This window comes from Salminus brasiliensis, chromosome 16, assembly GCF_030463535.1.
Source record: "Salminus brasiliensis chromosome 16, fSalBra1.hap2, whole genome shotgun sequence".
Lineage (NCBI taxonomy): Eukaryota > Metazoa > Chordata > Actinopteri > Characiformes > Bryconidae > Salminus > Salminus brasiliensis.
The window spans coordinates 12,507,590-12,579,678 of record NC_132893.1 but is presented as its reverse complement, the minus strand read 5'-3'; positions in this window follow the sequence as shown (position 1 = coordinate 12,579,678).

The window sequence follows — 72,089 nt, the reverse complement described above, 5'->3', positions numbered from 1 at the left end:
AGCAACATGAAAACAGGCCCAATGAAACCTAAAGAACCAGTACATCAGGCCCAATGAGACCATAAGCATATGACAACATGCCCAAATGAGAACTTAGGAACATGAAAAAAGGCCCAATGAAACCTAAAGAACCAGCACAACAGGCCCAATGAGTCCATAAGCACATGACAACAGGCCCAATGAGACCATAAGCACATGACAACAGGCCCAAATGAGAACTTAGGAACATGAAAATAGGCCCAATGAGACCTAAAAAAACAGCACAACAGGCCCGATGACACTAGTGATGCATATTTTTTTTTTTCTTCAATATACTGCCACATAGGAGACGGAGCAGGAATTACCAAGAAAAGAAAAAAAACATGCCATTTGTCTCAACACTAGAGTCATATGGGTGCCAGCTGTGGCTTCAAGTAGGCCTAAGTTGTAGGATTTGTTTTATGCCACAACAGGCCCGATGAGACCTAAAGAACCAGCACAACAGGCCCAATAAGACCATAAGCACATGACAACAGGCCCAAATGAGAATTTAGCAACATGAAAACAGGCCCAATGAAACCTAAAGAACCAGTACATCAGGCCCAATGAGACCATAAGCATATGACAACATGCCCAAATGAGAACTTAGGAACATGAAAAAGGCCCAATGAAACCTAAAGAACCAGCACAACAGGCCCCATGAGACTAGTGAGAAACACAAACCTTGACAAAATATACAAAGAATTGAAGGATTGCAAACTTACCATGAGTATTAAAACCTAAAGTTCCTTCATTCAGTCTTCATTACAGTGAGGTCTGAAGTGAGCCTCAACTAAATCTCTTTGATACTGCTCGGTTCCCTTCTTTTGGCTTGTAACCTGGCCTATTTTCAATATACTGCCACATAGTGGACGGAGTAGGAATTACCAAGAAAAAAACATGCCATTTGTCTCAACACTGGAGTCATATGGGTGCCAGCTATGGCTTCAAGTAGGCCTAAGTTGTAGGATTTGTTTTATGCCACAACAGGCCCAATGAGACCTAAAGAACCAGCACAACAGGCCCAATAAGACCATAAGCACATGACAACAGGCCCAAATGAGAATTTAGCAACATGAAAAAAGGCCCAATGAAACCTAAAGAACCAGCACAACAGGCCCAATGAGTCCATAAGCACATGACAACAGGCCCAATTAGACCATAAGCACATGACAACAGGCCCAAATGAGAACTTAGGAACATGAAAATAGGCCCAATGAGACCTAAAAAAACAGCACAACAGGCCCGATGACACTAGTGATGCATATTTTTTTTTTCTTCAATATACTGCCACATAGGAGACGGAGCAGGAATTACCAAGAAAAGAAAAAAAACATGCCATTTGTCTCAACACTAGAGTCATATGGGTGCCAGCTGTGGCTTCAAGTAGGCCTAAGTTGTAGGATTTGTTTTATGCCACAACAGGCCCGATGAGACCTAAAGAACCAGCACAACAGGCCCAATAAGACCATAAGCACATGACAACAGGCCCAAATGAGAATTTAGCAACATGAAAACAGGCCCAATGAAACCTAAAGAACCAGTACATTAGGCCCAATGAGACCATAAGCATATGACAGCATGCCCAAATGAGAACTTAGGAACATGAAAAAAGGCCCAATGAAACCTAAAGAACCAGCACAACAGGCCCAATGAGTCCATAAGCACATGACAACAGGCCCAATGAGACCATAAGCACATGACAACAGGCCCAAATGAGAACTTAGGAACATGAAAATAGGCCCAATGAGACCTACAAAAACAGCACAACAGGCCCGATGACACTAGTGATGCACCTATCAGATAAAAGGATTGGATATTGGTCCCGATATTAGCAATGCTTGCTTCCCTTTGGTCTCACTGGACTTCACATTTCAAAATAAAACTCCTGAGCCAACACTGCTAAATACATGAATAACAAATCAATACACATAACTAATCATCAAAATTTGTGATTATTTTGTTAATAGTCATATCTCTTATAAAGACATGTTAGAATAGCCTAGTATCTTTTGAAAATAACTAAATCTGGCATGTGTGACTGTCTCCTATTAATCCTTCATCATTATAAGGAAAATTCTATATATATACAGTGGGGAAAAAAGTATTTAGTCATTTACCAATTGTGCAAGTTCTCCCACTTAATAAAATGAGAGAGGCCTGTAATTTACATCATAGGTAGTCATTACCTGTAGGCACTCATTAACTGTATTAATGGCACCTGTTTGAACTCGTTAACAGTATAAAAGACACCTGCCCACAACCTCAAACAGTCACACTCCAAACTCCACTATGGTGAAGACCAAAGAGCTGTCGAAGGACACCAGAAACAAAATTGTAGACCTGCACCGGGCTGGGAAGACTAATTCTGCAATAGGCAAGCAGCTTGGTGTGAAGAAATCTACTGTGGGAGCAATAATCAGAAAATGAAAGACCTACAAGACCATTGCTAATCTCCCTCGATCAGGGGCTCCACGAAAGATCTCAGCCTGTGGGGTCAAAATGATCACAAGAACGGTGAGCAAAAATCCCAGAACCACACGGGGGGGGCCTAGTGAATGACCTGCAGAAAGCTGGGACCAACGTTACAAAGGCTACCGTCAGTAACACCCTATGCCGTCAGGGACTCAGATCTTGCAGTGCCAGACGTGTTCCCCTGCTTAAGCCAGTACATATCCGGGCGCATCTGAAGTTTGCTAGAGAGCATTTGGATGTTCCAGAAGAGTATTGGGAGAATGTCTTATGGTCAGATGAAATCAAAGTAGAACTGTTTGGTACAAACACAACTCGTTGTGTTTGGAGGAGAGTGAATGCTGAGTTGCATCCAAAGAACACCTTACCAACTGTGAAGCATGGGGGTGGCAACATCATGCTTTGGGTGCTGTTTCTCTGCAAAGGAACTAGGACGACTGGTCCGTGTACATGAAAGAATGAATGGGGCCATGTATTGTGAGATTTTGAGTGCAAACCTCCTTCCATCAGCAAGGGCATTGAGGATGAAACGTGGCTCGGTTTTTCAGCATGACCATGATCCCAAGCACCCTGCCAGGGCAACAAAGGAGTGGCTTCGTAAGAAGCATTTTAAGGTCCTGGAGTGGCCTAGCCAGTCTCCAGATCTCAACCCCATAGAAAACCTTTGGAGGGAGTTGAAAGTCCGGGTTGCCCGCTGACAGCCCCAAAACATCACTGCTCTAGAGGAGATCTGCATGGAGGAATGGGCCAACATACCAGCAACGGTGTGTGCCAACCTTGTGAAGACTTACAGAAAACGTTTGACCTCTGTCATTGCCAACAAAGGATATATAACAAAGTATTGAGATGAACTTTTGTTATTGACCAAATACTTATTTTCCACCATTATTTGCAAATACATTCTTTAAAAATCAGACAATGTGATTTTCTGAATTTTTTTTTCTCATTTTGTCTCTCATAGTTGAGGTCTACCTAAGATATCAATTACAGGCCTCTCTCATCTTTTTAAGTGGGAGAACTTACACTGTGGGGGGCAAAAAAGTATTTAGTCAGTCACCAATTGTGCATGTATGTGTGTGTGTATATATATATATATATATATATATATATATATATATATATATATATACACACAGACGCGTCTGCATCTTTGTAAACAACAGGTAGTGTCCAGACACAGACTATTGAAAAACACTGCTCTGACATAGAACTGCTAAACTGCTTATGGTGAAGTGCAGAACCTTTTATCTGCCAAGAAAGTTCAATGCTGTGTTTATCCTTGCTGTTTCCATTCAGTCACGTGCGAACTCAGCGACGGTGCTGGGGCTGCTGCATAATGCAATCAGCAAACAAGATGCCGCACATTCGGACGCTGTGTTCATTGTCGCCGGCAGTTTTAACCACAGCAACCTGAGGACTGTCATCCCCGTATACCATTATCACGTGACCTAGTGTGGAATGAAGAAACTGATCTGGTAAGCACCAGGACTGCTTTGACAAAGCAAACTGGGATGTCTTCAGAACTGCTACTGTACTGTTGACTTAGAAGAATATGCCTCTGGAGTAACCAGCTACATCAGCACCTACATAGAAACCACTGTTCCCACAAAGCACTGCATCTTCAGTTTCGAGATGGTGCCCACCGTGGCAGACTTACTAGTTTAAAAAAGTTCATTGTTCAAACACTTATTTTTATATATCTGTTTAGTCATTTACTGCGTCGTAAGCCTCCTACCCACTTCCACAGCCAGAACTAGAAAAAAATGATTTCCTCAGCAAATTGTACAAACTGGACAAAAATACTAAAAGAAATACTCCCAATTATAATCAGACCTCTTTTAACAATGGTAATTGCATCCCTTAGCTTGGGGCATGTACACAAAACCCTTATATTAGCAGTCATAAAACCTTTAATCAAGAAACTAAATCTTGATCCTAGTGTATTTCTAATTACAGACCCATCATATGGATATACTTTTATATCCAAGATATTAGAAAAAGCTGTGACCCAACAATTCTTATACATGAGTAAAAATGACATGTATGTGAAATTTCAATCTGGATTCAGATCCCATCATAGCACTGAGACAACCCTAGTCTCTAATCAAAGCTACATATCTTTATTAGCCCTGCTAAGCCTCAGTGCAGCATTTGATACTATTCTCTGAGAAAGATTAGAGAACATGGTTGGAATTACAGGAACAGCTCTAACGTGGTTCAAATCATATCTAACCAGGCGCTATCAGTTCATGAAGGTAAAAGATTTATCTTCAAATTACATAAAAGTAAGATATGGAGTTCTGCAAGGCTCTATTTTAGGACCACTATTACTTACATTATACAAGTTACCACTGCAATCAGTTATAAGCAGACATGGTGTTAATTTCTATTGTTATGCAGATGACACACAGCTCTATATATCAGCCAAAGCTGACGATAAATCTAGATTATTGAAAATTGAGGACTGTGTAAAGGATATTAAACTCTGAATGTCACATAACTTCCTTCTTCTTAACAGTAACAAAACCGAGGTTCTCCTTTTAGGTCCAGGGACCTCAATAAACTTCACCTAGTTCAAAACACTGCAGCCAGGGTCTTTATTAAAACTAGAAAATTTAACCATATTAGTCCAGCTCTATCAGCACTGCATTGGCTCCCAGTTAAATTTCGTATTGACTACAAATAAATCTTCTATTAACACACAAAACTCTACATGGCCTCGCTCCTGAGTACCTTATTACATATTCTGAACCATCAAGATTACTTAGATCTCAGGGTGCTGGCTTCTTAGTAGTTCCCTTCCACTCTGGAATAACCTTCCAGATAATGCTCAGGACTCAAACACAGTCTACATTTTTAAATCTAGGCTGAAAACTAATCTTTTGGTAAGTAACGTTTCCCCTTAGATTAAGGTTGTAGGTCCAGGGGTTCACAGACACAGGGAATTGTAGTATACTGAGATGCTCAGTATACCTGGCTCTACCCAGTCACACCAGCCAGGTAAGTGTACTAAATAATGAGCAGGTAAGTGATCTATACCATTTTAATAAGTCAGCCTGCCATTTTTCTGCTTGTATTTCAGCATGTACAATTTCCACGTCTTTTCCTCATAACAGTGCAAATAAACAATTCAATATTGAGACTGTGTCTGTCCCATGTGTAACTTATATTTAAAAAAGCCAGAAAAACTGTTTTAACAACCTCATTAGAATTAAAACAAGCCTGTCCATCCCTCAGAGCAACAGCAACTACCACATTAAATTAGGACTGTTAAATAACAGACTGCTAGCACCTAAATCAGTTATTGTAAATGACATTATTACTGACAATTGGCTTATTGCACCATGTCTCTGTGAGACATGGGTTAAACCTGATGAATATATACATTTAAATGAGTGAGAATAGCATTTAAATAATGCTTTAGGCTTCAATCAAAATGTTATAGGCCACACCCACTCATGTATCCATACTAGACTTGGTATTAACGATGGGTATTGAGGCAGAAAATATAGTTCGCTTTTCTCAACATGACTCAATATCTGATCATTATCTAATCATGTTTGAAATAGTTCTTAACCAGAATATCTATCACCCGCCTGCTGTATTAGCAAACATACAACAACAACTGCAACAGCGAATGTGTTTATTAATAACCCCCTTGTCTTAACCATCTCCTCCCTATTACATTCTAAAGATCTGGAGCATGTGACTGAAAATGTACACTCTGTCTTCTGCTCTAATCTTGACAGTGTTGCGCCAATTAGGATAAAACAAATTAGGCAAAAAAGATCTGTGGTATAATGATCACACACGCATGTTAAAACAAACCGCTCGTAGCTATGAACGTAAATATCGACACACAAAACTAGAGTGCTTCCGACTCATAGCATCATCATCATCATCATCATCAGCCTAGTCTTGCAGACTACAAAAAAGTCCAAATTAAAAACAAATCTCAGTATTTTTCCGCTCTCATTGAGAAAAACGAAGACAACCCAAGATTCATTTTTTTAATACTGTGACTAAACTTACCAACAAAACAAACTAGCTCAATGAACCCTGCTGAAAATAGTAGCAACGACTTCATGAAATCTTTGATGATAAAATAAAGAATATTAGACTAAAAATCCAATGTCATTCCCAAACCACAGTGGTAGACAATGATGAATGCTGCACCAGCTCCACAACATACCTACAGTACTTTGGCTCATTTATAGAAGAAGACTTGCTCAATATAATGAATTAATCTAAATCAACATCATGTATATTAGATCCGGTACCAACACTGTTGTTTAAACAGGCATTGCCAACGGTTGGTAAACCATTCATTGACATAGTTAATGCATCTCTTGGTATGGGCTTTGTACCTAAATCTCTGGCAATTGGCAATTATAAAGCCCATTATTAAAAAGCCTAATCTGGACCCCCATGACCTTGCCAGTTAGACCAATTTCTAATCTACCATTCGTCACGAAAAGTTTAGAAAAAGTAGTGTTTAAGCAGCTGTGCACCTATCTGCATAACAACTGCATTCATGAAAAACACAGTTTTTTAGTCTGGATTTAGACAAAACCATAGCACTGAAACAGCGTTACAAAGAGCAACTAATGATTTACTTTCCACCCTTGATAGGGGCAGAACTGCCATCATGTGCTGCTAGATCTTAGTGCTGTCTTTGACACCATAGATTATAAAATTCTTAATAGGTTAGAAAATCTCAAAGGATCTTCCCTCACCTGGTTTAGATCATATCTGAATGATCAACATCAGTATATTTATGTAAATAACGAATGCTCCTATCACACTAGATTAAATATAGTGTTCCACAAGGATCAGTACTGGGCCCATTACCCGTTATATTTTACTGCTGTGTAAAATAATCTGTAAACACGGTATTAACTTTCACTGTTATGCCGATGATATTCAAATTTACATATCAGCTAAACCTAACGAGGACCTGTGTCTCAGCAAAATAACAGACTGTAATAAAGGAATTCAAAACGGGATGACTCAATTTTCTTTTACTCAATTCTGATAAAACAGAGGTCCTTCTACTTGGTCCTAATATAGATAAAAAATATAAATGATAATACTGTGGTAAACATAGATGCTCACTTAGTTATACCTGGTAAAACAGTGAGAAACTTAGAGGTTGTTTTTATTGTCTCTATTCTCTCATTTGATGCACATATATGCAGCATAGTTAAAACGGCTTTCTTTTCTAAACTCTGCAGCATACTATCCCAGGGGGGTGCTTCATAAGCTCCAGCTTGTTCAGAATGCTGCTGCCAGGGTACTAACCAGAGCTAGGAAATTTGATCATATTAGTCCAATTCTTTCATTCTTTCACTGGTTACCTGTTAAATTTCGTATAGATTCTAAAATACTACTTCTAACATATTACTCTCTCAGTGGCCCCACATTATCTGGAGGAACTTCATACACCTTTTAACCCTCCACGTACACTCCGCTCGCAAGATGCTGGCCTATTATCAGTCCCACATATTAGAAAACCAATGCAGGAGGAAGTGCGTTCTTTTATAAAGCCCCCAACTTTGGAACAACCTCCCTGTTAATATCCGGGAATCAGACACACTCTCAGTCTTTAAATCTAGATTTAAAACTTTTCTCTTTACACTCCAGTTCTGTGTTCAGAGCAGGACAGAACAGTGGTGAAATGTAATCAGAGCAGGACAGATTACAGGCTTTTTATTACTATTATTGTGGTTGTCTCTTCTTTCTGCTACAGGTCTCTCACTAAATGTAAACCTTGTTTTAATCTTCATCTTTTTATCTTTCTCCCCTCATGTCTTGAGCTGCCCATGTTTGGTTTAGTTCTTGCGTCTTGGTATCAGGCCTGTCCCACTACTCAGCAAACTTCCAACACAACCATCCTAACCTCTCTCTCTCTCTCTCTCTCTCTCTTTTACATGTACTGAGATGCCCTGTTCCTCCTGCTGTGCCCTGATGTTCGCTCAGCCTGGCTCTCCACTGCCCTGCTGTGTTACGGTTCTACTCTGAAGTTCTGCAATAAACCACTCCTACCACACTCCATTTCTATACATACACACCCTTAATCAGTATGTACTTTAACATTAACACTGAGTATATGTCCAGCACCTACTCACACACATACTTCATAACCTGCTCCTACATTAGCTATAGCTCTTCATTATCTCTCTGTCCAGCACCTACTCACACTCATACTTCAGAACCTGCTCCTAAATTAGCTATAGCTCTTCATTATCTCTCTGTCCAGCACCTACTCACACTCATACTTCATAACCTGCTCCTACATTAGCTATAGCTCTTCATTATCTCTCTGTCCAGCACCTACTCAGACTCATACTTCATAACCTGCTCCTACATTAGCTATAGCACTTCATTATCTCTCTGTCCAGCATCTACTCACACTCATACATCTTAACCGGCTCCTACATTAGCTATAGCTCTTCATTATCTCTCTGTCCAGCACCTAGTCACACTCATACTTCTTAACCTGCTCCTACATTAGCTATAGCTCTTCATTATCTCTCTATCCAGCACCTACTCACACACATACTTCATAACCTGCTCCTACATTAGCTATAGCACTTCATTATCTCTCTGTCCAGCATCTACTCACACTCATACATCTTAACCGGCTCCTACATTAGCTATAGCTCTTCATTATCTCTCTGTCCAGCACCTAGTCACACTCATACTTCTTAACCTGCTCATACATTAGCTATAGCTCTTCATTATCTCTCTATCCAGCACCTACTCACACACATACTTCATAACCTGCTCCTACATTAGCTATAGCTCTTCATTATCTCTCTGTCCAGCACCTACTCACACTCATACTTCATAACCTGTTCCTACATTAGCTATAGCTCTTCATCATCTCTCTGTCCAGCACCTACTTACACTCATACTTCATAACCTGCTCCTACATTAGCTATAGCTCTTCATTATCTCTCTGTCCAGCACCTCCTCACACTCATACATCTTAACCTGTTCCTACATTAGCTATAGCTCTTCATTATCTCTCTGTCCGGCACCTACTCACACTCATACTTCATAACCTGTTCCTACATTAGCTATAGCTCTTCATCATCTCTCTGTCCAGCACCTACTCACACTCATACTTCATAACCCATCCCTACATTAGCTATAGCTTTTCATTATCTATCTGTCTAGTTCTTTGTGTAATGATATTTGTTTGTTTGTTTGTGCTGTGCTGGTTCCTTGGTCTGAGTCTTCCCAAGGTTTCTTCCTCTTAGTATGGGGGAGTTTTTCTTGAGCTTGAGTGACTATATTACATCACTGGTTGTGCATTTAGTTTATAGGAAGAGTTTCAATGTCAAACGCAGAACAATGCAATTGTAGATAAGTGGTGTTCTGCTTTTAATTTGACTAATATACTTTATACCTCTACTTTGCTGCATTTTTTACTCTGAAACCATTTATTTGTCAGCTACTTACTCATAACTTTGCAATTATATTTGCACTATTGTATAGCCATGTTTAGGGCTTAAAACAAACCGTTTACATTGTTTGTAGTTTTATTTTTGTATCCTCATGTTTACAGTTTGAAATGGACAGTTTTGTACTTTGTTAACCAATTGTTTCTTCTTCACAAAGTAAGACGAGGACACTGTCTTTTGCAAAAACAACTTCCTGTACAAAGACCAAGTTTAGTGTTTATACTTGTTAGGTCCTACGAATCCCAAATAGCTAGGAGAAATAAAAAATGTCCGGGTCTCAGGAGGTTAAGAAAGAGGACGATCATGGGACATTTATAGAAGCTACAATCCATTTTAGAATGACTTTAGAACCACAATTTCAGCATGTCAGAAGGACAAGGACAAGGGATATTTTCTACTGTATCCAGGCAGGAATTATCTGTAATGGAAACAACAAGATATCAGGATGCAAGATTCAAGATTAAAAATGATTGGCTTAGCCACAAAGTCACTGTTCAACGCACTTACAATGAGCAGAATGGGAATGTTGCAGATTCTGAAAAAAAAGGTTCAAACAAACAAAAGATTTCCAAACAGTATGTCCAGATTTGATCAAACAAATTGAAGAATAGATCTCATTAGGTGTTAAACCGGATGTTATTCTTTTGGAAGCCCATAGATGCTCTAGAGCTCGAGGACACACCGACTTGAACAACCGTCAATACTTCAAATGATGTTGAGAGCATTTCGTACATGCATGTTGCACAGAAACCATTTCCAGCCTTTTTGTGGTTCTAAACCATTGTAAATAGACCTGTAAAGATAAAAAAAAAAATTCTAGTTATTTATTAAATGAAATAAGAATAAGTGTGTAGGCCCTGCTACTTGCCGGGCCACACAACACATTCCTTTTATTACTTGGGATAAACTAAAAAAATAGTTAAATTGAGCTACCACACCATCTAATGGCTATAAAAGGTTAACCAATCCCACCAGTTCCCACGCAGGTTTGGTATGTAATTACCAGAGGTGAATTAAGATGATGATAACTTTGCACACAATATTCTTTTATTAGAACACTCAATACAGTGGGGAAAAAAAGTATTTAGTCAGTCACCAATTGTGCAAGTTCTCCAACTTAAAATGACGAGAGAGGCCTGTAATTGACATCATAGGTAGACCTCAACTATGAGAGACAAAATGAGAAAATAAATTCTGAAAATCACATTGTCTGATTTTTAAAGAATTTATTTGCAAATAATTGTGGAAAATAAGTATTTGGTCACCTACAAACAAGCAAGATTTCTGGCTGTCACAGACCTGTAACTTCTTCTTTAAGGGGCTTCTCTGTCCTCCACTCATTACCTGTATTAATGGCACCTGTTAAAAAGTATAAAAGACACCTGCCCACAACCTCAAACAGTCACACTCCAAACTCCACTATGGTGAAGACCAAAGAGCTATCGAAGGACACCAGAAACAAAAATGTAGACCTGCACCAGGCTGGGAAGACTGAATCTGCAATAGGCAAGCAGCTTGGTGTGAAGAAATCTACTGTGGGAGCAATAATCAGAAAATGGAAGACCTACAAGACCACTGCTAATCTCCCTCGATCAGGGGCTCCACGCAGGATCTCAGCCCGTGGGGTCAAAATGATCACAAGAACGGTGAGCAAAAATCCCAGAACCACATGGGGGGACCTAGTGAATGACCTGCAGAAAGCTGGGACCAACGTTACAAAGGCTACCGTCAGTAACACACTACACCGCCAGGGACTCAGATCTTGCAGTGCCAGACGTGTTCCCCTGCTTAAGCCAGTACATATCCGGGCGCGTCTGAAGTTTGCTAGAGAGCATTTGGATGTTCCAGAAGAGTATTGGGAGAATGTCTTATGATGAAACCAAAGTAGAACTGTTTGGTACAAACACAACTCGGAGGAGAGTGAATGCTGAGTTGCATCCAAAGAACACCATACCAACTGTGAAGCATGGGGGTGGCAACATCATGCTTTGGGGCTGTTTCTCTGCAAAGGGACTAGGACGACTGGTCCGTGTACATGAAAGAATGAATGGGGCTATGGGGACAGCCCCAAAACATCACTGCTCTAGAGGAGATCTGCATGGAGGAATGGGCCAACATACCAGCAACAGTGTGTGCCAACCCTGTGAAGACTTACAGAAAACGTTTGACCTCTGTCATTGCCAACAAAGGATATATAACAAAGTATTTAGATGATTATTGTGCATAAAAATGAGTAAAAATGATAAAGTGTCATATTACAACCCCAAGTACCAATTATCCATTTAACTGGATATATAGGAAGTCAGTAGCACAACCATGAAACAAACACAATGAGATACAAGAACTTAAAGGGCGCAACAAAAATAAAATAAAATAAATTAATTAAATAAATAAGTGAACACTACAAAACCACCAAATTATAAATACATGTGAATCACACATTCCACAATGACCCAAAGCTTGTTACTCACTTCGATTTACAATCTAAAGATATAACACTGGTCTAAGATATTGGCACTCAATAAAGCAATGAGATTAAGACTCTTATTTATAAAAGCATGTAAAAGGGAAGGAAAGAACAGTGATTAATTTAAACTAGCAGGGAACTAGCATTTTAAATGAAGCACTCAAAGCCTCACTAAAACTGCAGTCCAAGCTGCTGCACACTAGAACCAACAGACACATGCTCTCACACAAGCTAAACAGCAGGCATATACTGTGACTATGTTATAGCATCAACTACTAAAACCAACAAACAGCAAATACCTGCATCCGGCCTTCAATGGTGCATACCGGATTCCCTGGCCTGTACAGCAGTTCACTCCTCTACATACTCCAAACCATTGGAATGAAGTATTCCAAGCTGTGCTAAACTTTAACGAGAGCACTCCTCATGCTACCTGCACATGTCCCTGGCAATGAACCAAACGATAATTGGAGCAGATGTCGCGAGACTTTTAAAGCAGCGCCTACACGCGCAAAGCGTCTTAACAGCACTACAGTAGCTCCTCACGCTGCCTGCACGCGTCCCAAACAATGAACCAAACGATAATTGACCAAATATTACGAGACTTCGTACGTACTTCCTACAAACCCACAACGTGCCGGGCTTCTTACCAGGTAAGCCTTCGAAAGGTGTACCAGCTCTTCTCCTACTGTAATACCCTTAGTATGGGTCACAAGTGCAGAAATTTACTAAGATACCCCACCTGTAAAGAACATCATCCAGCCACTGCCCATCATCTAATGTGGTCAATGACTTCTCCGTCAGTGAAGGTGCTTCCGAAGTCCTTTATATTGATCTTGGAATGGCAACAAGGCATGTTACAACAACTGAACATTATAATTATTTAAAAATAACAAAAAAGCTTCTATTTTACATCAACACACCTTTTCCCTCCTCCATGGCAGAATGGTTCCTGTGCACATAAAAAATGACAGAAATATGCAAAGAATATGTTAATAAAATGTTAAGAAATTAACATCCATACAATATATCCCAACCACAAAGATTTAATGTTATCTACACAAAATTGTGTTCTGACACTACTTGTATGTTAGAATAAAGAATGAAATTTCTGGGTCAAAACAACTGACTGCGTCAGGTTTCATGTACTTGTAATCTTGTACCTTGTAATCCTGCTGCAGTGATTGTCAGGGGACAGCCAGCTTGTAGGTGATCATTCAAATAGTCAGCCTCACACCGTTGCAGATGGACAGACAGAGCTGCAGATGGATAAGAAGCTAATACTATGCCAGGGAAGGACCTCGTTGGCAGCATTCAATAAACTTTTCAAGGTTTTCAGTCTAAGCTATGACAAATCACTCAGCAGCATGTACACATTTCTCCAGACAACAGTGTATAGTAGTGATGTAGGCACCACAAGAGAGAGTCCAAAAGTTAAAGAACTGACAGCATAGTTTTTAAATATGGTTGAATAATGTTACATTTGCAGATCACTGCATGATACACCTGGCACCTTGATTCGGCATATTAAGTTTTTCCATCTGCAGGAAAAAAAATTGCCTGATATGCTCAGGATAGTTGTTCTCTGCAGTTCAGAAGTTTGCAGGCTTTGAAAAGCACCTGAAAATTGTTCATGTAAGATGCCATGATGACCCCAGAAAATTCCAGGAGAAAGGCAGTAGAAGACATTTTTGAAAATCTACACAATCCTTTTAGTGACTTGAACACACATGCTAAATGGGGGGTTGACGAGCCTACTGAAATTCATTTAGGTGGGTTCCCATAACTTCATGCCAAATGGCAGCTTAAGAAAGTCTCTCCTGACAAAAAGTGACAAAAAAAATGCCCCTGGACTTAGGAGGTGTTATCAAAAATAGTCAATAATTCTCACATGGAAGAAGAGGCAGGAATGGCCACTAGGTTTAAAAGGTAAAAAGACGACCCAACATTTAGAAAAAAAAAACGTGATTAAGAACCAGAATCGTGTTGTAGCGATTTCTCAGCAAACACTGGACCAAGATGGAGGGCAGATAAAAAAAAACAGTGGAATCAGCAAATTTGAAGTTGATTTTAAAAGAAATTAAAGGGCTTTCTGCAGGACAGTAACACTTTACTCCAAGCCATTAAAGGAGAGATTAACTCTGTTCTCTGCTCTGTCAGATCCCAAAAATATTCTACTGGGCCTATTTAAAGTGGAAATAACCTTATACATTGTATGTTTTATATTGAAAGCTCCCAGTAAGTCACATTGTTGAGTTGAAAATGCAGCTAGAGACTGATATAACCCATTTATTTTACGTCCATTTTCTCTGTCTCTACGGCAGCCTCCCCCAGCAAACTTCCAACGCCTTTACTTGTCCCTGCGTCAGACAGCCCGATTCCACTATGCACTGCTTCTAAGTTCTCAGGTCAGCTTGTAACTCCATCAGTCAGGCGCCATCAGTTTTTACAAAAATGATTATTATTATTATTATTATTATATTAATTTCATGTGTATAATCCGAAATCTTGTCTTAGTGTCTTTGAATTTTAATGAATTTGGATGCCTGCACAATTCTTTGGTTTAAACAACCCTGAGAATTTAAATACTCCAAGACAATATCTTAGAATCTTCGGATTGAAATAAAATTCAGATCCAAATAAATTTCCAGTTCATACAACTATGAGACTCAAATTATCTTAAAGCAATGCTTTGGAAATCTTTGGAATTTAAGTCGAAATCCCCCCCCTAAAAAAATCTTAATTTGAGAATTAAGTGTTCTAAAACGTTTGGATTACATTAACCCGGATCAGCGTCCCATCTTCTCAAGTCAAGTCAAGTCAAGACAGATTTATTTGTATAGCGCTTTTTACTACTGTTGTCGTCACAAAGCAGCTTTACATAAATAGTGATTAATAAAAGAAAGAGACAAAGAAGAAAGAAGAAAATAACATAAGACATGATGGATCAAAGACCCCCAGTGAGCAAGCCAACGGCGACAGTGGCAAGGAAAAACTCCCTCAGAGCTGGAGGAAGAAACCTTGGGAGGAACCAAGACTCACAAGGGGGACCCATTCTCCTCTGGTCAGAACTATTTAAACATTAATGATAAAAATTACCAAACCAGGTAAAACAGATAGTTCAAAATGGTTTTAACATGGTCACTAAACAGGTAGCAGTGGTAGGCGGGTGAGCCGCTGGTCTGCCATGGGTGGTGGTGGGTGGGGGGCCTGCTGGTTGGACCGGTAGGTGGCAGCTGGTTTGACGCAGGTAGAGGGGACCTCAGCGGGCAATCTTCCATCAGGTCGGGCTGGGTGGCCATTTACTCTGAGAAGGTAAAAAGAGAGAGTTAGTTCTGAGAGGAATTTTATGGAGAGCAGAGAATGTTGGGCAGTATCAGAGTGTGTCTGACAACTCCGGCAGGTCTGACTATAACAGCCTAATTAAAAGGAGAGAGCAAGAAGGTAACACAGACATGGGAGAACCCTGAAAACGCCTGCATCTATCTACTCCACCGTCAACAAACCTGAGTGATCACGTGTAAGCAGCAAGACGACAGCTCCAGCATCTCAGTGTACTACAATTCCCTGGGTCCGCGAACCCCTGGACCTGCAACCTTTGTCTTAGAAACATTCCTTACCAAAAGCTAAACTAAACAGATGAGTTTTCAGCTTGGATTTAAAGATTGAGACTGTGTCTGAGTCCCGAACATTATCTGGAAGGTTATTCCAGATAATTGGGGGGCTTTATAAGAAAAGGCACTTCCCCCTGTTGAGGTTTTCTGAATTTTGGGAACGAGTAAGTGTCCAGCACCCTGAGATCTAAGTAGTCTTGATGGTTCGTAATATGTAATAAGATCCCGCAGGTACTCAGGAGCAAGGCCATGTAGGGCTTTATATGTTAATTGAAAAATTTTGTAATCAATACGGGATTTAACTGGACTGATATGGTCAAATTTTCTAGTTTTTGTAAGGACCCTGGCTGCAGCATTTTGAACCAGCTGAAGTTTATTGAGGTTCCTGCTGGAACAACCTGACAGTAGTGCATTACAGTAATCTAGCCTTGAGGTAATAAAAGCATATACTAGCTTTTCTGCATCCTGTAGAGATAAGGAGTTTCTTAGTTTGGCAATGTTCCTGAGCTGCATAAAGGCTGTCCTACTAATATTGGCTATATGCTGCTCAAATGATTAAATCTGAGTCGAATATGACACCAAGATTTTTAGCTGCTAAACCAGGAATAATGGAAGCATCAGCCAAGTCTAACATTAAGTCGTTTATTTCTAGTGTCTTTTGGACCTAAAAGGAGAACCTCGGTTTTGGAGGAGAAAGAAGTTATGTGACATCCAGAGTTTTATATCCTTTACACAGTCCTCCATTTTCTGTAATCTAAATTTATCGTCAGGTTTGGCTGATGTATAGAGCTGTGTCAGAGTGTGTCATCTGCATAACAATGGAATTTAACATCATGTCTGCTTATCACCAAGGTCCGGGTCAGGAGTCCTCCTGTGTGTCCCGTGTGCTCTAAATTCTTAAGGCAACTGCTCTTATTAATTAGCTTACCGTCACCTCGGGAACAGAGTCTCGGAGTCAGTAGAGCGCCTGAATTGACTCAGAATCACTCATTGGGATGTCAGCGGCCGCCTCTGTCGGTTTCTGAACCTGTCTCCAAAAACTCTGGACCCAGAGGAATATTGGGATCTCTGTGAAACCTCCAAAACTGTGGTAGTCGGATTTGCTTAAAGAATCAACTCGATCAGTCAGCCTTAGGAATGTAGAGAAACACACGGACACCGTACAGCAAGGTTTTTATCAGATGGTTTGAATCCTTCTATCGGCGTTACGTCTACTGTAGAATTAATAACTTTTTATACCCCACAAATACGCGATGGACAAGTACTACGTCACATTCACACACATTGGTTTTCAATTGTCCTTTTGATGTCCATTTACTGAAGCATTTTGATTTTTATTGCCTTTGATGTACTTAGTAATTGTTTTTGACTTCTTTTCAGGAGTGTTCTTTTCAAACAGCCGATCCAGCCTTCCCCTACAACAGCAATATTAAGGGAGACTCCTCAAAGGCTTTATCTATGTGATGTATCTAAATGTGGTGGCTTTTGCCACATTAGTAGCAAGACTGCTTATATTGCTTAAATGTGAAGAGGAAAAACTTCAAAAAGGGGTTGAACGATTTGATGCAGTTAATGGAATTAGAAAGAATCTGATACTCTTTGGCTGGCTGCAGTGGTTTGGAATCTATGTTATTATTTACATTTACTTTCTCTCTTCTTGCCTTCCCTTGGACACTTGTATGTGCTTTTATTATTTCACATTTACATACTACCTGCATTTTTATTGAAGACTGAAGTTCAAATTTGGTCCAATGTCGCCAAATCGCACCTGCACATCACATTACATTCCAACAAGGACATAGCAAACGTATGTAGCCTAGAATGAAGATGTCCATGGCAGAGACTTAAGGAAATTAGAATATAGGAAATGTCCCAACTATATATATAACATATAACATTATAGTCATTATGGCTTTTAGAAAAATGTTTTTGTCAGGTGGGGTAGTAGGGTAGTGTTTGTTTTCCTTACATGACTTTTACTTTTGTACTTCAAATAGTTCTGAAACCACTTACCATTACTTTTACACTTTTACTTGAGTAAAAGCTTAAATTGATACTTCAACTTTTAAAGAAGTCTTTTTAAACCCTGCCTGAGTAATGAATGAATACCCTTGACACCTTTGCTTGCTACTAACGTTAGCTGTTTCTACGTCGTAGCTAATAAAATGCCTTGTTCATCTGTACAAACAATTTTACGCAAGTACAAACAAGATGGAATGTCTAGCCATCATACCGCTCAGGAAGGAGACAGGTTCTGTGTCCCAGAGATGAACTTGCTTTGGTCCGAAACGTGCAGATCAACCCAAGAACAAAAGCAAAAGACCTTGTGAAGATGCTGGCTGAAGCTGGTAAGAGTGCATCATTATCCACAGTGAAACAGGTACTGTATCGACATGGGCTGAAGGTCACTCTGCCAGGAGGAAGCCATTACTCCAAAAGACACATAAAAAAGTCATTAAGTCAAAAAGACCTTAATGTTTGGAGACATGTCCTGTGGTCTGACAAAACTAAAATGTAACTGTTTGGCCATAATGACCATTGTTATGTTTGGAGGCAAAAGGGGGAAGCTTGCAAGCCTGAGAACACCATCCTAACTGTGAAACACAGGGGTGGCAGCATCATGTTGTGGGGTTGTTTTGCTGCTGGAGGGACTGGTGCACTTTACAAAATAGATGGCATTATGAGGAAAAAACATTATGTGGAAATACTGATGCAACATCTCAAGACATCAGCCAGGAAGCTTGGGCGCAAATGGGTCTTCCAAATGGACAATGACCCGAAGCAAACTGCCAAACTGGTTACAAAGTGGCTTAAGAAGAACAAAGTCAATGTTTTGGAGTGGTCAAGCCCTGACCTCAATCCTATTGAAAATTTATAGGCAAAGCTGAAATGACTTGTGCAAGCAAGGCGGCTGACAAACATGGCTCAATTACACCAGTTCTGTCAAGAGGAATGGGCCAAAATTCCTGCTAACTATTGTGAGAAGCTGTGGAAGCATATTCAAAACGTTTGACCCAAGTCATACAGTTTAAGGACAATGGTACCAAATACTAATAAAATGTATTTAAACTGTTGACTTTGAAGAAAGTCATAAAAATTGCCTTAAAAAATTCCCTCTCATTATTCTGGCATTTAGCGAATATATTTTAAAGAAATAATTTTGGTAATCCTAATTGACCTAAAACGGAAAAAAGTTTATTCTAAATTCATGTCCCACAGTGAGAAAAAAATGGCAAGTTTTTTTTATATACTGTATGTAAACTTCTAGTTTCAACTGTACATCATACTGTGCCGAAGAACTAGCCCAAAAAACAAACAAACACATTTTTAGTGTAATAACTTTGATTCTCCACAGCGCCAGTGTTCCAGACTAATGAGCAACAATTCCCACTGGAGTAAGAGCTGCACGTCTCTCAAGTCACTTTATAGTCTGTTATATATTTTTCTGTATTATATTTATCCAAATGTGTTGCTGTAATTTAAGTTGTGCATTATTTTTACAATAAGATTGTTGTACTGATTGGAGTTTATACACTAATCTCAGCATTTCTAGTATTGTTTATTATATACCATGTACAGCAATTAGCTCTACTATTTTTTTTTACTTATTAATATTCTAAATCATGTTCATCCACCATTTTAAACAATGTGATAACCATTTTGATACTTTTTGTGTGTATGTAACTCTTAAACCCTTTTTTCTCTGTATCATTTTCATCTTGTCTTTCATCAACTCATAAGTCAACCTGATTAATGTGTTTTTAAAGAAACAGTTGTTACAACATCACTGTTCATTAATAATTTGACTTTATTTTCAGAAACAAAGTAAATGACAAAGTAAATGAGGGTAAACACAATCTAATAAACTAATGTGTAACAATAACTACATGAAATGAAAGTACCTGGGTGAGGATTCTAATATAAGAAAACTGAAGAGCTGGAAGCCCTGATGACGTCTCCATCGATGGACTTTGGAGCGCCTTTACAACAGCAGCTGGATCTGCGGGTCAAGCTTGACGTCCTCCCTGCAAAGCGTCTGGAGAGCTCGTCCCTCTGCGGTCGCCATGTTCCGAACCCAGAGTAAACACAGAGACTGAAACGCAAATGACGGTCAGTGAGACAGAGTACTGTACAGTAACACAGGGATCAGAGAGCACAAGGATCACAACAACTGTCTCAGATGAAGAAGACAGAGCTGATATTAAAGACTATAAAGTAGGGACGGTCGCTCGACATTCTGTGTCGATACAGCATTTCACAATCACGTTTCAATACGCGTCAGTTCCCCGGTCCCACTGTAGACAAGAGCGCAATAAGCGGAATATAAACTGAAATATGGCCTTAAATAAAATAAATATAGTAAGTGTGAGAATTTGGACACGTTTCATTTTAAAAGCAACAAACCTCCTCCGTATTCCAGGGTTTTAAACTGGAAACGATGGAAAATTACCTTGACTAACATTTAAGTCTGTGTTTAACAGATGTACAGTCTACATGCATATTCAGCAGTGGTATATATTAGAGAGATGATTGGCTTTAATTATGATTTTTTGCATTCTACAAGACTAATTCTGCTTGTCGTTGACGTTCACAGCTACAAGTGATCGGTTTCAGAGTACAGGTCTGGTCATTATACCATGGTGCTAGCTTTTTCTACCAAATTTGTTTGATTCTGAGCAACACTGTCAAGGCTAGAACAGAGCACAATCTACAGATCATCTGTTACATGCTCTAGATCTTTAGGGTGAAATGGGAAGGAGAAATCTGGAAGGTTATTAATGATGACACTAGCTGTCGAGCATTTAGCTTCAGAACCTGACGTTTGGGTTGTGCATAGACCTATAAATTGGGGAGATGCCACCACAACCACTTCCACGTAGGGCTGTCGCGATAACCAACAATACTGTGCTATTAACAAGCAAACAGCAGGGAATGGCAAGCAATCTCCACACCACAGTGTTCATGTTTTCTCTGTTTTGCAAGATTTAGACAACAGCAGGTGCTTTGGTCACTATGGCACTATGCAAAATTTGTGAGACGAAGCCTGCATGTTGGAGGTCAGCTATAGAGGAGTCATATCAATGAGTAGACAAAACCACGCACTCAGAGATGCTGGTAGTGCACCACCAAAAACAACAGTCTTGGACAGACAACAACCTCTGCCTTCACACCCTAGAGAGTCCAAGCAGATCACTCAGAGCTCCATCAGAGATAGTGTTAGTGCTTGGTCACTCAGGTCTTTTCTAAACCACACAAGGCGAACATGTTTTTCTTAATCAGTAAACTGGCGAGGGTCAAAACCGGAGCTGTGGTAACCATAAGAGAAGGGCTGAGGCAAAATCAGAAGACAAGAAACAGAGGTCCGGTATAAAAGACAGACAAAACTGGGCAAAAGTGTCTAAACATAAAAAGGTCAGAACACAAAGCAAAACGGAGCAAACAAGCACACAGGAGATAAACAGGGGAAGGTAAGTAGCGGCGCTGATGAGCTTCAGGGGCACGTTCTAAAACTCAGGCGATCTGGCTTTGTCCCGATTGACCGGAGGTGTTACTGACGGTAAAACTGCATATCACCACCCTAAATCACTGCAGGGTTCATTCCTTCACCACGACAGCCCTACTTCCATTTGAGTAACTGCAATAGCTAAAACCTTGGGGAGTCGATGCATTCAGAATGAAACAGCGACAGCCTCTGTGAACTCTCACAGGACGTAGAGAACATAGCCCCAAAAACCAAGTACCAGGTTTACCATTAACCAGTACAATAGACTTCATTACCTGAATGTGGTCAATGATCACAGTGGTGATGGTTGCAACATTAAAACGCAGTATAAAATCCTTAGTAAATCCCTGTAATTCTGATGTTTCCACATTACAGGATGCAGTAGAGAACATGGAAATCAAGGGTAAGATTGATAAACTGAGCAGATTTCTCTTGTATTTCAGGCTTCACAGTTTAGGTTCAGGGTAGAAACAGAGAACCTGACACACGAGCAAAAGCAGTACTTGATCTAGTAAACACTGACCGAGCTGCTCCTATAGATCATAGTGTGCAAAAGAGGGCTGTAGATACACTCTGGCATTTACTGAGGATCACTCAGGTGCAGTCTGTGAACTTTTAGAAAACTAAAAGGTGAAAGCGTAAAAGCTACTTAGCGATAGTACACGCTCTCCAAAGAGAGAAAGGAAAGCACCTCAGTACTTAGCTGACTGAGTCAGATACTGAAGACCAGACACTGACCAATACTGACCATCACTACAGGGTCTGTAAGGTACCACAGAGCTTGTCATGCACACAGTCATGCAATGGGATGGATTACAAGGAGACATTTTCTCCAACTGCAGACGTTCTACACTCTGATGCAGATTACCACACAGTCCGACCTTCAGCTCCACCAGATGGACGTTACAACAGCCTACTTGAACGCTCTGATTAATACTGAGATCTGTATGGAGCAAGCAGAGGGATTTGAAGGAAAGTCAAATACAGGTGAAAAGCTTGTCTGTAAACTGAATAAGTCATTGTGTGCTCTCAAACAGTCTGGAGGAACCTGGATCCATGGTTCCTTTATTATCTAGATCAAAAATGGCTTTACACAGAACCCAGCTGACCCTTCTGTTTACAACACACACACTAAACACAGGAGGGTAATACTGATCATCTAGGGAGATGATTATTCATTAGTTTTCCTACCCTTAGGATGGCAGCAGCAACACAATCCCTGAATATCGTAGTTTTTTCAGTGATGAATGTTTGCTTATGATCCTCTCGTCTGTGTTTTTCTGAAGCGGCAGGGCTCCTTCTGGACCTCCGCGTCGGGCGGAGAATAGCGACAAGGGAAAACAGGAGAGCGTGGCGGTCCTCTTTGGGCTCCAATACTTTTCAGTGTTTTACTGAAACCCCTCCAGCAGCGAGAACACCGCCCTGAGGAGCTGTCCTCGCTGCCGGAGCAGGTGAAGAGCCGAGGACCTCGAACCAGTCAGCAGAGGCTTGTCGTGGTGGAGGAGTAGCGAACGAACTTCTGTCAAAATAAAAGTCCGTCTTAAACTTATAGAAAAATACTTTTGACTCTCTAAATTGAAAATTATAAATTAGTTTAAGAAAACAGAGTGTTTACAACAATTTAAAAGCTTATTAAAAATAACTTAAATTAACAACTGTAAATAATAACAGATATAAAAGAAATCTGACACAGGACACATACATCTTTAATAAAGGTGGCCTTATGAAAGAAAATATTCAGCTTTCAGACACTGGCACCATGTTTATCCCATAATGACAAAGTGAAAACAGAGTTTTAGTTTTTTATTTAGTTTTTTTTTTCCTTTTAATTTATTTATTATTTATTTAAAATTTTGAGGATTCAGACCCTTTACTTGGTACTTAGTTGAAGCACCTTTGGCAGCGATTACAGCCTCCAGTCTTCATGAACAAGGCAAAACATACATTCAAAACAGTGAGAGGGAAATGCCTCTTAGGTGTTTGAGGATGCCATATAGTGTTGTTACAGTATGCTGAGTATTCTAGGAGTATATTTATTGAAATAGAAGGCCATGTACGGTAGATCTTCATTTAGTCTTGTTAGGGTAATGTTTAGATTGGGGTTTTGAGTTTTACAGGGTTTAAAGTCTTATAAAACAACTTTGTCCAATGTGTCAGCCATGGGAGCTGATTCTTGTGCCCATGTCTGCAATCTGCTGTTGTACATTAGATTTGGACAGATCCTGAAAGCAGTTCACCGCAAAGTGGAGATGGGTGAGAGTTATCTTACATATTAATGGGAATCTGTACATGCTTTACTTTGCCTGATCTAACTGCATTGTAGCATAACCTAGTAGTGATCCTTAACAGTAAATTTTTTTTTAAATGAAAATCAAACCATTTTTATGTTTCAGATCAGCTACAACATCCCAATCCACAAGCCAAGAAGAATGCATTATTATTTCACCAATACTACATCACAGATCATTTCCTCTTTTTTTATGTAGTTTATGTTGTAATGATCATTGCTTTCTATGCAACAGAGTACTGCTAGAGCCCAAGACATGGACATTTGCCAGTGCTGATTACAGGATGAACACTTATTTTAATCCAGAGGTTTTTGCCTCTTTGTCAATAAGGATATTGTTTACTCTTTTCGCAGTGAATACACCAATTTCTATGCACCAGTTGTCATTGATAGTAGTTCAGAGTCTGAGGCAATTGTGGAATCAGAAGTGGGAGGCAGGTAATTGGTAATAGGTAATTTACCCCTAATTATAAATGTGTAAATGGTTCTATTTACCTGCACACACACATACACACACACACACACACACACACATACAAATTGTGTTATTGCTGTCCAGACAAATGTATCTCCATTTGGGTCAGTTTTCATGCTGCAGAAAGTCAGTTCTTGCTCCAAATGCTCCTAAATCAATTCATATCATTAACTTGCTTTACATGTTAAAAACATTTACCTTCTGTAAATTTACTGTGTTGGAGATACAGCATTCTCTGGATAGTGAACATATACTGAAAATACACATACAATGAAATTCCTACTTTGCAGTTTCTCCATTTACCAACATAATCTTATAAATATCAATATAAAAAGAGACACAGAATAAGTATAATATATATTGTGAGTATCAGGCTAATATACAAAATGAATTGGAATTGCTGTCTATTACTAACAATTTAATGTTGGGTTTTCGTGGTTTGCCCACTTAAGTGTCAAGTTACTACTTTTATTTTTTGACTATTCTGTATGTCTGGTTAATCTACAGTATGGGACTGACCACTTCAGATGTAGGGTCCAATCTGTCTCTGAAGATAGATAAAACGTCCTGCAGCAGATTCAACATTAACAAAGCAAATGTGTGGGATGGAGCCATATGAGGATTTAAGAGATATATGTACAACCCTTCCTATGACATGCTGGCAAAATTCTCTGATGATGTTGGGCAGACAGAAAAGGCTATGAACACAGGAGGGCCTAAAAGTGAATTTCTTACATTGCTAATGGACATAAGAACAAGAAGAGTCTTTGAAGGCAGAGGCCTTGCTAAATATATAGCATTTAACAGTCAAGGTAAAATGTATTAATTTAAAAATAATCTCAACATTTTTAATCATGTTGATTAATTTGTCACTGACAAAGTTGTATTGATATGGATCACTGAAATATTTACATATTTAGCTGCAGGTAAAAATGAATACTTCCATATAGGAAGAATGATCGCTGTGTCCATAGTCCACGGTGGTCCAGGGCCTCTGTGTCTTTCCCAAATCTCTTCCAGTACCTTGTAGGTTCTGAATTCCACTGAGGTTCCTATCAAAGATATACCAGATGAAGAAGTGAAGAATTCTCTACTTGAGGTAATGTAACATTTAATACAATGAGACAACATTTGTTGTCCAGTAAAATCAATTTTGACTGATGTTTAAGGTTTACTAAATCTAGACCCATATTCATAAAGATTCAGAGTATATGTGATGATCTAAGATCAGATTTCTGTCTCATTTGCAGTGATCTTAGTGACAATAACCGCTCCTACTTGGAGAATTTTTATGAATACATGATCTGATTAAATCTTTAAGATAATAATAAGGATAATTGTAAGAGCAATAATGCCTTTTCAGTTCCGTTTAGGCAAATATAGAAATTGGGCAATATGTGTCTTTCAAATTAGTACATAATCTTTATGATCTAGAAATTCAGTGCAACATCTGTGAGTGAACTACAGAGATGCAAGGATAAACACTCCAGCATGCTCCAGACAACGGGATGCTTACACTTCATTAAGACACTGGATGACTAGAAGAAAGTCATACAAGATTATGTTCAATGGTATTTCATCTACTGCAACCATTTCTCCATTCAGAGGTATTACATTTATTTTGAGTATATTTGAGTATATCACTTAATTTGTACATCTAAAGTTGATAAAATTATTCTTTTACCAGAGTAATTATTTTCTTTTCATTTGTTTAATGTGCATGTATCTGATCCTTCATGTAGGGATGCACTGCTAAATGTTACAACTGTACAGAATATATAAGTGACTGTTCTGACTGACATGTTTCCTAGATTTAAGGAGGGACAAGCAACACTTAACGTTGCCAATTCTCTGGAACAGTATCCATCACTCTTCCAGTCTTTCATATGTAACACTGAGACCAGGCTGACTGCAGATGTTGTAGAGGAAACCTTTAAGTGAAGCCTAGCACTCTTGGAAGCACCAAGCTACACAATTTATGTTATATGTACAGACTGTGCCAGAGGCCCTTAATTCTAGTCTTTGAAGAATCTTGTTTAGTTTTTTATATATTTTTTTTCTTATTTCAGTGCAGGCCCTTCTCCTCAGGATGTGCTGAAGTTTAGAACCGGGTTAAAGTAAGTCCCTGTACCCACCCACGCAGACGCTGCCGTCTCTGTTCTTCCCGCCCTGCTACCCTGCCTGTTGCTAGCCAACATTCGCTCCCTCGAAAAGAAGCTGGGTGAGCTGAGAACGAGGATAACAACCTATCGGGTGGAAGGAGTGAGTTTGTAGCTGGATCGCTGAGTCAGGCGTACTGTCTGAGAGCCAGGTTTTCATGAGAATTAGAGCGTAGCATTCTCTTATCTCACGTTGGGTTGTTCTCCTCGTTCTCAGCTCATCAGTTCTCAGTTTTCGAGGGGGCGTTGGCTAGCAACAGGCAGGGTAGGGGTGGATACGTAGCTGACCTCTCTTGCCCCACTTCTGCCTTGGGCACTTTGTCCGTCTGCTGCGACGTCTTCCCAAGGCTGGTGCTGCTGGGCCTTGCTGTCTGGTCAAAATCAGAAAGAAAGTCAAAATCAGAAAGACTAAATGTAAGTTCATCAAGATGGGCTTAAAATGTAAACCTATACAAGCGTGATGAACATATGAAATGAAACTTGAAACCTTTCTTTTGCAACTCTCCTCATAATTACAGTGTGTGTATTTTGCTCTTCTCACTACTGTTGGAGTCTCCTTCAGCCACAGCAGCATCTTTAAGTTGAGGGGGATATTGTTGTGAGTGAAACTATGCCTCACGAGACTGAAAAATTTATGAGTTGAAATACTGAACCAAGCAACAAGCTTAAATACACATGTGCATAAATGTTCTATAAATGTACACTGATCAGCCATTTTTTTCACCATCGCGTCTGATCCGATTGTATCAACAGAACACACACTAACACCACCACAAGGCACGTGTCCCCAACACAGTGGTGGTGTATTAGTGTGTTTTCTGCTGGTACAATTGGATTAGACACAGCAGTACTGCAGAGGTGTTCACCCACTATTTACTTTAGTAGACACATTAGCACACCTTGATAACAGTGCCCTAATAGAAACAGTTTGCAACCATTTAAAAATGCAGTTGTTTTTATCACGATTCCTGAAAAGCTACTTTGTGACAACGGCAGTTGCACAAATAATATTGACTTGAATCCATGCTGGTATTGATGTTCTCCCAGAGTTGTCTAAGTCACTCTGCAGTTCCTCTGCCTCTCTGGGCACTTTGCACACAAGATGCTCTATCTCTACGTATTTTAGAGCAGCTAGTGGCTCTTTAATTTCTCTGTCTTTCTGGTCTCGGTTGCCATGAGGCATTTCACTCTTTCTCTCTCCCTTCATAAAGTCTTTTTACAGTCATTTTATTTTAAGGACGTCTTACTGCTGTTTTTTGGTTTAGTTATTCCTCTTATTTCACAACAGCATTGTCTCCCTGGACAGTGAAAGTAGGAACAAGGAGGTTGTGTTAAGATTATATATTTATTCTACACTGGCAGCTGTGTAGGTATAAATGATTTTCTGAGGAAGGTAAGTGCTCTTTTGGGTTTGTCTGCTTTTTTCACGTCTGTTGTGCTCTGATAATTGTTAATGCCTATGGAATGGCAGTCTGTTTCATAACTGTTTAATAACTTGAATAAATAACTTTTATGGTTACATTGGTGTTAATTCATGTTTTGTGAATTACTTGATTAAAATTGAGGGTTACAATTTTCATTTATTGGCTGAAATGATCTTGACTAGGATTGACTTGGAGTTTGACACACTAATCTTTTTGGTAGATTTTATGTAAAAGCAATAAGTTGTGTACCATCATGTATTTTGTGTTACGGTTCATTTGGTGGAACGTAATTTAATTATGTAGGGCTTAATAAATATAATGTAGTATGTAGAACTTTTATAGAATATTTACAATTAAATGTTGTTTAAGTTCAGAAAAAAATGCAAATGTACTTAAAAAAAAGTAAAAAAAAAACATTTATGTAAACATATTACACTGTTTTTCACTGCTTTTGTCCCTCCACTTTGATCCTGGGAAAAGATTGCTGTGTTGTGCTGATTTATAGTGAAGACCAGAAGCAGTTAAACAAGCAGCTGAAACACAGTTGAATAAATAAATGTTTTGATAAAGTGAAATAATGTTTTTAAATATGTGTTTAAATAGATATAAACATTAATGGTGATAATAATTATAGTCTATTATAATCTTTTGGAAGTTCTCTATTTTCATTTTCACGATTTACACTGAGATGAACCGAATCTGAAACTCTGTAAAGGTGTGATATGGATGGCAGGCTGATTAAACACAAAGGAAAACAGATAGTTTAGCTGAAAGTAAAACAGGTCTGTAAATAATAATAAACAACAACAATAATCCATTAAAAGAAGAGACCTTATTTATTCTTAGCACTGTTCAAATTAGCCTTACTTTCCTCAGCTTCTTATTTAAATGATCCAGTCCACCTTAAGTGCTGCTGTTTCGCCTGTAGGTGGCGCTGATGAGTTGATTTTCATCATTAATCTGTGTGATCTGGAAAATAAGACTGAATTGACTTCTTACACTTATCTTCTGAACCATTTCTGTTGTGTTACTCTAATAAACATGCAGGTATTTGTATGTTTTTTACACTGCCCAGTATTAACCCCCTTTGTAATTACGGATATTTTAATAGCTCTTTATAGAGAAGACTGATTAGCAGATAATACTTTGCCAAGTGTCAAGATGTGTTGTATAAAAGAGGCTTATATCAGAGCCAGTTTACGGAGTCTAGTCACTTCCTGTTTACTCTGTTGTCTCAAAAAATGAGTGCCAACTTCTAAAACTCACCTTAATGACCGTAACTATTTAATGTAAGAAGTATTATTATTATTATTATTATTATTATTAGTTTATGTAAAGTTAAATAATTAAAACCTAATTATTTATTGAACTGTCCATAAGCTCTAAACATCTTATATGCATCCACATACTGCTCCAGACTGATCCTTATCCCCATTTTAACACCATTTTAAGGGTTGTTATTTTAAGTAAAAAACTTCACATAATGAGGCATTCACCACCCTCCTCCACTGTTCATGGTGAGTCCACTTCACCACACTCCATTTTATAGCACTTACAGTCCCCCATTACAATCGCCTGCACAGATGTTCTTCTGTCCACAGCCCTCGTTGAACTGTGGAAACTGTTTAGATTTGCACTAACCATACCCAGATTGTTTTTGATCTGCTGCATATTTCACTTTACTTTTTACGTCTTTACATATACTTTATTCATACACTTTGAGTGCATTGCTGCATATGCCACTTCACTTCCGACGTCAATGTCAGGGACCTCTACTTATTTATACAAACACCTATACTCTTACATTCCTACATATTAGTGAACAAAAATTTCAATGCTTTGAGTTATTTAATATTTAATGTTTATTTAAATGTTTGATGTTTATTGTTGCACCATGGGTCTGAGAGTAACTGAGTTTCAAGCCTGTGTATGTCCTGTACATATTGCAGTTTTGACTTTGAGTGGCTACAATATTTATTAATGAGGCTTTCACCAACCTCATCTACAGTTCTTGGTGGGTCCACTTCATCACACTCACACTTTGTTGTTGTACCTCTTAAGGTGCCAGATCATCTTGTGTCCACAGCCTTAGATAATTCGGGAGTTGCTAAACCACTTCATCCACAGTTCTGTCACACTGTCTGTTGTACTGCTTACAGTGCCCATTACAATCACCTGCCAAGATTCTCTTTTTTCACAGCCTTGTATGATTCGGAAGTGGCTACGAACTTCATTAATGAGGCTTATCTTATCCACAGTTCTTGTTCTTCATCACACTCCATTTTATAGCACTTAATGGTCCCCATTACAATCGCCTGCCCGGATTCTCTTCTGTCCACAGCCTTGATGATTCAGGAGTGGCTACAAACTTCATTAATAAGGCTTTCACCAACCTCCAACACAGTTCTTGGTGAGTCCACTTCATCATACTCCTTGTTGTACCTCTTAAAGTGCCCATTACAATTGACTGCCCAGATTCTCTTCTGTCCACAGCCCTCTTTGATTCTGAACTGTCTACAGCTTTCTACAGCTTTCATCAACCTCATCCACTGTTCTTGGTAAGTCCACTTCATCACACTCCATTTTATAGCACTTAATAGTCCCCATTACAATTGCCTGCCCAGATTCTCTTGTGTTCATAGCCCTAGATGATTCAGGAGTGGCTACAAACTTCATTACTAAGGCTTTCACCAACCTCCTACACAGTTCTTGGTAAGTCCACTTCATCTCACTCCTTGTTGTACCTCTTAAAGTGCCCATTACAATCACCTGCCCAGATTCACTTCTGTTCACAGTGATACTGTTATGTTCAAGACTTATGTGATCCTGTGATCCAGTTTTGCATATTTGATACTGTTAGTGCTGCCATCTGGTGGCCTGTTTGTCTTGTTTATTTATTTGTCTCTCTCTCCCTCTCCAGGTGAAATGACTTGGAATCAGCTGATCTCAATGCGTATGCTGGTTGGTTTCGTTGTCTGAGCTTTGTCATTAAAATGGAGCCATTGATGTTTATCCAGTCATCCACAATGTTCTCACCATGCGGTTAAATGCTGCTGTGATTTATGCTGCTCAGGATACTTTGGTTTTTTTCTTGCTATTTAAACACTCTTAGATTTAGCTTTGTACTTCTCGTAAATTTGTATGTTCCTGGATATAATGGCTGGCAAGCACTACACTGATTGTTTTCGCCTCACAATTTACAGTTTGACCTAGTATAATGTATGTGAAGCTGTTTTTGTCTACTCTTTTCTGTGTCATTATGTACTTGTTGATGTTCAAGTGGTTTAATCATAGTCACATATTTGTAGGGGTGAGTGCCATTTACTTTATTATTTTTTATTTTCTCTTGTTTCATGTTAGAGAGGCAGTTAAGACCACTATATTTTTTATTACTCTTTTTTTAGGTTAGCAAGTAAAGTGGAATGTCATGTGTTTCTGTTATTTTGGCCTTAGCTCACCCTGATGCTATATGATGTTGACTGTGACATTTTCATTTGAGCATTAAATCTGTTGTGCTGGTTTGTTTCTTATCTCCCTAAGTTCTAGACTAGTATTTTGAGAAATGTTTGATAAACAGGGTTGTAACAGTTACTCAATAATAGATGAACTTTACCATGTATAGTGCAACTTCTTTATTTCTCCCATTACAGCCAACTACACCATCACTCCTGCCACAGCTCTCTCTTTCCCCTCCCACTTGATTACTTCATAATAAAAGTCTTCCTTTTGAATTGCGGTACTAACCTTTACAGGTCAATATAGCTAACAAAAGGGATTATTAATAAAACAATGCCTTTCTACATCATAGACTTAAACTCCCTCACTTCTTAAAAATAAAAAAATGGATAATCATAGAGAACAGACTTTTACACATTTAAACAACAGAGTACACAGAGACAACACAAGAGCACAGAACAGAAGTATTATGTCCTTTCCAAATTTATTGTTAATCAAGTTTCCATTGTCCTACACTCAGGGCATGAAGTAACTTATAAGCTGGTGGCCCCTTTTTTGGTTTTACAGTCCACAAGCTGTTCTTTTGTACTGTGCTGCAGCACATGTTCAACCTTCTGTGTTTGTATGCTGCTTCTCTCCAGGCATAGTCGTTTCTCTGTGTCTGAGTTTAAGAGCTCTGTCTCTGCCTAAGTGTTGGAAGTGTAGAACTACCTTACATTTTTGAACGCCAAGTGACTAGCATCAAACATGACATCTGGCCTACTCTGTCTTGCTACACAGAAATTTTGGCCTATCTTGGACCTGAGTTGGTCCTTCTCTTTCTCACAGAGGGAGAAGTCTTGTTCCAAGGCTAGTGAAGGGTCCATATGTATGGGCTGCATGTGCTGGATGTAAATGTCCTGGTGTATTTCTGCTTTCTATATCTATCATCTATCCCCACATAACAGATATGATCATGTTCCTCAAGTCCAACTTGGAAAGCAGATCTGAGATGGGGTATTACAGTGGAAGCGAACAACTTTATGTGAACAACTCAGTAAAAGATGAGCTCCAATGCACCTTCATGTGTTTGAGTCATGTTATTGAACAGAGGTTTTGACCATCATATTTTATGTGTAACTGTAGTGAAGACAACAAAAAGCTACGTTTGAATGTATGCACAGCTGGTGCAGCCTAGCCCAGGAGCCCAATGAATGAGAAGAACATGAAGGCATAATTTACCTTTTCATATTTCTAAACTTGCAGTAAACCTGGAAGATTCTGGGGCTTAGGCTGATGCCATTAAACATCCAGAGCATGTTCTCCCTGATGTAACATTTGACACCAGACCACAGTGTCTGTTCTAGGATCTTTAGATTGTGATAAATACAAACAGATGTCCCAAAAGTAACTCGTTAAATCAAGAAAACATAACCTCAAAGTGGATCTTCTGCTACGATCTGAAGATCTTCCACATCCAGCACAAACAACAGGTTTTAGAAAAGCCAGCGCCAAACTACTGGAAGAATAAGCATCAAAGAAAAGTAGCTAGTATACTATACATGCAAACACACTATACACATTATACATACTCTCTATTTACAATATTGCACTGGTGTAAAGCGGTTAAATGTACAGGTTTGATATGATCTAAATGTTTACATTATGTACAAAAAGCACTGGATGGGTGTGAATTCAGGTGTAGTGTAGGTGGGGAGAAGTCTTTGTGGGTGCAGTGTGACTGTGCATAGAGGTTCCAGTAGCAAGTGCAGGGTGCAGAGGGTGTCTGTATGGGGAGGAGATGTGATGGTACAGATTAGATAAACAGTCCACAAGCTATTGTTCATTCAGCAGCCTAATTGCTTGGGGATTGAAGCTGTCTCTGAACCAAATGGTTCTGGTGTTCAAGCTTCTGTACCTCCTGCCACTGGAGAGCTGTGAAAACAGGCAGTGGCTTGGGTGGGTGGAGTCCTTGATAATCCAATTTATAAAAGTAAATCAGAAATGACATTCCTTTACTGAGCATGCGTAGTCCAGATTGGGGCTACGGTTCTGAATTAGAGTCTAAAAAGCTGTCAGAATGGTGAAGAAGCAGTTCAGGGAGACAGATGGGGCTAAAAAGATGACAGTTATTAAGAGTTTATTTGTGAAAGACAAGGCTTAATCTGACTACTCAGTCCAATTTTTCTGTTCCACCTTAAATGGTGCAGCAGTTACAGTCAAAAGTATTCACCCCCCACCCCATTGCTATTTAGCTTTATTAGCAAACATAAGTGCTTTCTCCAAATTCAATAATGCTAAACTGCATTGAGGGGTTGAATAATTTGAGCTGCAAATGTACAGCACCATCATGAAATAGCTGCATCACTTAAGGTGGAACAGATAAATTTGGAAGAGAAGCTGATTTCAGTACAGCATCAATCTTGTGTGTTTTTCCATTTGTCTTCCAGTAAAACACAACTCAAATAATGAACATATGACGCTTTAAACACATTAACAGACAATATCATTTAAATTCAGCATGTAGTTCAAAACGACGTCCAACCAAACGCCGCTGTCTGACTCCCTGTTGTCTTCTTCTAGTTAATAGATGTAGATCAGCACCCTTAGCTCCTTCAATGAGTTTTTTCTCAGCCATTCTGTTATTTACAAAAAAAAGCTCTTTCCTTCAAGCTTTTCAGTCCCTGAGATCAGTACTGGAGGACTTAAGGACCACATGTATGAACACATTGTGAGATCTGTCCTTATCTTCTGGTTAGTGTGGATGAAGGTAAGATACATGAAGAAGGACATGACACCTCCAGGTAAGTTTCAACGAAGTGGTAGTTTTATTAAAGCATTCACCGTAGAAAAAGTAGAGAAGAAAAACTGTCCTTTTTTTCTTTGTCTTTTATATTTTATTCTTATCTTCTGTTTCTTTGCATTTTATCTTTGTCTTGGTTTCATCTGTCTTTTATCTTCGTCCTTTCTGTGTTATTGTCTTTTTTTCTTTGTCTTTAATCTTTGTCTACTTTTTCTTTGTCCTTTCTTTGTCCTTTGTGCTCTGAGCCATTACCTGGATGAGGTGAAGTAATGTTAATCTCTGCTCTCTGTTCTGATGATCAATGACATTATTAGACTCTTTCAGTGACTCTGGGCATGAAACTTGGGTGCCTACTAACCCAGGCTAGGAGAACATCATAACCTGAGCAAGTTGGTCCTTTCCATTACTGGTGATTAAAGCTTAAAGGTGCTATTTTCGATCGTCGCCAAGCAGGGCCTTCCATAAAGTCACAGCTGTTTTGTTTTACTGATAAGTTGTTTTTAATTTTTTTTTTTATAATTTTTTTTATTTGGTTATTTGTCATTGTGGTTATTGTGAATATTCTTACTGTCTGTAAAATTGATTTGTCTGGTGTTTTTCTAATAAGAAAAATACCAGACAAATCAATTTTACAGACAGTAAGAATATTCACAATACTCATGCATATCAACAAACATTCATGCATATCAACACCACAGAAGGATGGGGGGGGGGGAACCACATACATACATGTACAAACATACGTACACGTACATCACACATTAATACACATTCTACAAAAGCAACTATATTTACAGAGTCTTAACATAATTAATGCCCTCAGTCCAAAAGCAAATCATTGTTTTGGCATTGTGGAATCTGGCAGTTGCCCGTTCTAAAATAAGAATGTCCAGAAAATATCTACACCATAACTGAGATAAAGAAAGGTTAGGGTCAAACCATCCTTTCAAGATTGATTTCTTGGCCACAGTCAGAGCTGCCATCATGAGTTTCTTTTGTTGTACAGTAAGCATTAAAGTATAATCATCAAAAAGTAAAAGTAAGGCTGGAGACAAAGGAATATTCACAGACAAATAACCAGACAAGATTTGTATGACATACAGCCATAAAGCCTTCACAACTGAACATGACCGAAACATATGAACATATTCTCCAACTAAACCCACCTGTTACAGTTTTTGTCGTTTGAAAGCTTCATCAAAAAAGCACAACAAGGAGTAATGTAAATGCTGTGAGCTAATTTAAAGTGAATTAACTGATGAGACAAATTTTTTGAAGACAGAAAGATGTTATGCCACACCACGTCCCAATTTGCAGAAATTCTGAATGTACACAGATCTCTATTCCAGAGCCCTACTGCACCTACAGAAAAATTCTTAAATCGAATAAAGAAATCATACAAATGTGAGACTAAGCCTCGGGAAGATTCATGATTACACAGATGATCCAGTAGGAAATGGTTCTTCAACTAAGTATTCCATGGAACCCCGTATGAACGTAGTGCCGAGCGTAGTCTCAGGTATAGAAAATAGGAAGTACCAGGAATAGAGAAAAGGTTACATAACTCTTGAAAAGAGTAAAGCCCATGGGTGCCAAAAATATAATTCAAAATACGGATGTTGCTATTAGACCAAGTGGGAAAAACAAATGGCTTGGAACCTGTCAGAAGAAAATTATTAAACCATATGGGAGAGGATTTGTGCAGTTTCACATTGCACTTAAAAAACTTAGAAACGGAGTTCCATATCTCAAGTGAGCAAGAAATAATAGTGCTATATCTTAGAAGTGAGGTCCGATGTTTAACACCAGCAAAGGGTAAGTCTTGGAGCCTAATGGAAAAAAATAAGTTGCTGTTCTATTGCTCGCCACGATACTTTAGAAGTGGAATCAAACCATGACCTTATGGCTCTTAAATGAAAAGCCCAAAAATAATATTTAAAATTAGGAATAGCTAGACCACCAGATGAATCTGGACGTTGAAGTGATTTTAGGCAGATTTTAGCCATTTTGTTGTTCCATATGAAATTTTTGGATAACTTCTCAATATCATTAAAGAAGTTGTGTGGGGGGAAGAGGGGAAGCATTGCAAACAGAAAATTTATATGAGGGAGGATATTCATTTTAAGTATGGAAATCCTGGCAGACATGGAAATTTGAAGTAAAGACCATTTTTTCATATCCTTAGTAAGTTTATTAGGGCAATGAGCATAGATGTGCTTCTGAATTCCCAGGGGCTTGGGAATTGTAGAGAGTAGAATAAAAATCATAAAAAACTTTGTTTACTTGAGAAGGATTTGTAAACACCTTATCAGAGGAACTCCTTATCTTGAAGAAGATGTACGTTAAAATAGCAATGTTTTGCACTGCCATTACTTCGATTATTACATATCACCAGTTGAACTGGAGCATGATCAGATATAAGCATGGGTAGTATGCTAGCATGAGCGATAAATGGCAGCAAGTTGGGGGACATAAAGATGTAATCAATTCTAGAATAAGAGTTATGACGACATGAATAAAAAGTGAAATCTCTTCTAATTTTTTTAAACGCCAAGGATCTGAAATGTTTAGGTCGGTCATGAAGGTTTTGAAATATCTGGCAGATGCATTCTGGTGTGATAAAAGGGGAGTCCTAACAGATCTTTCTAGATCTGAGATGGTAAGATTGAGATCAGCTCCTATTATTAATGGATAATTACCTAAAGCTAGTAGATTGATTTTAATATCATCAAAAAAGGAAGATTCAAATAAGTTTGGTGCATAGATGGAAGCTAAGCAGTACGTTATCGTGCCTAATTTGACTACTATCTACCCCCGTAATCACTTCCTGAGCTAATAATTTGTAAGTTCAGTTTCCTATCAACTACAACAAAGATACCTTTAGTTTTGTTAGGAGCACAGGATTTTGTTATTATTTTGTAATATTTGTCTTGAAATCTGTGCACATGGCATGCTTTCAAATGAGACTTCTGTATGAAGACTATATGTGCTTTTTTCCTATGTAACAAATCCAAGCACTTAGTTCTTTTGATAGGCTCGTTGGCACCATGAATATTCCATGATAAAACATTGTAGCTATCCATAGAATTTGTACAGAAAAGAGATGCCATTCAGCAAATGAAATATAATCATTATATAGATCATACAATTTAAAGAGTATGGACTGAAACAATGAATGACAATCAGGTAAATTAAACACATCAAAATAATTGTCACATAAATGATTTGCCCCCCCCCCCCCCCCTGTCTATGTGGATGTGTGGTTGTGGTTTGTGCAGTTTCCAGTGTGTGTAGTATAAGAGTGCCTAAAGCCAGTTTTTATTGATAGACAAATTATTATACCATATTAAGAAACCTGCACGGCCAGTAAACCTGAATGGTTTTCTTCATTCTTTAAAAGTATTTGGTGGGACACTGTCCACTTTGTTTGATCTTTTTAAGATTTTAAGAACAAAACTCATTAATAAAGTTTTGCATTTTATTGCATTATATGTATTTTAAAGTCTTTGAGTAAGCATTGTACACTGTACTGCATCCCACATCTCTGTTACAGCAGTAACAGAGCTACCCATATAGTCCTAGGAACATTTTATTGTTTTAATATGGGTTATACAAAGAACTCGGTACAAAGAAATAATATCAGGTAAGTTTTAAAACTGACCTGTTATCTGTGTGTAAGCATATTATATAGTCCCAGGAACATAAAGTTTAGGATGTGCCCAGGCCCAGAGCAGGAATATCCTAAACTTTTGCTGACCCAAGGCTTGCATTATTTTAATACTGAATGTACAACTCAGTACTAGTTTTAGCTACACAATTAAAGTTGAATTATAAACACATTTAATAATAGTACTACTAATAATAATAATAATAAAATAAAAACTAAGATAGTCTAGTTTATTTTAGTGACTAGCAGATTTAAACATGTGTTGTTCCTTTTTTAGGTTTAGGTTGAGGGATTGTGAATGCTTAGTTACCGTTACCCACCAGAATATTTTGAAAAAGACACTTTTAGTTCCATGAAGATCCATGTTTTTAATAGAGTTCTGAGTGAAGAACCTTTTACCTGATGTATTTACCTGCACCATATTGAAGGTTCTTAACATTCATTAATTTTTATTACAAACATGTAATAGAAAAAGTAGCTAGCTAAACATTTTCTGTGGCAATGACAAATAACAAACATTTGATGCACTTTATTTTAAAGATTAAAGTTGTCACCATTTTGAACAATTATGCCTGTACATTTCCCTAGAATACAGAACTGTATGTTATGTATGCATGTTACTGCTAATCTTCGTATTGAACATGAGTTCATGTAAGGATTTCACACAACAAGAGGCCTTTGTTGTCCCATGCAATGCAATAAACATTTAGCCTGCCAAACATTTAGGTTCCCCTGACTTTTAAAGTGCATCATTGTGTCACTGAATTAATGAATTATTTAACTTTTAAAACAGGCAAATTGAGGAATCAAGGAATCAGCACTATAGAAAAAGGGAAACATATCACAATTTAAGTAAATTTCCTTAACCGCTTAAGACTCTGCATCCTCATGAGGGGGCATTACATTTCTGCTTTTCTGCACCATAATTCTCATCTCATTTTATGTGTGAAATAGTTCATTTATGTACAATAACATCTCTAGCTTCATTTGGCATGCACTGATGACAAATTGTAGCTATAATAAGATGCTACAACATCTGTAATGATGAAGTACTCATTTGAGGACATTGGGACTATATTAGGTCACAGGTTGCGCCTTTTATTTTATAATTACAGAAAGAGTTTCAATGTTAAAAGCAGAACAATCACTCAATGCAATTATAGATAAGTGTTTTTGTTCATTCTTAGTTTCATATGTGATGAAGGGTGTTGGTTTTGGTACATTTAGTAAAGTACTGTACTAAAGAACATATTTTTATATTTTCTTGTGCTTTAATTTGACTTTATCATACATTATACCTCTACTTTGCTGCATTTCAGAGGCATGTATTGTATTTTTTATGGTCAGCTACTTACACATAATGTTGCAATTATATTTGCACTATGGTATAGCCATGTTTAGGGCTTACAATAAAGTTTACATTGTTTCTACTTTTGTTTTTGTATCCTCATGCTTACAGTTCAAAATAGACAGTTTTGTACTTTGTTAGCCAATTGTTTCTTCCTGCACACATACTCTCAATTTACAATATCACAGTGGTAAAAGCAGTTAAATGTACAGGTTGATATAATCTAAATGTATACATTATTTACAAAAGGCACTAGATGGGTGTGAATTCAGGTGTAGTGTGGGTGCTGTGTGACTGCATAGGGGTCCAGTAGTAAGTGCAGAGTGTGTTTGTATGGGGAGGAGGTGTAATGGTACAGATGAGCTCCATAGTCCAGAAGCTCTTGTTCATTCAGCAGCCTAATTGCTTGAGGATAGAAGCGGTCTCTGAACCGACTGTGAGAACAGGTAATGGCTTGGGTGGGTGAAGTCCTTGATAATTCCTCAGACAGCGCCTGGTGTTTAAATCCAGAAGGTTTGGCAGCTGAACCCCGATGATGCGTCGGCCTGTGCGCACCACCCTCTGCAGAGATTTTCACTGTTGAGCTGTGCAGTTACCATACCAGGTGGTGAAACATCCCATCAGAATGCTCTCCACAGTGCAGATGGAACGTCCTGAGTATGCAGGGGTTCATACCAAACCTCCTCAGCCGTCTGAGGTAGAAGAGGTGGTGATGTGCTTTCTTTGCCACCCATGTGGTGTGTTCTGCCCATGTAAGTTACTCAGTAATGTGAACACCAAGGAACTTGAAGCTGCCGACTCTTCTCCACAGTGGTCCCATCAATGGACATAGGGGTGTGCACTCTCTCCTGTTTCCTAAAGTCCACTACCAGCTCCTTGGTCTTGCTGATGTTAAGAGAAAGGTTGTTTTGCTGGCACCATTGTGAACCTCCTTTCTGTAGGCTGTCTCATTATCGTTGGAAATCAGGTCCACAATTGTCCTGTCATCAGCGAATTTAATGATGACATTGGAGCTGTATCTGGCTGTGCAGTCAAAGGTGTAGAGGGGAGTACAGGAGCGGGCTGAGCACACATCCCTGGAGGGGGGGGGGGGGGGGGTTCTAGTGTTGAGGGTCAGTAAGGAAGACATGTTTCTGCCCACCCTTAACATCTGCTGTCATCCTTTCAAGAAGTTCAGGATCCAGCTGCACAGAGAACTGTTCAGACGCAGATCCTGATGCTCTGTGTTAAACCTTGGTGGAATGATGGTGATGAATGCTGAACTGTAGTCCACAAACAGCAGTTTCACATAGGTGGTGTTCTTGTCCAGGTGGGGCAATTTGCAGAGTCAGGGAATCATTAATGGATCTGTTCTGCCCGTGTGCAAGTTGCAGTGGGCCCAAGGTACCAGGTAATGAGGAGCAGATGAGTCAGTGCCGGGCGCCAGTCATTTAAGCAGGTAATTCTGCCCGTCTTTGGAACAGGGTCAATGGTGGCCAGTTTGAAGCATGCTAGCATGTCTAAGAGAGCATGAGAGGTGTTAAAAATGTCAGCTCCAGCAAGCATACTGACGCATGCTTTAAGAGTTCTGCTGGGTATGCCATTTGGGCCAGAAGATTTATGTTTGAAGATTTGTGTTGATACACTTAAAAGGGAAGGGAAGGAAAGGGGCGGAGCAGTGGTCTAGAATCCGTGTTTTCCGTGTGCTGCATGAGGTGTGCTGATAGAACATGGGTGCTACTTTCCTCAGGTTTCCTTTATTAAAGTCCCCAACAGTAATGAATGCAGCCTCCGGGCACACGGTTTCTTGCTTGTTGACCGCCTCGTACAGTTTCCTGAGCACCAGGTCCGTGTCCACGTGTACACGGCGGCAACAACGACCCCAGAGATCTGTTCCGGCAACCACACCAACCTGCACAAGATGATGAAATATTCCAGGTCCGGGGAGCAAAAAGACTCTATGAAGTGTACATTTTTCTGATCACACCAAGCATCGCTGATCAAAAAAACACACACCACCATCTTTGCTTTTCCCTGAGAGGTCCTTTGTTCCATCAGCCCGGTGCAGGGAGAACCAGGGAGAACCCCGCCGGCTCTGTCTGGAATTTTGTCTGACATCCAGGTTGCAATGAGGCAGATAATACAGCAGTCCCTTATCTCCGGTTGAAATGATATCTGTAAAGTTCGCTCAGGTTGTTTCCAGAGACTGTACATTGGCCAATAGTATGCTGGGGAGAGGGGGCTGCGAGGGTGCATTGTCTCAGCCTGATGAGGACTCCAGCTCTCCAGCTATGTTGGCTGTTTCAAGCTTCACCAAGAGGACTTTTTGATGAGTGTGCTCCCAGTATCAATCATGGCCTGGCAGTGGTGTGAGCCAATGGTGATAGATAACTTCAGGGAGTTCCACTGCAGCATACTGGTCTTGTGTTTTATTTGAAGGTGTTTTTTTTCTTACCCCCTTCTTGGTTAGCCTGTTCTGGCTAAAGGTTCTGGCTTGAGACAGGTCCTTCTCAATAATATTCCCAATTTCACTGTTTTTACAGTTCTTCATAAAAGGCTAGCTAGTCTGGTTCCTCAGTATGCCTTGCATTATTTCCTTCTCATCCATTCTCCACCTGAGACAACGGGCTCGATGTTGAAAAGCAAAGTCATGCACACCTGTTTTCTCTCACATATCCTCCTTTCAGCCTCAGCTTTATAGTCTTTAGACAGAAAGGCACGCAAAAACATTGTTTTAAATTGTGTCCATGTCGTGACATCCTCTTTCTTCCAACAACCAATCTTTAGCTGTCCCAGTTATCACAGACATCAGGGTTGCAAGTATCTCAGCATCGGTAAGAGAAAGGACAGCTAGGAACTCACATCATTCACATCATTCCAGGTAACCAATGGGATCTCGTTCATCACTTTCTCCTCCAAAAAGCAGGAAATCAATTTTAGAAGAGGCTTCACATGCATGAAAGTGATGCTTCCTATTGGCATATCTGTAGGTTTACTTGCTACACAAGGTCTAATGCTAACCCATGGAGTGGATATAAGCACAGCCTTTGCTGTGCATACGAACAATCAGCATAATACAGTTGCAGATCGTCAGAACATCAGCCAGCCGAAGTTGCAGATTAAAGCTGGATGCAGACAACAAGGGACTTGCCTTCTGCAAATGTATGTGGTTGTCTGCATCTCAAAGTGAGCCCATCATGGGGTCTATTGAACCTGTATGACAAAACAAAGATGAAGAATACATGTATAGAAACTGAATGATGACTTACCTCTTACAGAGCTGTATGCGAAAAGTCACCCTCATATAGTTGCAGATCGACAGAAAGTCAGCCAGCCAGCCATAGTTGTAAACTGAGATGCAGATGTACAGAACCTTGTTAGTCCACCTTCAGAAAGGGATTTGATCATGGGGTCCTGCAAACATGTATGACAAGAAAGAGAGTCAATACATGTATAGAAACTGAATGAATGATCACTTACCTGTTAAACAGCTGCATACGAACAGTCACCCTCATACAGTGGCAGATCGACAGAAAGTCAGCCAGCCAGCCAGCCATACTTTTAAACGAAGATGCAGATGTACAGAACCTTGTTAGTCCACCTTCAGAAAGGGATTTGATTATGGGGTTCTGCGAACCTGTATCACAAGAAAGAGAGTAAATACATGTATAGAAACTGAATGATCACTTACCAGTTAAACAGATGCATACGAACAGTCAGCCTCCTACAGTTGCAGATCATCAGAACATCAGCCAGCCAAAGTTCGAGATGGAGATAAAGACAACCACATACATTTGCAGAAGGCAAGTCCCTTGTTGTCTGCATCCAGCTTCAAACTGAGCCAATCGTGTAGTCTTTCGAACCTGTATGACAAAAAAAGATGGAGAATACACGTAAAGAAACTGAATGATCACTTACCTGTTACACAGCTGTATGCGAACCGTCAGCCTCCTACAGTTGCAGATCACCAGAACTTCAGCCAGCTTCAAAGTGAACCAGTCAAAGTGGTCCGGCGAACCTGTATGACAAGAAAAAAAGTTAATACATGTATAGAAACTGAATGATCACTTACCTGTTACACAGATGCATACGAACAGTCACCCTCATACAGTTGCAGATCGACAGAAAGTCAGCTGACCAGCCATAGTTGTAAACTGAGATGCAGATGTACAGAACCTTGTTAGTCCACCTTTAGAAAGGGATTCGGTCATGGTGTCCTGCGAACTTGTATGACAAGAAAGAGAGTCAATACATGTGAAAAAACTGAATCATCACTTACCTGTTACAAAGCTGCATACGAACAGTCAGCCTCATATATTTGCAGATCATCAGAACTTCAGCCAGCCAAAGTTCCAGATGGAGATGCAGACAACCACATACATTTGCAGTCGTCAAATCCCTTGTTGTTTGCATCCAGCTTCAAAGTGAACCAGTCAAGCGGTCCGGCGAACCTGTATGACACGAAAAGTCAATACATGTATAGAAACTAAATGTTCACTTACCTGTTACATAGATGCATACGAAGAGTCAGCCTCCTACAGTTGCAGATCATCAGAACTTCAACCAGCTTCAAAGTGAACCAGTCAAGGGGTCCTGCGAACCTGTATGACAAGAAAAAAAGTCAATACATGTATAGAAACTGAATGATCACTTACCTGTTACACAGATGCATACGAACAGTCATCCTCATACAGTTGCAGATCGACAGAAAGTTAGCCAGCCATAGTTGTAAACTGAGATGCAGATGTACATAACCTTCATAGTCCACCTTCAGAAAGGGATTCGGTCATGGTGTCCTGCGAACCTGTATGACAAGAAAGAGGGTCAATACATGTATAGAAACTAAATGATCACTTATCTGTTACACAGATGCATACGAACAGTCAGCCTCCTACAGTTGCAGATCATCAGAACTTCAGCCAGCCAAAGTTCAAGATGGAGATACAGACAACCACATACATTTGCAGTCGTCAAATCCCTTGTTGTCTGTATCCAGCTTCAAAGTGAACCAGTCAAAAGGTCCTGCAAACCTTTATGACAAGAAAAAAAGTCAATACATGTACAGAAACTGAATGATCACTTACGTGTTACACAGGTGTATACGATTATTCAGCCTAATACAGTTGCAGATGGATGGAAAGCCAGCCAGCCAGCCATAGATGTAAACTGTGATGCAGATGTACAGAACCTTGTTAGTCCAACTTCAGAAAGGGATTTGATCATGGGGTCCTGCGAACCTGTATGACAAGAAAGAGAGTCAATACATGTATAGAGACTGAATGATCACTTACCTGTTATACAGCTGCATACGAACAGTCACCCTCATACAGTTGCAGATCGACAGAAAGTCAGCCAGCCATAGTTGTAAACGGTGATGCAGATACATAGAACCTTGTTAGTTCAACTTCAGAGAGGGAGTCGATTACGTGGTTCTGCAAACCTGTATGACAAGAAAGAGAGTCAATACATGTATAGAGACTGAATGATCACTTACCTGTTATACAGACGCATACGAACCGTCAGCCTTCTCCAGTTGCAGATCATAAGAACTTCAGCCAGCTTCAACGTGAACCAGTCAAAGGGGTCCGGCGAGCCTGTATGGCAAAAAAAGATAGAGAATACATGTATAGAAACTAAATGATCACTTACCTGTTACACAGATGCATATGAACAGTCATCCTCATACAGTTGCAGATGGAAAGAAGGTGAGCCAGCCATCGTTGTAAACTGAGATGCAGATGTAAAGAACCTTGTTAGTCCACATTTAGAAAGGGATTCGGTCATGGTGTCCTGCGAACGTGTATGACAAAAAAAGATAGAGAATACATATATAGAAACTGAATGATCACTTACCTGTTACACAGCTGTATGCGAACAGTCAGCCTCCTACAGTTGCAGATCATCAGAACTTCAGCCAGCCAAAGATCCAGATGAAGATGCAGACAACCACATACATTTGCAGTCGTCAAATCCCTTGTTGTCTGCATCCAGCTTCAAAGTGAGCCAGTCATATGGTCCTGCGAGCCTGTATGACAAAAAAAGATAGAGAATACATGTATAGAAACTGAATGATCACTTACCTGTTACACAGCTGTATGCGAACAGTCAGCCTCATACAGTTGCAGATGGACGGAAACCCAACTAGCCAGCCATAGTTGTAAACAGTGAATCAGATGTATAGAACCTTGTTAGTCCACCTTCAGAGAGGGAGTCGATCATGGTGTCCTGCGAACCTGTATGACAAGAAAGAGAGTCAATACATGTATAGAAACTGAAAGATCACTTACCTGTTAGAAAGATGCATACGAACAGTCAGCCTCATATATTTGCAGATCATCAGAACTTCAGCCAGCCAAAGTTCCAGATGGAGATGCAGACAACCACATTCATTTGCAGTCGTCAAATCCCTTGTTGTCTGCATCCAGCTTCAAAGTGAACCAGTCAAGGGGTCCTGCGAACCTGTATGACAAGAAACAGAGTCAATACATGTATAGAAACTGAATGATCACTTACCTGTTATACAGCTGCATACGAATAGTCACCCTCATACAGTTGCAGATCGACAGAAAGTCAGCCAGCCAGCCATAGTTGTAAACGGTGATGCAGATACATAGAACCTTGTTAATCTACCTTCAGAAAGGGATTCGTTCATGGGGTCCTACAAACCTGTATGACAAGAAAGAGAGTCAATACATGTATAGAAACTGAATGATCACTTACCTGTTACACAGATGCATACGAACAGTCACCCTCATACAGCTGCAGATCATCAGAACATCAGCCAGCCAAAAGTCCAGATGGAGATGCAGACAACCACATAAATTTGCAGGAGGCAAGTCCCTTGTTGTCTGCATCCAGCGTCAAATTGAACCAGTTAAGGGGTCCTGCGAACCTGTATGACAAAAAAGATGGAGAACACATGTATAGAAACTAAATGATCACTTACCTGTTATACAGCTGCATACAAACAGACACCCTCATACAGTTGCAGATTGATAGAAAGTCAGCCAGCCAGCCATAGTTGTAAACGGTGATGCAGATGCATAGAACCTTGTTAGTCCAAGTTCAGAGATGGAGTCGATTATGTGGTTCTGCAAACCTGTATGACAAGAAAGAGAGTCAATACATGTATAGAGACTGAATGATCACTTACCTGTTGCACAGATGCATACGAACCATCATCCTCCTCCAGTTGCAGATCATCAGAACTTCAGCCAGCTTCAAAGTGAACCAGTCAAAGGGGTCTGGCGAACCTGTATGACAAAAAAAGATAGAGAATACATGTATAGAAACTGAATAATCACTTACCTATTACACAGATGCATACGAACAGTCATCCTCATACAGTTGCAGATGGACAGAATGTCAGCCAGCCAGCCATAGTTGTAAACTGAGATGCAGATGTAAGGAACCTTGTTAGTCCACCTTTAGAAAGGGATTCGGTCATGGTGTCCTGCGAAAATGTATGAGAAGAAAGAGAGTCAAAACATGTATAGAAACTGAATGATCACTTACCTCTTACAAAGCTGCATACAAACAGTCAGCCTCATATATTTGCAGATCATAAGAAACTTCAGCCAGCCAAAGTTCCAGATGGAGATGCAGACAACGACATACATTTGCAGTCGTCAAATCTCTTGTTGTCTTCATCCAGCTTCAAAGTGAACCAGTCAAGGGGTCCTGCGAACCTGTATGACAAGAAAGAGAGACAATACATGTATAAAGATTGAATGATCACTTACCTGTTACACAGACGCATATGAACCGTCAGCCTTCTCCAGTTGCAGATCATCAGAACTTCAGCCAGCTTCAAAGTGAACCAGTCAAAGGGGTCCGGCGAACCTGTATGGCAAAAAAAGATAGAGAATACATGTATAGCAACTGAATGATCACTTACCTGTTACACAGATGCATACGAACAGTCATCCTCATACAGTTGCAGATCATCAGAACTTCAGCCAGCCAAAGTTCCAGATGGAGATGCAGACAACCACATACATTTGCAGTCGTCAAATTCCTTGTTGTCTGCATCCAGCTTCAAAGTGAACCAGTCAAGGGGTTCTGCGAACCTGTATGACAAGAAAAAAAGTCAATACATGTATAGAAACTAAATGATCACTTACCTGTTACACAGATGCATACGAAAATTCAGCCTCCAACAGTTGCAGATCATCAGAACTTCAACCAGCTACAAAGTGAACCAGTCAAGGGGTCCTGCAAACCTGTATGAAGAGAAAAAAAGTCAATACATGTATAGAAACTGAACGATCACTTACCTGTTACACAGCTGCATACGAACAATCACCCTCATACTGTTGCAGATCGACAGAAAGTCAGCCAGCCAGCCATAGTTGTAAACGGTGATGCAGATGCATAGAACCTTGTTAGACCAGCTTCAGAGAGGGAGTCGATTATGTGGTTCTGCAAACCTGTATGACAAGAAAGAGAGTCAATACATGTATAGAGACTGAATGATCACTTACCTGTTACAAAGATGCATATGAACAGTCATCCTCATACAGTTGCAGGTCCACCTTCAGAAAGGGATTCGGTCATGGTGTCCGTCGAACCTGTATGACAAGAAAAAAAGTCAGTACAAGTATAGAAACTGAATGATCACTTACCTGTTACACAGCTCCATACGAACAGTCAGCCTCATACAGTTGCAGATCATAAGAAAATCAGCCAGCCAAAGTTCCAGATTGAAGCTGGATGCAGACAACAAAATACATTTGCAGAAGGCAAGTCCCTTGTTGTCTGCATCCAGCTTCAAAGTGAACCAGTCAAAAGGTCCTGCGAACCTGTATAAAAAGAAAAAAAGTCAATACATGTATAGAAACTGAATGATCACTTACCTGTTACACAGATGCATACGAACAGTCAGCCTCCTACAGTTGCAGATCATCAGAACTTCAGCCAGCTTCAAAGTGAACCAGTCAAAGGGGTCCGTCGAACCTGTATGAGAAGAAAAAAAGTCAATACAAGTATAGAAACTGAACGATCACTTACCTGTTACACAGCTGCATACGAACAGTCACCCTCATACTGTTGCAGATCGACAGAAAGTCAGCCAGCCAGCCATAGTTGTAAACGGTGATGCAGATGCATAGAACCTTGTTAGACCAGCTTCAGAGAGGGAGTCGATTATGTGGTTCTGCAAACCTGTGTGACAAGAAAGAGAGTCAATACATGTATAGAGAGTAAATGATCACTTACCTGTTACAAAGATGCATATGAACAGTCAGCCTCATATATTTGCAGATCATCAGAACTTCAACCAGCTTCAAAGTGAACCAGTCAAGGGGTCCGGCGAACCTGTATGAGAAGAAAAGTCAATACATGTATAGAAACTAAATGATCACTTACATTTTACATAGATGCATACGAACAGTCAGCCTCCTACAGTTGCAGATCATCAGAATTTCAACCAGCTTCAAAGTAAACCAGTCAAGGGGTCCTGCGAACCTGTATGACAAGAAAAAAGTCAATACATGTATAGAAACTGAATGATCACTTACCTGTTACAAAGATGCATATGAACAGTCATCCTCATACAGTTGCAGGTCCACCTTCAGAAAGGGATTCGGTCATGGTGTCCTGCAAACCTGTATGACAAAAAAGAAAGTCAATACATGTATAGAAACTGAATGATCACTTACCTGTTACACAGCTGCATACGAACAGTCAGCCTCATACAGTTGCAGATCATAAGAAAATCAGCCAGCCAAAGTTCCAGATTGAAGCTGGATGCAGACAACAAAATACATTTGCAGAAGGCAAGTCCCTTGTTGTCTGCATCCAGCTTCAAAGTGAACCAGTCAAAAGGTCCTGCGAACCTGCATGAAAAGAAAAAAAGTCAATACATGTATAGAAACTGAATGATCACTTACCTGTTACACAGCTGCATACAAACAGTCAGACTCCTAGAGTTGCAGATCATTAGAACTTCAGCCAGCTTCAAAGTGAACCAGTCAAAGGGGTCCGTCGAACCTGTATGACAAGAAAAAAAGTCAGTACAAGTATAGAAACTGAACGATCACTTACCTGTTACACAGCTGCATACGAACAGTCACCCTCATACTGTTGCAGATCGACAGAAAGTCAGCCAGCCAGCCATAGTTGTAAACGGTGATGCAGATGCATAGAACCTTGTTAGACCAGCTTGAGAGAGGGAGTCGATTATGTGGTTCTGCAAACCTGTATGACAAGAAAGAGAGTCAATACATGTATAGAGACTAAATGATCACTTACCTGTTACAAAGATGCATATAAACAGTCAGCCTCATATATTTGCAGATCATCAGAACTTCAACCAGCTTCAAAGTGAACCAGTCAAGGGGTCCTGCAAACCTGTATGACAAGAAAGAGAGTCAATACATGTATAAAGACTGAATGATGACTTACCTGTTACACAGACGCATACGAACCGTCAGCCTTCTCCAGTTGCAGATCATCAGAACTTCAGCCAGCTTCAAAGTGAACCAGTCAAAGGGGTCCGGCGAACCTGTATGGCAAAAAAAGATAGAAAATACATGTATAGCAACTGAATGATCACTTACCTGTTACACAGATGCATACGAACAGTCATCCTCATACAGTTGCAGATCATCAGAACTTCAACCAGCTACAAAGTGAACCAGTCAAGGGGTCCTGCAAACCTGTATGAAGAGAAAAAAAGTCAATACATGTATAGCAACTGAATGATCACTTACCTGTTACACAGCTGCATATGAACAATCACCCTCATACTGTTGCAGATCGACAGAAAGTCAGCCAGCCAGCCATAGTTGTAAACGGTGATGCAGATGCATAGAACCTTGTTAGACCAGCTTCAGAGAGGGAGTCGATTATGTGGTTCTGCAAACCTGTATGACAAGAAAGAGAGTCAATACATGTATAGAGACTGAATGATCACTTACCTGTTACAAAGATGCATATGAACAGTCATCCTCATACAGTTGCAGGTCCACCTTCAGAAAGGGATTCGGTCATGGTGTCCTGCAAACCTGTATGACAAAAAAGAAAGTCAATACATGTATAGAAACTGAATGATCACTTACCTGTTACACAGCTCCATACGAACAGTCAGCCTCATACAGTTGCAGATCATAAGAAAATCAGCCAGCCAAAGTTCCAGATTGAAGCTGGATGCAGACAACAAAATACATTTGCAGAAGGCAAGTCCCTTGTTGTCTGCATCCAGCTTCAAAGTGAACCAGTCAAAAGGTCCTGCGAACCTGTATGAAAAGAAAAAAAGTCAATACATGTATAGAAACTGAATGATCACTTACCTGTTACACAGATGCATACGAACAGTCAGCCTCCTACAGTTGCAGATCATCAGAACTTCAGCCAGCTTCAAAGTGAACCAGTCAAAGGGGTCCGTCGAACCTGTATGACAAGAAAAAAAGTCAATACAAGTATAGAAACTGAACGATCACTTACCTGTTACACAGCTGCATACGAACAGTCACCCTCATACTGTTGCAGATCGACAGAAAGTCAGCCAGCCAGCCATAGTTGTAAACGGTGATGCAGATGCATAGAACCTTGTTAGACCAGCTTCAGAGAGGGAGTCGATTATGTGGTTCTGCAAACCTGTGTGACAAGAAAGAGAGTCAATACATGTATAGAGAGTAAATGATCACTTACCTGTTACAAAGATGCATATGAACAGTCAGCCTCATATATTTGCAGATCATCAGAACTTCAACCAGCTTCAAAGTGAACCAGTCAAGGGGTCCGGCGAACCTGTATGAGAAGAAAAGTCAATACATGTATAGAAACTAAATGATCACTTACATTTTACATAGATGCATACGAACAGTCAGCCTCCTACAGTTGCAGATCATCAGAATTTCAACCAGCTTCAAAGTAAACCAGTCAAGGGGTCCTGCGAACCTGTATGACAAGAAAAAAAGTCAATACATGTATAGAAACTGAATGATCACTTACCTGTTGCACAGATGCATACGAACAGTCATCCTCATACAGTTGCAGGTCCACCTTCAGAAAGGGATTCGGTCATGGTGTCCTGCAAACCTGTATGACAAAAAAGAAAGTCAATACATGAATAGAAACTGAATGATCACTTACCTGTTACGCAGCTGCATACGAACAGTCAGCCTCATACAGTTGCAGATCATAAGAACATCAGCCAGCCAAAGTTCCAGATTGAAGCTGGATGCAGACAACAAAATACATTTGCAGAAGGCAAGTCCCTTGTTGTCTGCATCCAGCTTCAAAGTGAACCAGTCAAAAGGTCCTGCGAACCTGTATGAAAAGAAAAAAAATCAATACATGTATAGAAACTGAATGATCACTTACGTGTTACACAGGTGTATGCGATTAGTCAGTCTAATACAGTTGCAGATTGTAAGCACATCAGCCAGCCAAAAATTCCAGATGGAGATGCAGACAACCACATACATTTGCAGAAGCAAGTCCCCTGTTGTCTGCATCCAGCTTCAAAGTGAGCCACTTGTGTGGTCCTGCGAGCCTGTATGACAAAAAAAGATAGAGAATACATGTACAGAATCTCAATGATCACTTACCTGTTACACAGATGCATACGAACAGTCACCCACATACAGTTGCAGATCATCAGAACATCAGCCAGCCAAAAATTCCAGATGGAGATGCAGACAACCACATACATTTGCAGTTGGCAAGTCCTTTGTTGTCTGAATCCAGCTTCAATGTGAAACAGTCAAAAGGTCCTGTGAACCTGTATGACAAGAAAAAAAGTCAATACGTGTATAGAAACTGAATGATCACTTACCTGTTATACAGCTGCATACAAACAGACACCCTCATACAGTTGCAGATTGACAGAAAGTTAGCCAGCCAACCATAGTTGTAAACGGTGATGCAGATGCATAGAACCTTGTTAGTCCAAGTTCAGAGATGGAGTCGATTATGTGGTTCTGCAAACCTGTATGACAAGAAAGAGAGTCAATACATGTATAGAGACTGAATGATCACTTACCTGTTGCACAGACGCATACGAACCATCAGCCTCCTCCAGTTGCAGATCATCAAAACTTCAGCCAGCTTCAAAGTGAACCAGTCAAAGGGGTCCGGCGAACCTGTATGACAAAAAAAGATAGAGAATACATGTATAGAAACTGAATGATCACTTACCTGTTACATACGAACATACGAACAGTCATCCTCATACAGTTGCAGATCATCAGAACTTCAGCCAGCCAAAGTTCCAGATGGACATGCAGACAACCACATACATTTGCAGTCGTCAAATTCCTTGTTGTCTGCATCCAGCTTCAAAGTGAACCAGTCAAGGGGTCCTGCGAACCTGTATGACAAGAAAAAAAGTCAATACATGTATAGAAACTAAATGATCACTTACCTGTTACACAGATGCATACGAAAATTCAGCCTCCTACAGTTGCAGATCATCAGAACTTCAACCAGCTACAAAGTGAACCAGTCAAGGGGTCCTGCAAACCTGTATGAAGAGAAAAAAAGTCAATACATGTATAGAAACTGAACGATCACTTGCCTGTTACACAGCTGCATACGAACAGTCACCCTCATACTGTTGCAGGTCCACCTTCAGAAAGGGATTCGGTCATGGTGTCCTGCAAACCTGTATGACAAAAAAGAAAGTCAATACATGTATAGAAACTGAATGATCACTTACCTGTTACACAGCTGCATACGAACAGTCAGCCTCATACAGTTGCAGATCATAAGAAAATCAGCCAGCCAAAGTTCCAGATTGAAGCTGGATGCAGACAACAAAATACATTTGCAGAAGGCAAGTCCCTTGTTGTCTGCATCCAGCTTCAAAGTGAACCAGTCAAAAGGTCCTGCGAACCTGTATGAAAAGAAAAAAAGTCAATACATGTATAGAAACTGAATGATCACTTACCTGTTACACAGATGCATATGAACAGTCAGCCTCCTAGAGTTGCAGATCATCAGAACTTCAGCCAGCTTCAAAGTGAACCAGTCAAAGGGGTCCGTCGAACCTGTATGACAAGAAAAAAAGTCAATACAAGTATAGAAACTGAACGATCACTTACCTGTTACACAGCTGCATACGAACAGTCACCCTCATACTGTTGCAGATCGACAGAAAGTCAGCCAGCCAGCCATAGTTGTAAACGGTGATGCAGATGCATAGAACCTTGTTAGCTTCAGAGATGGAGTCGATTATGTGGTTCTGCAAACCTGTATGACAAGAAAGAGAGTCAATACATGTATAGAGACTAAATGATCACTTACCTGTTACAAAGATGCATATGAACAGTCAGCCTCATATATTTGCAGATCATCAGAATTTCAACCAGCTTCAAAGTGAACCAGTCAAGGGGTCCGGCGAACCTGTATGAGAAGAAAAGTCAATACATGTATAGAAACTAAATGATCACTTAGATTTTACATAGATGCATACGAACAGTCAGCCTCCTACAGTTGCAGATCATCAGAATTTCAACCAGCTTCAAAGTGAACCAGTCAAGGGGTCCTGCGAACCTGTATGACAAGAAAAAAAGTCAATACATGTATAGAAACTGAATGATCACTTACCTGTTGCACAGATTCATATGAACAGTCATCCTCATACAGTTGCAGGTCCACCTTCAGAAAGGGATTCGGTCATGGTGTCCTGCAAACCTGTATGACAAGAAAAAAAGTCAATACATGTATAGAAACTGAATGATCACTTACCTGTTGCACAGATGCATACGAACAGTCATCCTCATACAGTTCCAGGTCCACCTTCAGAAAGGGATTCGGTCATGGTGTTCTGCAAACCTGTATGACAAAAAAGAAAGTCAATACATGTATAGAAACTGAATTATCACTTACCTGTTACACAGCTGCATACGAACAGTCAGCCTCATACAGTTGCAGATCATAAGAACATCAGCCAGCCAAAGTTCCACATTGAAGCTGGATGCAGACAACAAAATACATTTGCAGAAGGCAAGTCCCTTGTTGTCTGCATCCAGCTTCAAAGTGAACCAGTCAAAAGGTCCTGCGAACCTGTATGAAAAGAAAAAAAATCAATACATGTATAGAAACTGAATGATCACTTACGTGTTACACAGGTGTATGCGATTAGTCAGTCTAATACGCTTGGAGCTACCGCTAACGCTTGGAGCTACCGCTAACGCTTGTGGGAAATCCTTACTCCAGACCCGGTCCTTGGAGGAATCACTGTCTCCGTGTTTAGTTTGTTCTTTCTGCTTTCTATCACTTTCTAGCGCTTTTCCTCGTAACTGCTTTTAGATTGTGTTTACAGTCCACAGGTTTATTAAAAAAGCGGAGTACCCCACAACAACAACTTTATTTCGGTGCCTAAATCAGCTGAAAGCGGTAAGTTTGTGTTTTATTATGGCTGTTGCTGGGCTTTTTGAGTGTGAGAAGTGTGGCATGTTTAGTCTAGACCCTTTTCCCACCGCTAGTGATAATGATAGTGTTTGCACTAAATGTGAGTTAGTTAGCTCTCTGGTGGAAAAGGTGGACCAGTTAGAGGTGTGCATCATGGGGTTACTGAAGGATAGAGAGCAAGAGTTGCCCCCCGTTGCCTCAGGGAGAGCTAGCACCCCCCCCACTCCGGCGTTAGAGCCCTCACAGCGGGGCGAATGGGTGACGTCTCGGCGGCATAGCCGGAAAGCTAAGGCTAATGCTAGCGCAAAGGCCGAAGCTAGCCCACCGGAACACCACGCTCCCCCCCCGATTCGCGTGTCAAACAGGTTTGCCCCGCTCAGCGAAACACCCGCTGAGGAGCCTGTTCACAGTACTCTGGTCATAGGAGACTCTATTGTTCGACACGTGAAGATAGCTAGTCCTTTAGGGGCTCCAGCAGTGACCGTTAGCTGTTTACCGGGAGCCAGAGCGCCGGACATTAGCGGCAACCTTAAGCGGCTAGCAAACAGGAGATATTCTAGGATAGTTATTCATGTAGGGGCCAATGATATCCGTCTGCGGCAGTCAGAAATAACTAAGGATAATATTAAAGAGGTGGTTAAACTGGCCCAGACTATGTCCGATGCCGTAATTTGCTCTGGTCCCATCCCAATGAGGCGCGGCGCTGAGTCCTACAGCCGACTCACAGCGCTGAACCGCTGGATGTCCAAGTGGTGTTCCGAAAATCATGTGGGCTTCATAGATAATTGGTCAAAGTTTGAGGGCAAGCCTGGTTTTTTAGGTAGGGATGGTGTCCACCCCACGCGGGAGGGTGCTGCCTTACTTTCGTGCAGCATAGCCCATAGTCTGCTAGTTAGTCGGCAGAGGAGTGTAAAAGGCTGCTGACAATCCAGAGCCGAGACCAGGCCGCAGACAGACAGGCTAAACCGACCGTCTGCGAGCTGCTTTGAGGCGTCACCCAGGTTTCACTGTATTGAGACTGTGTCTGTGCCCCGAATTAAACCCAAACGTAGAACATCTAGATCAGCTCGTTTTAATACTTTAATCAGTGTTAAAATCTCTCATTTCAACGATAACAGCAGCACCTCAGACCTAAAGCTTGGTCTACTTAACATTAGATCACTAACCTCAAAAGCAGTGATCGTGAATGAAATTATATGTGATCAGAAACTAGATGTTTTCTGCCTCACCGAAACCTGGATTAGACCTGATCAATATATAGCACTAAATGAAGCCACCCCCGCAGGCTATAAATATGTACATAGCCCTAGATTATCAGGCAGAGGAGGTGGAGTATGTATAATCTATCAGAATACACTAGAGATTATTCAAAAACACTGTAACACCTTCACTTCTTTTGAGCTTATCTACATTAATATATCAAATCCAGCCACAAATAAAAATGTTTTCTCACTGATTAATATTTATAGGCCTCCAGGGCCCTACTCTGAATTTTTAAAAGAATTTAGTGATTTTGCTGCAGACTTGGCAGTGTGCAGCAACAAAGTTATAATAGTAGGAGATTTTAATATTCACTTTGAAAAAGCAGACGATCCATTAACAAAGGCGTTTGTATCAATTTTAGATTCTGTCGGCATTATACAAAACATAACTGGACCCACACATTACTGTAATCATACCCTAGATTTAGTCCTGACCCTGGGTGTTAGCATTGATCAGCTAAATATTCTACCTCAAAGCTCAGTGATATCAGATCATTATCTAATCTCCTTTGAGCTACATCTAAGGCAAAATGTAAATTCTTCTCCCCAACACTGCCTAAAACGCACAATAACACCAATGACAACTGTACAGTTTACTAAAAATCTCCCACCCCTATCGACCTTAGCTTACACTCCGTCAGACCAAACGGAGCTCGTCAAATTAACAAACGATCTAGAGAATACCCTCCGATCAACCTTAGACAAAGTAGCACCGTTCAAAAATAAAATGATGAGGCAAAAAAGGCTTGCACCGTGGTACAGTGATCAAACTCGTACCTTAAAACAAACAGTGCGGAAACTAGAGCGTAAATGGCGGACGACCAAACTAGAGGTGTTCCACTCTGCGTGGAAGGACAGCCTTAGTCAGTATAGAAAGGCACTCATTAAAGCTCGCTCAGCGTATCTGGCCTCGCTGATTGAGAAAAACAAAAACAATCCCAGAGTTCTTTTTAATGAGATCTCTAAACTTACTAAAAGCCAGGCAGATACTCAACCCCAGATCCCAACATCTTTAACTAGTCATGTTTTTATGGACTATTTTAATAATAAAATAGAAAATATTAGACAACAAATCCAACCCTGCTTATTAAATCAAACATGGCCGTCACCCGATGTAGTTGCTTTAGAACAAAACTTAGTTGTAGAACAAAGGCTGGAAGCCTTCTACCCACTTCCACAGCCAGAACTAGAAAAAATTATATCCTCAGCTAATTGTACAACATGTACACTCGACCCGATTCCCTCTAAATTGCTAAAAGAAATTCTCCCAATTATAATCGGACCTCTTTTAACAATTGTAAATTCATCCCTTAGCCTTGGGCATGTACCCCAAACCCTTAAAATAGCAGTTATAAAACCTTTAATCAAAAAACCAAATCTTGATCCTAGCGTATTATCTAATTATAGACCCATCTCAAACTTAACATTTTATAAGCAGACATGGCGTTAATTTCCACTTCTATGCAGATGACACACAGCTCTATATATCAGCCAAACCTGACGATAAATTTAGACTACAGAAAATGGAGGACTGTGTAAAGGATATAAAACTCTGGATGTCACATAACTTCCTTCTCCTTAACAGTGACAAAACCGAAGTTCTCCTTTTAGGTCCAAAAGACTCTAGAAATAAACTTAGACTTAATCAGACTTAATGTTAGACTTGGCAGATTCTCCCATCATTCCTGGTTTAGCAGCTAAAAATCTTGGCGTCACATTCGACTCAGATTTATCATTTGAGCAACATATAGCTAATATTAGTAGAACAGCCTTTATGCAGCTTAGGAACATCTCCAAACTAAGAAACTCCTTATCACTACAAGACGCAGAAAAGCTAGTACATGCTTTTATTACCTCAAGGCTAGATTACTGTAATGCGTTACTGTCAGGTTGTTCCAGCAGGAACCTCAATAAACTTCAGCTGGTGCAAAATGCTGCAGCCAGGGTCCTTACTAAAACTAGAAAATTTGACCATATCAGTCCAGTTCTATCAGCACTTCATTGGCTCCCAGTTAAATTCCGTATTGAATACAAAATTCTTTTATTAACATATAAAGCCCTACATGGCCTCGCTCCTGAGTACCTGCAGGATCTTATAGTATATTACGAACCATCAAGACTACTTAGATCTCAGGGTGCTGGCCTCTTACGCGTTCCCAAAATTCTGAAAACCTCAGCAGGGGGAAGAGCCTTTTCCTATAAAGCCCCCCAGCTCTGGAATAACCTTCCAGATAATGTTCGGGACTCAGACACAGTCTCAATCTTTAAATCTAAACTGAAAACTTATATGTTTAGTTTAGCTTTTGGTAATTAATGTTTCTTAGATAAGGGCTGCAGGTCCAGGGGTTCGCGGACCCAGGGAATTGTAGTACTCTGAGATGCTGGAGCTGTCGTCTCGCTGCTTACACGCGATCACTCAGGTTTGTTGACGGTGGAGCAGATAGATGCTGGTGTTCTCAGGGTACGCCCGTGTCCGTGTTACCTTCTGGCTCTCTCCTTTTAATTATGCTGTGATAATCAGACCTGCCGGAGTCATCAGACATACCCAGATGCTGATGATCAACATTCTCTGCACTCCATAAAATTCCTCTTAGAACTAACTTCTCTCTCTTTACCTTCCCCGAGTAAATGGCCACCCAGCCCGATCTGCAGGAAGATTGCCCGCTGAGGTCCCCTCTACCTGCATCTAACCAGCTGCCACCTACCAGTCCAGCCAGCGGGTCCCCCCCAACCCGCCACCACCCATGGCTCACCCGCCAGCCGCTGCTGCCTGTTTGGTGGCCGTGCTGAAACCTAGATGGACTCGTGCCTGTCTGACACTATTAATATCACAACTATTAACTTTCTGTTGTACCTGGTTTGGTAATTTTTATCATTAATGTTTAAAACAGTCTGGCCAGAGGAGGATGGGTCCCCCTTATGAGTCTTGGTTCCTCCCAAGGTTTCTTCCTCCAGCTCTGAGGGAGTTTTTCCTTGCCACTGTCGCCGTTGGCTTGCTCACGGGGGTCTTTGACGCTTCATGTTATTTCTTCTTTCTTCTCTGTCTCTGTTCTTTATTAAGTAATAATTATGTAAAGCTGCTTTGTGACGACAACAGTTGTAAAAAGCGCTATACAAATAAATTTGACTTGACTTGACTTGACTAATACAGTTGCAGATTGTCAGCACATCAGCCAGCCAAAAATTCCAGATGGAGATGCAGACAACCACATACATTTGCAGAAGGCAAGTCCCTTGTTGTCTGCATCCAGCTTCAAAGTGAGCCACTTGTGTGGTCCTGCGAGCCTGTATGACAAAAAAAGATAGAGAATACATGTACAGAATCTGAATGATCACTTACCTGTTACACAGATGCATACGAACAGTCACCCACATACAGTTGCAGATCATCAGAACATCAGCCAGCCAAAAATTCCAGATGGAGATGCAGACAACCACATACATTTGCAGTTGGCAAGTCCTTTGTTGTCTGCATCCAGCTTCAAAGTGAACCAGTCAAAGGGGTCCGTCGAACCTGTATGACAAGAAAAAAAGTCAATACAAGTATAGAAACTGAACGATCACTTACCTGTTACACAGCTGCATAGGAACAGTCACCCTCATACTGTTGCAGATCGACAGAAAGTCAGCCAGCCAGCCATAGTTGTAAACGGTGATGCAGATGCATAGAACCTTGTTAGACCAGCTTCAGAGAGGGATTCGATTATGTGGTTCTGCAAACCTGTATGACAAGAAAGAGAGTCAATACATGTATAGAGACTAAATGATCACTTACCTGTTACAAAGATGCATATGAACAGTCAGCCTCATATATTTGCAGATCATCAGAACTTCAACCAGCTTCAAAGTGAACCAGTCAAGGGGTCCGGCGAACCTGTATGACAAGAAAAGTCAATATATGTATAGAAACTAAATGATCACTTACATTTTACATAGATGCATACGAACAGTCAGCCTCTTACAGTTGCAGATCATCAGAATTTCAACCAGCTTCAAATGAACCAGTCAAGGGGTCCTGCGAACCTGTATGACAAGAAAAAAAGTCAATACATGTATAGAAACTGAATGATCACTTACCTGTTACACAGATGCATACGAACAGTCATCCTCATACAGTTGCAGGTCCACCTTCAGAAAGGGATTCGGTCATGGTGTCCTGCAAACCTGTATGACAAAAAAGAAAGTCAATACATGTATAGAAACTGAATGATCACTTACCTGTTACACAGCTGCATACGAACAGTCAGCCTCATACAGTTGCAGATCATAAAAAAATCAGCCAGCCAAAGTTACAGATTGAAGCTGGATGCAGACAACAAAATACATTTGCAGAAGGCAAGTCCCTTGTTGTCTGCATCCAGCTTCAAAGTGAACCAGTCAAAAGGTCCTGCGAACCTGTATGAAAAGAAAAAAAGTCAATACATGTATAGAAACTGAATGATCACTTACCTGTTACACAGCTACATACGAAAAGTCAGACTCCTAGAGTTGCAGATCATCAGAACTTCAGCCAGCTTCAAAGTGAACCAGTCAAAGGGTTCCGTCGAACATGTATGAAAAAAAAAAAGTCAATACATGTATAGAAACTGAATGATCACTTACCTGTTACACAGCGGTATGCGAACAGTCAGCCTCGTACAGTTGCAGATCATCAGAACTTCAGCCAGCCAAAGATCAAGATGGAGATGCAGACAACCACATACATTTGCAGTCATCAAATCCCTTGTTTTCTGCATCCAGCTTCAAAGTGAGCCAGTCGTGTGGTCCTGCGAGCCTGTATGACAAAAAAAGATAGAGAATACATGTATAGAAACTGAATTATCACTTACCTGTTACACAGCTGTATGCGAACAGTCAGCCTAATACAGTTGCAGATGAATGGAAACCCATCTAGCCAGCCACAGTTGTATACAGTGAATCAGATGTATAGAACCTTGTTAGTCCACCTTCAGAGAGGGAGTCGATCATGGTGTCCTGCAAACCTGTATGACAAGAAAGAGAGTCAATACATGTATAGAAACTGAAAGATCACTTACCTGTTACAAAGATGCATACGAACAGTCCCTTGTTGTCTGCATCCAGCTTCAAAGTGAACCAGTCAAGGGGTCCTGCGAACCTGTATGACAAGAAAGAGAGTCAATACATGTATAGAAACTGAATGATCACTTACCTGTTACACAGCTGCATACGAACAGTCAGCCTCATACAGTTGCAGATCATCAGAACTTCAGCCAGCTTCAAAGTGAACCAGTCAAAGGGGTCCGTCGAACCTGTATGACAAGAAAAAAAGTCAATACAAGTATAGAAACTGAACGATCACTTACCTGTTACACAGCTGCATACGAACAGTCACCCTCATACTGTTGCAGATCGACAGAAAGTCAGCCAGCCAGCCATAGTTGTAAACGGTGATGCAGATGCATAGAACCTTGTTAGACCAGCTTCAGAGAGGGAGTCGATTATGTGTTTCTGCAAACCTGTATGACAAGAAAGAGAGTCAATACATGTATAGAGACTAAATGATCACTTACCTGTTACAAAGATGCATATGAACAGTCAGCCTCATATATTTGCAGATCATCAGAACTTCAACCAGCTTCAAAGTGAACCAGTCAAGGGGTCCGGCGAACCTGTATGAAGAGAAAAGTCAATATATGTATAGAAACTAAATGATAACTTACATTTTACATAGATGCATACGAACAGTCAGCCTCCTACAGTTGCAGATCATCAGAATTTCAACCAGCTTCAAAGTGAACCAGTCAAGGGGTCCTGCGAACCTGTATGACAAGAAAAAAAGTCAATACATGTATAGAAACTGAATGATCACTTACCTGTTACACAGATGCATACGAACAGTCATCCTCATACAGTTGCAGGTCCACCTTCAGAAAGGGATTCGGTCATGGTGTCCTGCAAACCTGTATGACAAAAAAGAAAGTCAATACATGTATAGAAACTGAATGATCACTTACCTGTTACACAGCTGCATACGAACAGTCAGTCTCATACAGTTGCAGATCATAAGAAAATCAGCCAGCCAAAGTTCCAGATTGAAGCTGGATGCAGACAACAAAATACATTTGCAGAAGGCAAGTCCCTTGTTGTCTGCATCCAGCTTCAAAGTGAACCAGTCAAAAGGTCCTGCGAACCTGTATGAAAAGAAAAAAAGTCAATACATGTATAGAAACTGAATGATCACTTACCTGTTACACAGCTGCATACGAACAGTCAGACTCCTAGAGTTGCAGATCATCAGAACTTCAGCCAGCTTCAAAGTGAACCAGTCAAAGGGGTCCGTCGAACCTGTATGACAAGAAAAAAAGTCAATACAAGTATAGAAACTGAACGATCACTTACCTGTTACACAGCTGCATACGAACAGTCACCCTCATACTGTTGCAGATCGACAGAAAGTCAGCCAGCCAGCCATAGTTGTAAACGGTGATGCAGATGCATAGAACCTTGTTAGACCAGCTTCAGAGAGGGAGTCGATTATGTGGTTCTGCAAACCTGTATGACAAGAAAGAGAGTCAATACATGTATAGAGACTAAATGATCACTTACCTGTTACAAAGATGCATATAAACAGTCAGCCTCATATATTTGCAGATCATCAGAACTTCGACCAGCTTCAAAGTGAACCAGTCAAGGGGTCCTGCAAACCTGTATGACAAGAAAGAGAGTCAATACATGTATAAAGACTGAATGATGACTTACCTGTTACACAGACGCATACGAACCGTCAGCCTTCTCCAGTTGCAGATCATCAGAACTTCAGCCAGCTTCAAAGTGAACCAGTCAAAGGGGTCCGGCGAACCTGTATGGCAAAAAAAGATAGAAAATACATGTATAGCAACTGAATGATCACTTACCTGTTACACAGATGCATATGAACAGTCATCCTCATACAGTTGCAGATCATCAGAACTTCAGCCAGCAAAAATATCCAGATGGAGATGCAGACAACCACATACATTTGCAGTCGTCAAATTCCTTGTTGTCTGCATCCAGCTTCAAAGTGAACCAGTCAAGGGGTTCTGCGAACCTGTATGACAAGAGAAAAAGTCAATACATGTATAGAAACTAAATGATTACTTACCTGATACACAGATGCATACGAAAATTCAGCCTCCTACAGTTGCAGATCATCAGAACTTCAACCAGCTACAAAGTGAACCAGTCAAGGGGTCCTGCAAACCTGTATAAAGAGAAAGAAAGTCAATACATGTATAGAAACTGAACGATCACTTACCTGTTACACAGCTGCATACGAACAATCACCCTCATACTTTTGTAGATCGACAGAAAGTCAGCCAGCCAGACATAGTTGTAAACGGTGATGCAGATGCATAGAACCTTGTTAGACCAGCTTCAGAGAGGGAGTCGATTATGTGGTTCTGCAAACCTGTATGACAAGAAAAAAAGTCAATACATGTATAGAAACTGAATGATCACTTACCTGTTGCACAGATGCATACGAACAGTCATCCTCATACAGTTGCAGGTCCACCTTCAGAAAGGGATTCGGTCATGGTGTCCTGCAAACCTGTATGACAAAAAAGAAAGTCAAAACATGAATAGAAACTGAATGATCACTTACCTGTTACACAGCTGCATACGAACAGTCAGCCTCATACAGTTGCAGATCATAAGAAAATCAGCCAGCCAAAGTTCCAGATTGAAGCTGGATGCAGACAACAAAATACATTTGCAGAAGGCAAGTCCCTTGTTGTCTGCATCCAGCTTCAAAGTGAACCAGTCAAAAGGTCCTGCGAACCTGTATGAAAAGAAAAAAAATCAATACATGTATAGAAACTGAATGATCACTTACGTGTTACACAGGTGTATGCGATTAGTCAGTCTAATACAGTTGCAGATTGTAAGCACATCAGCCAGCCAAAAATTCCAGATGGAGATGCAGACAACCACATACATTTGCAGAAGGCAAGTCCCCTGTTGTCTGCATCCAGCTTCAAAGTGAGCCACTTGTGTGGTCCTGCGAGCCTGTATGACAAAAAAAGATAGAGAATACATGTACAGAATCTCAATGATCACTTACCTGTTACACAGATGCATACGAACAGTCACCCACATACAGTTGCAGATCATCAGAACATCAGCCAGCCAAAAATTCCAGATGGAGATGCAGACAACCACATACATTTGCAGTTTGCAAGTATTTTGTTGTCTGCATCCAGCTTCAATGTGAAACAGTCAAAAGGTCCTGTGAACCTGTATGACAAAAAAAGATAGAGAATACATATATAGAAACTGAATAATCACTGTATGCGAACAGTCAGCCTCCTACAGTTGCAGATCATCAGAACTTCAGCCAGCCAAAGTTCCAGATGGTACAATTGCAGTCGTCAAATCCCTTGTTGTCTGCATCCAGCTTCAAAGTGAGCCAGTCATGTGGTCCTGCGAGCCTGTATGACAAAAAAAGATAGAGAATACATGTATAGAAACTGAATGATCACTTACCTGTTACACAGCTGTATGCGAACAGTCAGCCTCATACAGTTGCAGATGGACGGAAACCCAACTAGCCAGCCATAGTTGTAAACAGTGAATCAGATGTATAGAACCTTGTTAGTCCACCTTCAGAGAGGGAGTCGATCATGGTGTCCTGCGAACCTGTATGACAAGAAAGAGAGTCAATACATGTATAGAAACTGAAAGATCACTTAACTGTTATAAAGATGCATACGAACAGTCAGCCTCATATATTTGCAGATCATCAGAACTTCAGCCAGCCAAAGTTCCAGATGGAGATGCAGACAACCACATTCATTTGCAGTCATCAAATCCCTTGTTGTCTGCATCCAGCTTCAAAGTGAACCAGTCAAGGGGTCCTGCGAACCTGTATGACAAAAAAGAGAGTCAATACATGTATAGAAACTGAATGACCACTTACCTGTTACAGAGCTGTATGCGAACAGTCAGCCTAATACAGTCGCAGATGGACGGAAACCCAACTAGCCAGCCATAGTTGTAAACAGTGAACCAGATGTATAGAACCTTGTTAGTCCCCCTTCAGAGAGGGAGTCGATCATGGTGTCCTGCGAACCTGTATGTCAAGAAAGAGACTCAATACATGTATACAAAATTGAATGATCACTTACTTGTTACAAAGCTGCATACGAACAGTCAGCCTCATACAGTTGATCAGCAGATCATCAGAACTTCAGCCAGCTTCAAAGTGAACCAGTCAAAGGGGTCCGTCGAACCTGTATGACAAGAAAAAAAGTAAATACAAGTATAGAAACTGAACGATCACTTACCTGTTACACAGCTGCATACGAACAGTCACCCTCATACTGTTGCAGATCGACAGAAAGTCAGCCAGCCAGCCATAGTTGTAAACGGTGATGCAGATGCATAGAACCTTGTTAGACCAGCTTCAGAGAGGGAGTCGATTATGTGTTTCTGCAAACCTGTATGACAAGAAAGAGAGTCAATACATGTATAGAGACTAAATGATCACTTACCTGTTACAAAGATGCATATGAACAGTCAGCCTCATATATTTGCAGATCATCAGAACTTCAACCAGCTTCAAAGTGAACCAGTCAAGGGGTCCGGCGAACCTGTATGAAGAGAAAAGTCAATATATGTATAGAAACTAAATGATCACTTACATTTTACATAGATGCATACGAACAGTCAGCCTCCTACAGTTGCAGATCATCAGAATTTCAACCAGCTTCAAAGTGAACCAGTCAAGGGGTCCTGCGAACCTGTATGACAAGAAAAAAAGTCAATACATGTATAGAAACTGAATGATCACTTACCTGTTACACAGATGCATACGAACAGTCATCCTCATACAGTTGCAGGTCCACCTTCAGAAAGGGATTCGGTCATGGTGTCCTGCAAACCTGTATGACAAAAAAGAAAGTCAATACATGTATAGAAACTGAATGATCACTTACCTGTTACACAGCTGCATACGAACAGTCAGTCTCATACAGTTGCAGATCATAAGAAAATCAGCCAGCCAAAGTTCCAGATTGAAGCTGGATGCAGACAACAAAATACATTTGCAGAAGGCAAGTCCCTTGTTGTCTGCATCCAGCTTCAAAGTGAACCAGTCAAAAGGTCCTGCGAACCTGTATGAAAAGAAAAAAAGTCAATACATGTATAGAAACTGAATGATCACTTACCTGTTACACAGCTGCATACGAACAGTCACCCTCATACTGTTGCAGATCGACAGAAAGTCAGCCAGCCAGCCATAGTTGTAAACGGTGATGCAGATGCATAGAACCTTGTTAGACCAGCTTCAGAGAGGGAGTTGATTATGTGGTTCTGCAAACTTGTATGACAAGAAAGAGAGTCAATACATGTATAGAGACTAAATGATCACTTACCTGTTACAAAGATGCATATGAACAGTCAGCCTCATATATTTGCAGATCATCAGAACTTCAACCAGCGTCAAAGTGAACCAGTCAAGGGGTCCTGCGAACCTGTATGACAAGAAAGAGAGTCAATACATGTATAAAGACTGAATGATCACTTACCTGTTACACAGACGCACACGAACCGTCAGCCTTCTCCAGTTGCAGATCATCAGAACTTCAGCCAGCTTCAAAGTGAACCAGTCAAAGGGGTCCGGCGAACCTGTATGACAAAAAAAGATAGAGAATACATGTATAGAAACTGAATGATCACTTACCTGTTACACAGATGCATACGAACAGTCATCCTCATACAGTTGCAGATCATCAGAACTTCAGCCAGCCAAAGTTCCAGATGGAGATGCAGACAACCACATACATTTGCAGTCGTCAAATTCCTTGTTGTCTGTATCCAGCTTCAAAGTGAACCAGTCAAGGGGTCCTGCGAACCTGTATGACAAGAAAAAAAGTCAATACATGTATAGAAACTGAACGATCACTTACCTGTTACACAGCTGCATACGAACAATCACCCTCATACTTTTGTAGATCGACAGAAAGTCAGCCAGCCAGCCATAGTTGTAAACGGTGATGCAGATGCATAGAACCTTGTTAGACCAGCTTCAGAGAGGGAGTCGATTATGTGGTTCTGCAAACCTGTATGACAAGAAAGAGAGTCAATACATGTATAGAGACTAAATGATCACTTACCTGTTACAAAGATGCATATGAACAGTCATCCTCATAAAGTTGCAGGTCCACCTTCAGAAAGGGATTCGGTCATGGTGTCCTGCAAACCTGTATGACAAAAAAGAAAGTCAATACATGTATAGAAACTGAATGATCACTTACCTGTTACACAGCTGCATACGAACAGTCAGCCTCATACAGTTGCAGATCATCAGAATTTCAACCAGCTTCAAAGTGAACCAGTCAAGGGGTCCTGCGAACCTGTATGACAAGAAAAAAAGTCAATACATGTATAGAAACTGAATGATCACTTACCTGTTACACAGATGCATACGAACAGTCATCCTCATACAGTTGCAGGTCCACCTTCAGAAAGGGATTCGGTCATGGTGTCCTGCAAACCTGTATGACAAAAAAGAAAGTCAATACATGTATAGAAACTGAATGATCACTTACCTGTTACACAGCTGCATACGAACAGTCAGTCTCATACAGTTGCAGATCATAAGAAAATCAGCCAGCCAAAGTTCCAGATTGAAGCTGGATGCAGACAACAAAATACATTTGCAGAAGGCAAGTCCCTTGTTGTCTGCATCCAGCTTCAAAGTGAACCAGTCAAAAGGTCCTGCGAACCTGTATGAAAAGAAAAAAAGTCAATACATGTATAGAAACTGAATGATCACTTACCTGTTACACAGCTGCATACGAACAGTCACCCTCATACTGTTGCAGATCGACAGAAAGTCAGCCAGCCAGCCATAGTTGTAAACGGTGATGCAGATGCATAGAACCTTGTTAGACCAGCTTCAGAGAGGGAGTTGATTATGTAGTTCTGCAAACTTGTATGACAAGAAAGAGAGTCAATACATGTATAGAGACTAAATGATCACTTACCTGTTACAAAGATGCATATGAACAGTCAGCCTCATATATTTGCAGATCATCAGAACTTCAACCAGCGTCAAAGTGAACCAGTCAAGGGGTCCTGCGAACCTGTATGACAAGAAAGAGAGTCAATACATGTATAAAGACTGAATGATCACTTACCTGTTACACAGACGCACACGAACCGTCAGCCTTCTCCAGTTGCAGATCATCAGAACTTCAGCCAGCTTCAAAGTGAACCAGTCAAAGGGGTCCGGCGAACCTGTATGACAAAAAAAGATAGAGAATACATGTATAGAAACTGAATGATCACTTACCTGTTACACAGATGCATACGAACAGTCATCCTCATACAGTTGCAGATCATCAGAACTTCAGCCAGCCAAAGTTCCAGATGGAGATGCAGACAACCACATACATTTGCAGTCGTCAAATTCCTTGTTGTCTGTATCCAGCTTCAAAGTGAACCAGTCAAGGGGTCCTGCGAACCTGTATGACAAGAAAAAAAGTCAATAGATGTATAGAAACTGAACGATCACTTACCTGTTACACAGCTGCATACGAACAATCACCCTCATACTTTTGTAGATCGACAGAAAGTCAGCCAGCCAGCCATAGTTGTAAACGGTGATGCAGATGCATAGAACCTTGTTAGACCAGCTTCAGAGAGGGAGTCGATTATGTGGTTCTGCAAACCTGTATGACAAGAAAGAGAGTCAATACATGTATAGAGACTAAATGATCACTTACCTGTTACAAAGATGCATATGAACAGTCATCCTCATACAGTTGCAGGTCCACCTTCAGAAAGGGATTCGGTCATGGTGTCCTGCAAACCTGTATGACAAAAAAGAAAGTCAATACATGTATAGAAACTGAATGATCACTTACCTGTTACACAGCTGCATACGAACAGTCAGCCTCATACAGTTGCAGATCATAAGGAAATCAGCCAGCCAAAGTTCCAGATTGAAGCTGGATGCAGACAACAAAATACATTTGCAGAAGGCAAGTCCCTTGTTGTCTGCATCCAGCTTCAAAGTGAACCAGTCAAAAGGTCCTGCGAACCTGTATGAAAAGAAAAAAAGTCAATACATGTATAGAAACTGAATGATCACTTACCTGTTACACAGATGCATATGAACAGTCAGCCTCCTAATGTTGCAGATCATCAGAACTTCAGCCAGCTTTACAGTGAACCAGTCAAAGGGGTCCGTCGAACCTGTATGAAAAGAAAAAAAGTCAATACAAGTATAGAAACTGAACGATCACTTACCTGTTACACAGCTGCATACGAACAGTCACCCTCATACTGTTGCAGATTGACAGAAAGTCAGCCAGCCAGCCATAGTTGTAAATGGTGATGCAGATGCATAGAACCTTGTTAGACCAGCTTCAGAGAGGGAGTCGATTATGTGTTTCTGCAAACCTGTATGACAAGAAAGAGAGTCAATACATGTATAGAGACTAAATGATCACTTACCTGTTACAAAGATGCATATGAACAGTCAGCCTCATATATTTGCAGATCATTAGAACTTCAACCAGCTCCAAAGTGAACCAGTCAAGGGGTCCGGCGAACCTGTATGACAAGAAAAGTCTATATATGTATAGAAACTAAATGATCACTTACATTTTACATAGATGCATACGAACAGTCAGCCTCCTACAGTTGCAGATCATCAGAATTTCAACCAGCTTCAAAGTAAACCAGTCAAGGGGTCCTGCGAACCTGTATGACAAGAAAAAAAGTCAATACATGTATAGAAACTGAATGATCACTTACCTGTTACAAAGATGCATATGAACAGTCATCCTCATACAGTTGCAGGTCCACCTTCAGAAAGGGATTCGGTCATGGTGTCCTGCAAACTTGTATGACAAAAAAGAAAGTCAATACATGTATAGAAACTGAATGATCACTTACCTGTTACACAGCTGCATACGAACAGTCAGCCTCATACAGTTGCAGATCATAAGAAAATCAGCCAGCCAAAGTTCCAGATTGAAGCTGGATGCAGACAACAAAATACATTTGCAGAAGGCAAGTCCCTTGTTGTCTGCATCCAGCTTCAAAGTGAACCAGTCAAAAGGTCCTGCGAACCTGCATGAAAAGAAAAAAAGTCAATACATGTATAGAAACTGAATGATCACTTACCTGTTACACAGCTGCATACAAACAGTCAGACTCCTAGAGTTGCAGATCATTAGAACTTCAGCCAGCTTCAAAGTGAACCAGTCAAAGGGGTCCGTCGAACCTGTATGACAAGAAAAAAAGTCAGTACAAGTATAGAAACTGAACGATCACTTACCTGTTACACAGCTGCATACGAACAGTCACCCTCATACTGTTGCAGATCGACAGAAAGTCAGCCAGCCAGCCATAGTTGTAAACGGTGATGCAGATGCATAGAACCTTGTTAGACCAGCTTTAGAGAGGGAGTCGATTATGTGGTTCTGCAAACCTGTATGACAAGAAAGAGAGTCAATACATGTATAGAGACTAAATGATCACTTACCTGTTACAAAGATGCATATAAACAGTCAGCCTCATATATTTGCAGATCATCAGAACTTCGACCAACTTCAAAGTGAACCAGTCAAGGGGTCCTGCAAACCTGTATGACAAGAAAGAGAGTCAATACATGTATAAAGACTGAATGATGACTTACCTGTTACACAGCTGCATACGAACAATCACCCTCATACTGTTGCAGATCGACAGAAAGTCAGCCAGCCAGCCATAGTAGTAAACGGTGATGCAGATGCATAGAACCTTGTTAGACCAGCTTCAGAGAGGGAGTCGATTATGTGGTTCTGCAAACCTGTATGACAAGAAAGAGAGTCAATACATGTATAGAGACTAAATGATCACTTACCTGTTACAAAGATGCATATAAACAGTCAGCCTCATATATTTGCAGATCATCAGAACTTCGACCAGCTTCAAAGTGAACCAGTCAAGGGGTCCTGCAAACCTGTATGACAAGAAAGAGAGTCAATACATGTATAAAGACTGAATGATGACTTACCTGTTACACAGACGCATACGAACCGTCAGCCTTCTCCAGTTGCAGATCATCAGAACTTCAGCCAGCTTCAAAGTGAACCAGTCAAAGGGGTCCGGCGAACCTGTATGGCAAAAAAAGATAGAAAATACATGTATAGCAACTGAATGATCACTTACCTGTTACACAGATGCATATGAACAGTCATCCTCATACAGTTGCAGATCATCAGAACTTCAGCCAGCCAAAATATCCAGATGGAGATGCAGACAACCACATACATTTGCAGTCATCAAATTCCTTGTTGTCTGCATCCAGCTTCAAAGTGAACCAGTCAAGGGGTTCTGCGAACCTGTATGACAAGAGAAAAAGTAAATACATGTATAGAAACTAAATGATTACTTACCTGATACACAGATGCATACGAAAATTCAGCCTCCTACAGTTGCAGATCATCAGAACTTCAACCAGCTACAAAGTGAACCAGTCAAGGGGTCCTGCAAACCTGTATGAAGAGAAAGAAAGTCAATACATGTATAGAAACTGAACGATCACTTACCTGTTACACAGCTGCATACGAACAATCACCCTCATACTTTTGTAGATCGACAGAAAGTCAGCCAGCCAGACATAGTTGTAAATGGTGATGCAGATGCATAGAACCTTGTTAGACCAGCTTCAGAGAGGGAGTCGATTATGTGGTTCTGCAAACCTGTATGACAAGAAAAAAAGTCAATACATGTATATAAACTGAATGATCACTTACCTGTTGCACAGATGCATACGAACAGTCATCCTCATACAGTTGCAGGTCCACCTTCAGAAAGGGATTCGGTCATGGTGTCCTGCAAACCTGTAAAACAAAAAAGAAAGTCAATACATGAATAGAAACTGAATGATCACTTACCTGTTACACAGCTGCATACGAACAGTCAGCCTCATACAGTTGCAGATCATAAGAAAATCAGCCAGCCAAAGTTCCAGATTGAAGCTGGATGCAGACAACAAAATACATTTGCAGAAGGCAAGTCCCTTGTTGTCTGCATCCAGCTTCAAAGTGAACCAGTCAAAAGGTCCTGCGAACCTGTATGAAAAGAAAAAAAATCAATACATGTATAGAAACTGAATGATCACTTACGTGTTACACAGGTGTATGCGATTAGTCAGTCTAATACAGTTGCAGATTGTAAGCACATCAGCCAGCCAAAAATTCCAGATGGAGATGCAGACAACCACATACATTTGCAGAAGGCAAGTCCCCTGTTGTCTGCATCCAGCTTCAAAGTGAGCCACTTGTGTGGTCCTGCGAGCCTGTATGACAAAAAAAGATAGAGAATACATGTACAGAATCTCAATGATCA